The sequence below is a fragment of the Papaver somniferum genome, chromosome 3, assembly GCF_003573695.1.
Source record: "Papaver somniferum cultivar HN1 chromosome 3, ASM357369v1, whole genome shotgun sequence".
In the NCBI taxonomy this organism is placed as follows: Eukaryota; Viridiplantae; Streptophyta; class Magnoliopsida; order Ranunculales; family Papaveraceae; genus Papaver; species Papaver somniferum.
Window position 1 is genome coordinate 30,037,082 of NC_039360.1, and position 72,089 is coordinate 30,109,170.

General features: G+C 36.6%; 1 protein-coding gene and 1 long non-coding RNA gene across 4 annotated transcripts; one reads left to right on the forward strand and one right to left on the reverse strand.

The window, feature by feature from the left end:
- Positions 1–33,171: 33,171 nt before the first annotated feature.
- Positions 33,172–36,111, reverse strand: LOC113355708. Its single transcript, XR_003362588.1, has 3 exons — positions 35,992–36,111; positions 34,565–34,614; positions 33,172–33,301 (listed from the first exon to the last, which is right to left on the reverse strand). It is a non-coding gene; the product is annotated as an uncharacterized LOC113355708 (long non-coding RNA).
- On the forward strand, positions 35,467–37,239 carry LOC113355707 (uncharacterized RNA-binding protein C17H9.04c-like). Of its 3 annotated transcripts, none has more exons than XM_026598632.1 (4): positions 35,467–35,620; positions 36,020–36,407; positions 36,623–36,744; positions 36,842–37,239. In XM_026598632.1, the coding sequence occupies exons 2-3, from the start codon at positions 36,028–36,030 to the stop codon at positions 36,717–36,719; spliced, it is 477 nt and encodes a 158-aa protein (XP_026454417.1). In that variant the 5' UTR covers positions 35,467–35,620; positions 36,020–36,027; the 3' UTR covers positions 36,720–36,744; positions 36,842–37,239. The 3 variants fall into 3 exon arrangements, with proteins under 3 accessions (XP_026454417.1, XP_026454418.1, XP_026454419.1); XM_026598633.1 differs by having other exon boundaries at positions 36,623–36,734; XM_026598634.1 differs by having other exon boundaries at positions 36,623–36,693.
- The last annotated feature ends 34,850 nt before the right edge of the window (positions 37,240–72,089 follow it).

Genomic DNA, 72,089 nt, shown 5'->3' on the forward strand with positions numbered 1-72,089 from the left:
GTCTGAAGGCCTTTGCCAAGATGAACCTAACCTAAATGACTGAGATACCGGTCTGACTAATATTAACACACTGGCATATACAAGGGAACCAGTGGTCAATAACTTAAATCTAGATCAACAAACTGGCAAATACAAGGGAACCAGCAGTTGACTACATATAACAATAACCTTTTTTTTTTTTAACTTAACGGCATGAATAGATCTTTTTGATCCAAGCGCATGCTTCTTGTCAGCAGATTACACGATAGTTCCCATGGGTCCTGCATTCCATGCTTGCTTAGGCGACGGAAACAGGGAGAACACACGCATATTGCTATCCAAGTGTTAATACTTATTCCGATTGGTCTAACTGGTCCAGTATTTATTTTTTTTTGATAACTCAGTCACTCTATTTCACCCTAGCAAAGGTAACAACTTGAATCGTGTGCCCCACCAAATCACTTGAAATAAAAGAAAACTAAAAATAGAAAGTGAAAAGGACTCGACGAGATATGGCGAAACTATCATGTTATTTCTAACACCTGAGATCTGTGCTTTTATGAATAGACTCTATAGATGTTTCCATCTAGTCAGATTGGTTCCTCAACTCCTAAAACAAAAATGTTTCCATCCACTTAGATTGGTTAGTGCTATCCTTAATAGGCGTAAATTTCTAGGCTCTGGAGTTTATTTATTGCAACTTAAAACTAACAAAAAGTTTCTTCCCCACCCCCAAACTTAAATCTAACATTGTCCTCAATTTTGTAAAGATAAAATTAAAAGCATGAACAAGGAGAAATTGTTACCAATTGAAGAAAAAGAGTTAAGGAAAGATATTACCATGTTGCATGAGATTGCGTTACCTCCCAAGAAGTGCTAAGTTTAAAGTCTTCAGCCAGACATCAAATACCTCAAAAAGGATCTTCACCTTCCAAAGTCATATACCAATAGCCGAAAGAGTTGTGGGTCCATAATACCAAATAGAGCTAACACCAATATGAGACAACTGCACTGGTTCAGAAAAATGAATAGAAGGAGCACATCCTCATCTAAGGTTTCTTGGAAGACAACCGGATCTATCCAGACCCTCCAGTTGGGCTTCATAAGAGTGTCTTAAAAAATAGATTCATCCGAAAAACGGGTTTCTAATATATGGATTTCCTCCTGAAAAGTATCAGGCGGATCAGGTTGTGGAGTCTGAATAGACTCAAGTGATACCTCAGATGCACTAGGCTTGAGTCCCAAGTTAGGGACTTCTACTGGGGATAATTGACAATCTCTACCCCCAAATTTAGGGTAATCACTATTCTCCGTAAGACCTTTAACTATGGCTTGAATTTCTTCTAGTTCACTACCCCCAAACTTAGAGTTTTGGGTATCTCTACATAAACTAGTCACAATATTCCTAATTTCTAGACCATCCGGTTCCTGAAAAAGGTCAATTGCTTTCTCTGAGTTATAATCAGGTGGTTCATCCTCTAAATTCTTTTGAGGTATACTAGCTATAGGACTTATATGTTTCATATCCTCTAAGGTCATCCCTAGGGTTTCCTTATTGTGTTGAAGCACGGTTACTGGCCTAATTTCATGATCACTATCCAAATCGGAAGTTATAGGCAAAATCTCAGATGGGCCTACAAATGCATAATTGGGGTCCAACTTAGGAGGATCTTTAGGCTCTTCGAAATAAGGGCTTAAGGTAGATTCGGTAGCTAGTAATGATTCAAACCTAGATTTCCATCTATCGGTATCTAACATAGGAATAGAATCCAACAGAGCATTTACTTGTTCAATGTTGCTATCATCGTCGAAATACATGCTAAAACGGGCTAGACAACTCTCTAATGGATCTTCCGATTCGGTGTTTGGTACAGACTTCGGAACTAAGGTTCCTATCATGTTGACCTCTTCAATGCACGTGTCATCTAGCTCAGAATGTAGCTTATTGACATTAAAAATATTCAACTCAATAGTCATATTACCAAAAGATAGATTCATAATACCATTTCGACAGTTTATGATCGCATTAGATGTGGCTAAAAACGGGCGACCTAAAATCACTGGTATTTGGTTCTCTGGGTCAGGGACAGGTTGGGTATCTAGGATAATAAAATCCACTGGATAAATAAACTTGTCAACCTCTATGAGAACATCCTCGATCACACCACGAGGAATTTTTACGGACCTATCAGCTAACTGAAGTGTCATCTGGGTAGGTTTCATCTCACCAAGTCCTAGATTAAGGTACACATGGTATGGCAGTAAGTTCACACTGGCTCCTAAGTCAAGAAATGCTTTCTCAACACGGTACTTACCTATTGTACAAGCAATGGTAGGGGACCCTGGGTCTTTATACTTAGGAGTAGTGGTATTCTGAATAATAGAACTCACGTGACTAGCTATGAAGGCTTTCTTCTGGAAACTGAGCTTACGCTTTCGCGTACACAAGTCCTTAAGGAACTTGGCATAAGAGGGAATCTGCCTAATTGCATCTAATAATGGAAGGTTGATATTAACCTGCTTAAAAACCTCCAATATATCATTAAAGTTGGACTCCCTCTTAGTCGGAACTAGCAGTTGTGGGAATGGGGCTTTGGGAACAAAATCATACTCAATCTGACCCTCATTCTTCTCTTTAGAGACTCTATCAGTCTCTTCATTCTCTGGTTCAGACGGGTGAACTACATCATGTTCACTATCAGGCATGGCAACCTTGTTGTCTACTTTCTTTCCACTCCTAAGGGTTGTGACAGCATTCACATGATGGTATGATTTCTCCCCTTTTGGATTAGGTTCAGTATGACTAGGGAACTTTCCATCTTCTCTCTCACTTATAAACTTAGCTATTTGTCCTACTTGAAGTTTTAATTCGGCAAGACTTTGGGAAGTATTCTTCAATTCTTGCCTAGTTTCTTGTTGAAAGCTCATGTGGTTCTTTGATAGCATTATGAGATTTTCCTCTAAGGAAGAGATGTTTTTTCTCGGAAGTGTTCTGAAACTGAGTTTGACCCGAAGAGTTCTTAAAACCAAATCCTGGGGGAGGATGAGAATTACTAGACTGTCCTTGATTCTGACCCTTAGACCAAGAAAAATTAGGATGATTTCTCCAACCAGGATTGTAGGTCTCTGAGTATGGGTCAATCTTATGACGGTTCTCAAACCTAGCATTATTATAGACAGCATGAGATTTCTCTTCACTAACCTGACCTTCCCAAAATGAATTATCGGGCTCTATTCCACAACTAGAGACTTGAGAGGCTCTATTAGGTTCAACAAGGGACCTATTTTTAGACTGACCCATTTCCAAAGCTTCTAACCTTCTAGACAAAGCATCAAACTTAGCATCAGACAAAAAACTCGTATCTACCACATTGGTGCTACTTCTATTGACCAAGAGTCTTTTAGGGGGTTCAACACAAGATTCCCACTGTTGGGATTTTTCAGCGATAACTTCTAAGAAGGTAAAAGCATCATCAGCACTTTTACTGGTGAACTCACCGGCGCACATAGACTCAACCATGGCTTTGGTCGAATAGTCTAAACCATCATAAATAATTTGTACGAGTTTCATCTTATCAAATCCATGGTGAGGACACTGAGATAGGAGATCATTGAATCTCTCTAAAAATCTATAAAGAGACTCTCCCTCTTGTTGCACACTAGCACTAATTGTCTGCCTAACAACTGCAGTTTTATGCTTAGGGTAGAATTTCATATAGAAAGCGGCAATAAGTTCCTGCCATGTTTCAATGGATTCAGATGGTAGGTTGTTCAGCCAGGTCTTGGCTTTATCTCTCAAGGAAAATGGAAACATCTTAAGTTTCAAGACTTCATCAGTAAGGTCTCTTATTCTAATTGTCCCACAAATTTCCTCGAAGTCCCTAATATGGAAATAAGGGTTTTCATCATCTTTTCCTAAGAAAATAGGGATCATCTGGAGAATACTAGGTTTTATCTCGAAATTAGCCGTAGTGGCTGGCAATTTAATGCACGAAGCTCGGTTGGTTCTAGTTGGGAACATGTAATCTTTCAAAGCTGCCATCGCTGGCATAACAGAAGTACTAGGGGTTATGATATTTTCACGAAGAGACAGATTCTCAAAACTGAAGTTTCCAAAAACAGGGCTCTCAAAATAACAATCTTCGAGCTCCCTGCTTAAATCAGAAGAACTACTAGGTTTTTCGCTAATCAATCGACCTAGAGTATCTCTTTTCCAAGCCCTATTAACAAAATTGGGCATACACTAAAAAAAATCAAAAAGAAATAAAAATCCTAACATGAAGGTTCTAGCAATCACACAGCAGGCTGACTCGACTTTACCACAGCAAACCTAGAGATTTCTAGCAAACAACAAGCATGATGGCTCACTTTGATTGTTTCTAGACCAGCTTCTATCTCTCGAAGGGGAATTCGTTACAATTTAAGCAAACCCCTCTGGAATCAATCCGAGTCAAAGTAAGTTTAATCGAGGCGAGGGAAGATTAGTGGAGCTTTGATACCCAAGGCCCCACCGCAGTACAAGGCGGCGCAGTCACGCATTCAACTCACAGAAACCGTCATGAACTTCGAAGTATGCTAAAAGAATAACCAATATCCTTCGAAAATTTTTCCTAACAAGCTCGATACCCTATAGGTCTCTTTCTAATCAGATTTTAAAGCTTGGGTTCGCGTTAGGTTTTGTTCTCCTAAAGCGGGCAAGAAGGGAGCGGTGATGAAATCCGAACCCTTATCTTGTTTAGGCCAGGCCTTGCCCTTTACTAGGAAAATAAAGACAGTCCGGTTCATCCTCAAACAATTAGCACCTTAAGGAGTACAGTAACTCCCTTACAGGAAATTCGCGAGTGTTTCGATTGGACTTACCTCCCGTACCAGACGGGGGATGAACCATTGTCGTCGACTCGGGCCACGACTCCTATGCCGTGTGCGAACCCGAGGGGCCGAGGTGATATTGTAATCACCGTCCTTCCCTGCACATAGTTTGTATTTAAGGGTACCCTTCCGTAGGGTTTAAAAAAAATAATAATAAAGTCCAAGAGTCCAGTCCAAAGTCCAAATAAAGTAAAGTGCAAAAGAAAAAGAAAAATAACCTAAAAAAAATATATAAAAATCTCTCTTTTTTTTTTCTCTCTTTTCTATATATAAAAACAAAAAAAAAAAAATTCTTCTTTCGCTCCTTCCGCTTTAAGCTTTTCCTTCCAAGGTCCTTAGTACTCCACTTCGAACCTGCAAATCAGAGACAAAAAGAAACGTAAAAAGGAAAAAAATAATAATAAACCTAAAAAAACTTCTACCTAAGCACAGGTCCGCGTAGGCGGCGCCAAAAATTTGATGTATTTTCAAAAGTTGTTGTAGATAGTGGTTTTAAAACAGGGTTCTTTTCAGACTTGTGAAGATAAATTTTTTTTTAAAACTTAGAAATGTAACAAAATTAAACAAAGTGATGTGAATTTTTATGGAGAAAATAGAGGTGAAGATTCCACCATTCAACAATATTTATGTAATGTTATTTAATTTTTAATTATGCAAATTAAACAATTGATTTGATTCTTAATAATTGCCAAAAGCAGATTTCCAAAATATCAAATGTTAGTCGCAAGCATAATGCATCAAGAGTATAAAACTAAGCATGCATTATCAAGAGAAAATACAATTGATTAATAAAAACCATTTAAATCATTTTTTTTCAATGCAATTAATCATATAAAAATATTGCAAAAATTAAATAAATAACAATTACCACATAAATATTGTGTGAATGGCTTCCTCCGTCACCCCTGGGATTGGGTTTAGCTCATCATGATGTAATACATCTCAAAAGATTTTATTAATGCTCAAAAGTTGATTACAAATGATGAAATAAGAAGAAAATCGTTTTAAGACCGTTCTTTGCGACCCACAGAAAGCGTCAGGTAACAACGGCACTTTAGAAGTGTTGTAAGCACAACACCGAAGTCGCGGGAAAGGAGCTGAGAGTTGTCGGAAATATGCGACACTAGTCAGCGACTCTCCTGGACTGTACAATGTTCTTCGTGTTCTTGGCTGAGCAGCAGCAGAACTTCTTCGCCTGTCGACCTCTTCTTTTGATTCTCTCGGCTCTAACTCTCTCCCAATGACTTTGCAACCTCTTTTCGACGAATTAGGCTAGTATTTATAGTGTTTTGGAGCCCAAAAATACTAACATCAATGCGTATAATTTCCCATTAATCCTCTAATTGCTCCCTGCCCAGAAATAGGAATAATTACCAAATTTAGATTCTCCACACGTTAACTCACTCCCTGTACGCTCCTAATCAGCTTCTCCACGCCTCAGAAGCTTTCCCGCGCCTCCACATCACTCCATGCATAGCAGGAACACGATTGAGCTCGTGTTCAGTTCACGTTGCTCTGTTTTGAGATCGTGAATTAAAACGAGCTTTCCAGCCACTGTCGATCAAATTCGATGCCCAAAATGTATTCCCTATGTCATATCACATCTTTATGCCAATTTTCAGCGATTGAATCGCATTCCAACTTCTTCATTTTCTCGATCAAACATCATGCAGAATTGTTCTTCGTTTCCCGCCAATTTTCAGTTTTCAAACGAAGAAGAAAGGGTGTCCCCCTATCCTGAACTCGGGTGTGAATAGCAGATGCCTTGGGGTGACCTGGGGTGCCCATTAGTAATTAGGTTACCCCTTATCCAAAAGCGAGAGTCTGAATAACAATTGTCCTCCGGGTGCCAAAATCAACTTTTCGAGCCGAATTTTCCAAAAAATACCTACAAATAAATAAAATAACAAAATTAGTACAAAATCGAGTTCCAACAATATATAGTATTGAGATCAAATTAGACACAAAAATGTGTCTATCACATAGCTTGTGCATGCTCTTGGCGTGGCCAACTAGGATGCCGTGACCAAAGAATTGGCATAGCTAAGTGTGTGTCGTGGCCAAAGAGTTGGCAGCATAGCCAAAATGTTGCCACAAGTCATGTGGTTTGGTGGAAAGCTTGTACAGCTTAGATTTGCATTAGAAGGAAGGATAGCCGTTGATTGTTTCTATCTTTCGTTTGGCATCCAGTATCATGGCGGCATGGCCGGCTCGTGCATTCCTTTGGCACGGCCAAATTATGGTTTGGTACTGTAACCAAAGAGTTGGCAGCGTAGCCAGAATGTTGCCAGTAATTTTTTGGTTTGGTGGCAAGCTTGTATGGCTGAGATTTGCATCTCAGAAGAAAGGGTAGCCGTCGATTGTTGAAACCCTTCGTTTGGCAGCCAGCGGTATGGACGCATGGCCGGCGTGGCTTTGGCATGTTTTAGGCGCGGCCAAATTAGGGTTTTGCATAAACCGTGGAATTTGGCATTGGGCCAGAAGTTGCCACGCGTTTGGTGGCGAACTTGCACGGCTGAGATCTACATCTCAGAAGGAGGGGTAGCCGTTGATTGTTGCAACCCTCCGTTTGGCATCCAGCGGCATGGAAGCATGGCCGGCGTGGCTTTGGCATGTTTTAGGCGCGGACAAATTAGGGTTTGGCATAAACCATCGAATTTGGCATTGGGCCAGAAGTTGCCATGCGTTTGGTGGAGAACTTGTACGGTTGAGATCTGCATCTTAGGAGGAGGGGTTACCGTTGATTGTTGCAACCCTCCATTTGGCAGCCAGCGGCATGGAGGCATGGCCGGCATGGCTTTGGCATGTCGTTGGCACGGCGGTGCGGCTGTCATGGTTGGGCCTTTGGCGCGTGAGGTGTGGCTGGAATGGTTTGCATGTCGTTGGCACGGTGGTGCGGCTGGCATGGCTGGCATGCTTTTGGCGCGGGGGTGTGGCTGGCATGGTTGGCATGCCGTTGGCACGGAGGTGCGGCTGGATGCCTTTGGCGCGGAGGTGTGGTTGGAATGCCGTTGGCACGGTGGTGCGGGTGGCATGGTTGGCATGCCTTTGGCGCGGGGGTGTGACTGGCATGGTTGGCATGCCTTTGGCACGGAGGTGCGGATGGCATGGTTGGCATGCCTTTGGCGCGGAGGTGTGGCTGGCATGGTTGGCATGTCGTTGGCGCGATGGTGCGACTGGCATGTTTGCCATGCCTTTGGCGCAAGGGGTGCGGCTGGAATGGTTGGCATGCCTTTGGCGCAGGGGGTGTGGCTGGCATGGTTGGCATGCCGTGGACATGGTGGTTCGACTGGCATGGTTGGCATGCCGTGGGCATGGTGGTTCGACTGGCATGGTTGGCACGCCTTTGGCGCGGAGCTGTGGATGGCATGCCGTTGGCACGGTGGTGCGGCTGGCATGGTTGGCATGCCTTTGGCGCGGAGGTGTGGCTGGCATGGTTGGCATGCCTTTGGCGCGGGGGTGTGTCTGGCATGGTTGGCATGCCGTTGGCACGGTGGTGCGACTGAAATGGTTGGCATGCCTTTGGCGCGGGGGTGTGGCTGGCATGCCGTTGGCACAGTAGTGCGGCTGGCATGATTGGCATGCTTTTGGCGCGGAGGTGTGGCTTGCATGGTTGGCATGCCGTTGGCACGGTGGTGCGGCTGACATGGTTGGCATGCCTTAGGCGCGGAGGTGTGGCTGACATGTTTGGCATGCCGTTGGCACGGAGGTGTGGCTGGCATGCCTTTGGCGAGGAGGTGTGGTTGGGATGTCGTTGGCACGGTGGTTCGGCTGGCATGGTTGGCATGCCTTTAGTGCAGGGGTGTGGCTGGCATGGTTGGCACGCCGTTGGTACACTTGGCTAGCATACGCGGATGGCATGTGCGGAGACAATGACAGTCGATACTTGAGGGTTCTGTCGTGGAACATAGCGTATATATATATATATATATATATAAAAGGTACCCTAGTAAATTTTCTCGTGGACGTGTTGAAAGTCTCAATAAATGCGCTAGTGGAGATATTGGTACTCACGGCTCAGTTTCCTTACAGAGTGACGTCACGTCAGACTAAGGTTTTACGATATTAACCCTAAGCTAAAAACCACCATCAACACATTGTAAAGCGTGAACGTTGGAGAAGTATAGACTTTCGGGAGAGGGATCCTATGTGTAGCAGCAGGGTACGGAGGTTGATGGCGGTGGACATATGGTGTCTTGTCTTTTCCTCGATCCTCCAGAAAGCGTTCCATATCTTCACGAGTGATGAAACCTGCAGACTCCTTTTCTGGTGGATTATCTGCGTCTTTGTATACTTCATCATCATGTACTACATGGATCGGAGTGACTTCAGGATCAGCAGCCGAAGATGTTTCTTTGGCGTTTCCCTTTTCCTGAGTTTTCTCTGACATCTTGTCAGTGGTAGTTTTGAGATAATTGCATAACTCTTTCTGAGTGCTAGCCATATCAGTCTGATTTTTGGCGAGAGTCTCTTGCACCTTCATGAGATCAGCTATGGTAGGCGGATTTGTTATGACTTCTTCGGGAGACCTGCCTAATAGAGGATTGTCTCCGATGTTGTTTTGCGGAGGAGTGGTATCACTAATGCCGTTGTTGGAAGCAGGAATAGTTCATGAGGTACCACCATAATTTCAAGTGCTAGCGTTGTTTGGGCTAGGATTTGTAACTAAACCGGACCTAAGATCAACCATTTTGTGAAAGTTTGAGATTGCAACCGATAGATTAATCTCCCATTCTGGTCGCTAATCTTTTGATGGGGAAAAATGATTTGCTGGTTTTTTAGGGAATTAAGAGACGACCGAGCGGAAGAAGACTCCTCAACCAAGCAAACTGCCTAACCTCAAAAAGATTCACTGCACGGGAGTGCTTTTAAGTTCGAGAGATCAATATGTAGGACTCTGTCCTAAACCAAGTCAATGGCCGTTACAGAGTCAATTCGGCCACAAAGAGGAAAGAGGGTTGATCTGTAGGAGGGAAGCTGAGAAGTGTGTGAGATAAATGGTGATCTGTGAATGTGTTATAGGTTTCTGCAAATGATGAATAAGTTCGACTGATTGAGAGAGTGTTACTCACACGATGATTCTTGGTTATACGATAGATTGTTTGTTCAATATCTCGTAGATTTTCTGTGTCTCCTTCAATCGTGAATTCAGATAATTATTTATATTTCCGGAAATGTAAACACATTGATCTCCAGTAATTATGATGGTTGCTCGAGTGAAAGAGTATGAAAGTGGGAAATCATGGTTTCACCAGTTCCTCGTACGTGAGAGGGTTTGTTGATTGTCCACCCACTACTTTGTTGACTTCCTCAACTGCTTGCACAACTTACTCACATTTTTCTCACCGTGGATGAACACACGTGTTGTAGGTCACCATCCCAAAACCCTAATTGATATCCCCCGTGTGACGTGATTGATGTCTCACGAACGTGGAGTCTGCATGCATACATGTATTTGATTAGTCAGTCGTTGACTTGATTATACGATGGGTCTAAGTTTTGTTGAGTGGAGCATGATAGTCGGATGCTCTAGGATTCATGAATTGAACATGCCTGCTGGGACGTGGTTCTTCAAATGAATGATGTTGATAGTCTGAGAAAATATTTCTCCAGCAATTGATCGATAAATTACTGATATTGAGAGTTGAATCAGTATTCGTGTATTTGAGCAAGTATTGCTCATTCGATAAAATACTGAATATTGATAGTTGGATCAATATTCGAGCAGATGAGTTACTGAATATTGATAGTTGGATCACAGAAGAGAAATTGAGAAAGTATTACTCATTCGATAAGTTACTGAATATTGATAGCTGGATCAATATTCGAGCAATTGAGAAAGTATTGCTCATTCGATGAATTGTTGGTAGCATGACCAAATAAAATATTAGTTAAAATATTGGTAGTTGGACCGAATATTATATAATTAATCTAGATGTTGATTGCTGGATCAACATAAAATTATTAGTGTTTGAACTTGCTCAGAATTATGATTTGTAGAGCGTTTGTACGAAACCCTAATTTTCGATCAATTGTTCGGCAATTGATGAATTACTGAAAATAGGTCACTGAGTGAAGGAGGGACCGACCACATGGGATGATGGACGAACATGTATCTCCCAATCAATCGAGTGAGCATGTTGGTGAAAGAATGATCAAATGTTGATTTAATCATTTATTAAAATAGTACTCGTGTGAGCATTAAATAATAAAACCTAATTATCGAGAGATGAGGAACCGACCAAGAGGGCATGGAACCGGCCATTGGTGGTCGTGGGAGCAGTTTCCAGTCGTTTGAGCGAGTCCCAAGTTGGTTGGAGAGAGTTTGGACCCAATGTGAGCAATTGATAGCAAATTAGGTCAAAATTGTGATTATGTGTGGGACCGGCTCATTGCAAGCCTTAGGGCCGGCCTTGGTCCATCAAGGCAGCATGCCCGTGTCGCCACGGCGTCCGTGTCTATGTCCTGAGAGTTTTGGTATTTTCTGACGAGCGTTCGAGCAATATTTTGGATTTTCAGAAGAGTTTTATCTTGACTGAAACTCTTAATTTTGCTCGAATGAGCAAGTAGAACTTTGCTCATGCGACCAATATTTTGAGAATATTAAAATAATGATATTTTAATTTTTTGACGTGAGAAGCCTACTCAGTCGAGTGACTATTTGACTTTTTGGCTTTATCATGGTTTGAGAAATATTTGAGAAAATATTGAAAAACTAGGGTTTTCGCTCAAACGATGGAGTTCCACGAGATGATGGAAATAATAATATGAGAAAATAAGGTATTATGAGGTGTGGGACCGGCCACGACAAGGGCATGGCCGGCCGGCTAGGTGGCCCGGTCCCGTGACACCTTTCCCTATTTTTATTTGATAAAAGTATGGAGAACTTAGGAGTTTCGCTCAAACGAGGGAGTTTTCTCAAATGAGGTAATCTCTGTGAGATGAGGGAGAAAATAAATTGAAATAAAAACAAAATAACGGAGAGGGGGACCGGCCACTGCGGCATGGTCGGTCGGCCGGTGATTTATAAGATTTTCGTGGTTGTAGTAATAGTGGTTATAAAATAGGGTTCTTTTCAGACTTGTGAAAGCAGATTTTTTTAGATTTAATAAAAATTATATACAAAAAAATATTAACAATGGTAGAGAGGTACTGGGACTAATGATTCGGCCAATCTTCATAACATGAGGCTTAATGATTTATTCTCAACAATAATAGCTCAAAACATATATGGACTCTTATTTTGCCAAAGTCGATTCTCAAAACATTGGTTGTAAATGTTAAGCATGGAACATCAAATCACCTAAGCTAAGCATGACCCATCTAATCAAATAACACCCAATTTAATCAAATCATATTTCACTTAATTTTTAATGCAAAAGTCTTAAAAAGAATTAATAAAATTACCCATTTATGAAGCTCAGCCTCCTCCGTCGCCCCAGTGTTGGGGTTTAACTCATCATAGTAAAAATGCTCTTAAAATATTTCATTGATGCTCAAAAGTGTTTTACAATGAAGAGAAATACAAGAAATTGATGTAAAACAGAACTCTGCGACCCACAGAAGGCGTCCAAAATCAACGACAGAGATGAGGTGCTGTTGTCGTTGAAGAACTACGACCCACACGGGACAGTCGATGTTGCTGTTGAAGAACGACTGCTTCTGAGAGTCCGTTCTTCGTGTTCTTCAGGCGTGTTAATGGCAGCAGCAGCAGCAGGTAACTTCTCTGCAACTCCTCCTGCGCCTCTCTGCTCGCCTCCAAACCTCCCCAAACTCTCGACAGCCTCTCTGTAGCACATTAGGAACATATTTATACGTAATTGAACCATTGAATCTCCTCCATTAATCCAAAAAATCTTCCCATTACTCGGCAGTGAATGAAAATATTCCCGATATTTTTTTCTTTAATTCTCTGATTTGTTACGGATTGTTCCATGTTTTATCTCTTCTCACGCGTCATCCTTGAGCTGTAGGGATTGTTTCCATCCAATAAAATCAACCCATGCACGTCTCTTCCATCCAAGAATTCCAAGAATAGAATATTTTTCTTATTTTAGAATATCTTCCCTGATTTGATTACCACCGGTTATCTAACCAATTTTGACCGAATCCAACACCCATACCAGCTCTATCTAGGCCCTAGGAACAAACCCATTTAATTTGGGCCATTGAATCTCCTTTAATCCCGTCCAAACTTCCAACCCTAAATCTGCCAGTTGATAACAATTTTTTCCCGCCAATTTTGTTTTTTTGAATTTGGGAAGAAGATGTCCTCCCCCTAACCAGAACTTGGGTGCGAATAGCATCTGCCTTGGGGTGACCTGGGGGTGCCCCTTAGCAATTAGGTTACCCCTTATCCAAAAGCGAGAGTCCGAATAACACTTGTCCTCCGGGTGACAAAATCAACTTTTCGAGCAGAATTTTCCAAAAATGTTTATTTCCAAAAAATACCTACAAATACATAAAATAACAAAATTAGTACAAAATCGAGTGCCAACAATATATAGTATTGAGATCAAATTAGACACAAAAATGTGTCTATCAGCCGGCCGGCCGGTGGGGCGGTCCCACACCTCTTGTTTATTTTATTTAATATTATTTTCCTCTATAAGCTACTCGTTCTTCCATATTTTCATCGTTCGTTCGTGTATTTGAGTGCCCGTTCGTGCATTTTTGTCAAGTACACTTGCACCATTTTCTCGGGACTTACTCGATGATGGTTCAGACGCCCGATTGTTGAATATTTATTACTAATTCATGAAATTCAACTGGGAATGACTCATGAAACGGGGTAATAAAATGGGTTGAGTATCTATTACTAATCCATGAAATCAAGCCGGGGGATTCAGGGAACGGAGTAGTGAGATAAAATGGTTATCTATTACTAATCCATGGAATCAGCCGGGGATCAACCATGGAACGGATTAATGAGATAAAATAGATTATCTTATAGGAATTCAGTCGGTGAATGTCAGGATAGAATTAATCTATTGCAGAATCGAGGTATGAGATAATTGAACCATCATACTCGTTCTGAAGAGTGTATAGTCAGGGAATAACGTGCAGCGTGACGTCCTGAAGGCGTTAAGCCCTCTAACAAACAATTATGTCTAGAGGACCGCCTGATTCTATATATGGTCTCTCTACATAATCAGGGAAAAATGAGTATCTTGACGTCCTGAAGGCGTTAAGCCCTCTAACAAACAATTATGTCTAGAGAACCGCCCAATCATTATTCTATGTTGAGGTGGGTCTCTCTACGTGGTCAGGGAACAACGTGCAGCGTCGACGTCCTGAAGGCATTAATCCCTCTAACAAACAATTATGTCTAGAGAATCTCCCAATCATTTGATTCTACGTAAATGAAACGATTAAATGTGTGCAGCATCGAACGCTTAGCTGGGAGGCCTTTCGAGAAACATATTCATCATGGATCTGAGAGGAACACTCACTCAGTCAGAGATCGTGAAACGATTCCTGGATCATAAAATATGAATCGTCACATGCGTTCCTGAAGCCGGGTCAGAAACATGCAGTATCATGATTTTACGATTTTAGCCCTTGTTGAAAATCTACCATCAATATTAGTAAATACTTATCTTCCCGCCGTACATTGGCTAGTTGATACTTGTGAACAGCTTCCATTATACCTTTGTTATCCCCTTCCACAGAACTAAAGTTTTCGCCTGATCTATATCGCGCGCCCTTCTGATCCTGGCCATGGCTTCAACAAATTTCCCTGAGTGATTACGAACAATAATAGATACACCAGCTAATTTAGAAGAAGGATTAGTGGAATCATTAAAATTAATTTTCAACCATTTAACAGGGGAGGTTTCCAATGATTCCTAGTCTGAACGTTACGCAATGGATTAAGACTAGGGTTAGAATGAATGTGTATTCTATAATCATAACAAAACTTAAAAAATTGAAAAACTATAGATCTAGGTGACTGAGTTTTATGATTAAACAACTTGATCCAACGAATTTTCCAGATGAACAACATAGTGATACCTGTTAAATTGAGTAATCCTTTCGAGCTATGGAAACCAAATTATCACGACAAGACCATGATAAAATCCATTCCTGAAGATTAGGAAACTTATAAGCTTCTTGCAGAATAAGCTGAGAAACCCCAAGCCAAACTTCACGAGCAAAATAACATTGAATTAGTAGATGATCAGCAGTCTCCAAATCATAATCACACAATCCACATTGAAGATTATCCAAGGCAGCAACTCTTTAAAATTTAGCAGCAACCGGCAGGATCTCCTTAGCTATTTTCCATGAGAATAATTGACATTTAAATGGAATTTCCAAGTGCCAAACCGTTAACCACATTTTTTGTTATTGCTCAGTAATCACTTGATGTGTGTGTTGCATCAGTATAACCAGATAAGTCGATTTAACTGAGAAATCTTCATTTCTAGTAAGAGACCAATGAAGACGTTCCATAGACGATTGTGGAGGTGATGCAGGGCATATACATGTTCCAAAAGATTCCACATAGAAGCTTGATGTGTTTTCAAAGTTGTTGTAGATATTGATAAAAGGGTTGTTTTAAGACTTGTGAAGGCAATGAATTTTAGACTTAATAAAAATAAAGCAAATTAATTTTCAAAGAGTGATGTCAAGATTTAAAATGGACTAAGGCTCCGGATTCACTATTACTTCAAGTTGATTGGTCACAAAAATATTTCATAATTATTATCTAGCTCTTTTTCCATTAAATCACTTATTAATCTATAATGTGTCCAAATATTAAATTTTAATCCTTAAGCATGATTTATCAAAGAATTAATTCTAAGCATAAAACATCAAACTGATTCACAACTAATTAAGAAAACCATTTTTATCTCTTTTTTTTATTGATCCAAGTGAATTAAATAAAATAAATAATTAAGAAATTATAAAAAGAATTTACCAATCAAACATCGCCTCAGTCACCAGGTATTTTATCCGCTCATCATGTTGGAAAACCTCTCAAAATATTTCATTGATGCTCACAAGTATTTTACAAATGATGAAAAGGAAAATAATTGAGTAAATCGGGTGTTTGCAACACTTATTATTGTTGCAGAACACTGTTGTAGTATTATAATTGTGCGGTAAATAGGGGATTCGTTACTCGGACTTGAAAAGATTTAAAAAAATATATATGTACAAAAATTGTCACAGGATCAAGAGACACTAGGACTCAGGATTCCACCATAATCATTCATATAATTAATATATTTATTCCCAAAACAATTATAGCTCACATAAAAATAGGGACTCTAGTTCTTGCCAAGGTAGATTTTTAGAAGATTAACAGTAAATCGAAAGCATGGCATATCAAAAGTACTAAGACCAAGCATAAACCATCAAAAGAAATGACAATCAATTAAGAAAAATCATAAAATTGTTTATAAAAAGTGCAAGAAGTCATGAAAGAATTAAATAAATTATTATATGCGTGAAATATGGCTTCCTCCATCATCCCAGTGTTGGGGGTTTGGCCTCTCATATTATTCATGTTCTCAAAATACAATTTTATAGCTCAAAAAGTTGATTAAATGATGAGAAAATATTAAACAGAGATTTCGCAACAGTTATAAGCGTTACAATTGCGCTGTTAACTGTTGCGCTGCATAAACAAAACTTAAGTGCAGTAAAGAGCGACACAACCTGAGCGCTGTAAACAGCGACACTTTCTATCTGCTGCTAGAACTGTTGAAGAACGACGGTCTTTGGACAGTCTGTTCTTCGTCTTCTTCTTCCTCAGCAGCAGCAGGAAGCTCTCCTGCAATGGCTGCTGGTGCTCCTTCCTTGCTCCTCTGACTCTCTTTCGACCCCCAAACTCTTGATAAAACTTCTCTGAACTCCCACAAGAATTTTTATACTCGACAGGCCCAAAAATCTCTTGGTTTAATCCCGAATATCTTCTATTATTCTTCACGACCTCGTCCGTTATTTCTTTCCCTGTGGACTTTGATTTCTCGTTAATAGCAGATATTTGGTTTTTAATAACTTTCCAAACTTTGTTAAGATAGGATAGAAGCAAATATTATGATATCTTCTGCTGATTAATCACCATATCTTCGAAATATGTTCACGCTCCTGCTGTTGACGTTGTCTTCCTCCAACAGATTATCCAGCCCATTTTGATTAGTTAAACTGCCCAAACTAACTTTGTTTGATCAATACAAGTCCAGCCCAATCATTTACAGCGATTGAATCTCGTTAAAACAGCCCGAGAATTCAACTCCAAAATCTGCAGCATCTGCATGCAATATTCCCTCCAAAATCGTTTCAAATGGGGAAGAAACTGGTAGCCCCCTATCCAGAGTAGGGGTGCGAATAGCAGCTGCCTTGGGGGTGACCTGGGGGTGCCCCTTAGTAATTAGGTTACCCCTTATCCAAAAGCGAGAGTTCGAATAACACTTGTCCTCCGGGTGCCAAAATCAACTTTTCGAGCCGAATTTTCCAAAAATGTTTATTTCCTAAAAATACATAAAAACACAATATTAGTACAAAAATAGAGTTCCAACAATACGGACATTGAGGACAAATTAGACACAAAAATGTGTCTATCAAATACCCTCAAACTTATTATTTGCTAGTCCTCGAGCAAAGCTAAAAAAATAAATAAAACCGAGTTAATCTCGGGAGGGTTTACCAGAGGTGTGCCCACAAAACCATTACTCCAGACCCTAGCTTATCTATGCAGAACCTTGGAAGGCACTAAAGAATCTCCTTGGTTGGCATACTTATTGACTATAGGAGGAAGTACCCTGATGCGAAATTCCAATTGTTGTACACGAGTTTGCACTCAAGCATACTAAAATTCATATAAAGTGATAGAGCTCTACTAAGATAGTTGCACTATGGACATCATATTCGGAGTCAAATTAATCATATGGATAGAAAAAGGAGATGGAAATAGGAAAATGTAGATGGTTTTGATGTTAACCAAATGATCGATGTTTCACATATCTGTCTGAAGGCCACTGCCAGAATGAACCTATCCTAATGGACTGAGATACCGGTCTGACTAATATCAACACAACTGGCATAAACAAGGGAACCAGTGGTCAATAACTTAAATCTAGATCAACAAACTGGCAAATACAAGGGAACCAGCAGTTGACTACACAGAACAATAACAATTTTTTTTTTTAACGGCATGAATATATCTTTTGGATCCAAGCGCATGCTTCTTGTCAGCATATTACACGATAGTTCCCACGGGTCCTGCATTCCACGCTTGCTTAGGCGACGGAAACAGGGAGAACACACGCATATTGCTATCCAAGTGTTAATACTTATTCCGATTGATCTAACTGGTCCGGTCTTTTTTTTTTTTTTTTTTTAGTAACTCAGTCACTCTAATTCACCCTAGCAGTGGTAACAACTTGAATCGTGTGCCCCACCTAATCACTTAGAGAAACATAGTTTAAAAAAAATAAAATAAAAAAAAGAAATGAAAAGGACTCAACGAGATATGGTGAAACTATCATGTTATTACTAACACCTGAGCTCCGTGCTTTTATGAATAAACTCTTTCGATGTTTCCATCTAATCAGATTGGTTCCTCAACTCCTATAACCAAGATGTTCCCATCCACTTAGATTGGTTAGTGCAATCCTAAATAGGCATAAATTTCTAAGCTCTGGAGTTTATTTATTGCAACTAAAAAGTTTCTCCCATACCCCCAAACTTAAATCTAACATTGTCCTCAATATTCTAAAGATGAAACTAAAAGCATGAACAAGGAAAGATATTACCGTGTTGCATGATCATGGGATACCTCCCAAGAAGTGCTAAGTTTAAAGTCTTCAGCCAGACTTAGGAAAGGATTAGTCAACTCGAACCATAAAATAACAGTTGAAATAATTGTGGGTCTTCAAAACTAAATAGAGCTGACCAAAGGAAACTTCAATGAACCAAGAAAGTGAACAAGACTAGCATGCCCTTACTTAGTTTCCTGATTAAGAAATTTATATCTAATTGTGGTTCAGGTTCAGTAACTACGAAAGGGTCTAAATAGAAAATTTTCATTGGCTGCGTTTCTTCATAGGTAGGATCCGAATCATTAGGTCCTAGAGTCTGAAAAAACTCAAATATGATCTTAGAAGCGCACAATAATAACCTAAATAACTGAGGATCCTCTAAGTCAATAAGATTTGACTTACATAATTGACCACAATGAGAGTAGTGGTCATTCTTAAGCAAATGTGTCGATTCTAATTTGCTAAAGCATTTAGGTTTAGTCTCACAACTTAATATTCGACACATTTGGAATATAAACGTTCCCACAGTTGGAAGAAAACTATTTGGTGGGAAAACAAAGTCAATCTGGGGATCATAGCCTGGGCAAACCAGAGGATGGGTTTCTAACGACTGAACTTCTTCCTGGACATCATTAGGTTCGGGAAAACGAGTATGAAGGTAATCTTGTAAAATTGTCGAGGCAGAGATATCAAGTCCTAAGTGAAGGGACTTTATGAGAGTTAAAGGTAAGGCACTAGGAAGGTGATAATCACCCCCAAACTTAGAGTTTTGGGTATCTCTAGATATACTAGCTACAATTTCCCTAATTTCTAGGTCATCGAATTCCTGGAAATGGTCAATTGATTCTTCTAAGTCAGGTTCATACTCACTCATATCTACGAGTTCATCTTCTTCGTCTAAGACTATTGTTTCTAAATCGCTAGACTCTAAAACATTATTCTCAGAATAAACTCGTTCCTCTAAATCATTATCGTCTTTGTAAACAGGAAATACTACATCGTCTAAAACGAGGGTATCTCTAGTCAAATCCTCGTCCTTTTGTATAGGTGAATAATTATTAAAATTATTTGGATTTGAACTAAAAATAATATTATCATTGTAAAGCTCAATCGGAGTAACCATTTCCTGATCACTATTCCTACATAAGTATGATTCTCCATCAACACTATCCTCATCATAATAACATGAAAAAGATCGAACCTCATCAAAACAAGTAGTGTTACCAATTCTAACCTCGTCATCTTGATTATGAAAATAACTATCCTCATTTTTAAGGGTATTATTGGAAACACTATATTGGAAAGTAAGATTATTTCGAGCAAGTATTTCGTTCGTCTCAGCCATCAGCTTGAGGGATTCCTCTATAGAAAGTTCACTCATTATTGTAGTTCTTTCGTCTATAATTACGCTATTCATCTCAGCTAACTTACGCGTCGACTCAGCTAACTCCCTGAGGGACTCTTCTAAAGGAGGAATAGGAACAGAGGGATCATAAAAAGGACTACTTTTCAAAAGTTTGATTGTATCCTCTAGAGACGAAGAACTAGTACTATAATCTTCTTGCTCGTAAGACTGATGCATGTGTGGATAGTAATTGGGCTCACCAGGGTATGACCCATATCCTTCCAAATGATGGCATTCCCAACCACTATTCCCAACATGGTCATAGAAAGGATGATGTCCATATTCAAATTCAGGTCGATAATCATTGTATTGGATTCTATCACCAGTTCGACATTCTTAATTGCAAGGGAATTCTACACAATCACAAACAAGGCTGACTCGACCAAATCAAACCTATAAAATCTAGCAAACAACAAGCATGATGGCTTCACTTAGATTGTTTCTAGACCAGCTTTTATCTTTCGAAAGGGAATTCGTTGCAATTTGAGCAAACCCCTCTGGAATCAATCCGAGTCAAAGTAAGTTGAATAGAGGCGAGGGAAGCTTAGTAGAGCTTTGATACCCAAGGCCTCACCGCATTAGAAGGCGGCGCAGTCACGCATTCAACTCACAGAAACCATCATGAACTTTGAAGTGTGCTTAAAGAGAAACCAATATTTTTCGAACGAGTTTCCTATTAAGCTCGTTACCCTATCGGTCTCGTCCTATTCCAAATTTTAAAGCTTGGGTTCGCGTTAGGTTTTGTTTTCCTAAGGCGGGCAAGAAGGGAGCGGTGATGAAATCCGAACCCTTATCTTGTATTGGTCAGGCCTTGCCCTTTACTAGGAATTTAAAAACAGTCCAAATTCGTCCTCAATCAATGAATCACCTTAAGGAATACAGTAACTCGCTTACAGGAGATTCGCGAGTGTTTCGATGGACTTACCTCCCGTACCAGACGGGGATGAACCGTTGAAGTCGACTCGGGCCACGACTCATATGTCATGTACGAACCCGAGGGGCCGAGACGATATAGTAATCGTCGTCCTTCCCTGCACACAGTTTATATAATTTTTTTTTTCAATAATACTCTTCCGTAGGGTAAAAAAAGAATAAAGTCCAATTGTTTAAAGTTCAAAGTCCAAAATAAATAAATAAAAAATTACAGTTTTCCTCACACACTCTAAAAAAAATTAAAAATTAAAAATTAAAAATTAAATCTTAAAATTGTCCTTTTTTCTTCTCTTTTCGCTTTAAGCTTTTTCCTCTCCAAGTCCTTAGTGCTCCACTTCGAAACTGTAAATCAAAGAAAAAAAAAAGACAAAGTAAAAAGGAACAAATAATAAAAAAAATATAAACCTAAAAAAAATTAATAAAAATAAATCTATAAACAAGTCCGCGTCGGCGGCGCCATTTTGTTTTAGTAGTTTTAATACGGTAAATAAGAGTTCGTTGCTCGGACTTGTAAAGATTTAAAAATAAAGATATATACAGAAAATATGTCACAACATCAAGAGGAACCAGAACTCAAGATTCCAATGTGTTTCATATTCAAGTGGCTCAAAAAATAATCCTAGGCGATTATAGCTCAAAATAAAACAAATATTAACTCTATCTTTGCCAAATTAGATTCCAGAAAATATTACTTGTATATTATAAGCATGGCACATCAAGAATTCCTAGGACTAAGCATGTTCCATCAAACAAAATCACAAGTAATTAATTGAAATCATAAATCAATTAAAATCGGTGCAAAAAGTGAATTAAGAATTATTTAAATAACCACATGGCTGAAAAACAGCTTCCTCCATCATCCCAGTATTGGGGTTTATCTACTCATAATAATCATGTTCTCAAAATACATACTTGATGCTCAAAATATGATTAAAAGAGTGAAAAATATAAAACAGTGAAACTACGACCCTCTATAAGCGTCCAGAGAAGAACGATACCAGGGAACTGCAGTAAAGTAACGATACTCCGCTGCTGCTGTTGATGCTGTGGAAAATAAGACTGCTCTGTGCAGTCTGTTCTTCGTGATCTTCAAGGTCCTCTAATGGCAGCAGCAGCAGCAGGCGGGAATTGCTGCTAATCCTTCTTCTTCGCTCCTATGCATCCCAAACCTTCCCCAAACTCTTGATAAAGCTTCTCTGAAATCCCACAGGACTTTTTATACTCGACAGGCCCAAAAATCTCTTGGTTTAATCCCGAATATCTTCTATTATTCTTCACGGCCTCGTCCGTTATTTCTTTCCCTGTGGACTTTAATTTCTCGTTAATAGCAGATATTTGGTTTTTAATAACTTTCCAAACTTTGTTAAGATAGGATAGAAGCAAATGTTATGATATCTTCTGCTGATTAATCACCATATCTTCGAAATATGTTCACGCTCCTGCTGTTGATGATGTCTTCCTCCAACAGATTATCCAGCCCATTTTGATTAGTTAAACTTCCCAAACTAACTTTGTTTGATCAATACAAGTTCAGCCCAATCATTTACAGCGATTGAATCTCGTTAAAACAGCCCGAGAATTCAACTCCAAAATCTGCAGCGTCTGCATGCAATATTCCCGCCAAAATCGTTTCAAATGGGGAAGAAACTGGTAGCCCCCTATCCAGAGTAGGGGTGCAAATAGCAGCTTCCTTGGGGGTGACCTGGGGGTGCCCCTTAGTAATTAGGTTACCCCTTATCCAAAAGCGAGAGTCCTAATAACACTTGTCCTCCGGGTGCCAAAATCAACTTTTCGAGCCGAATTTTCCAAAAATGTTTATTTCCTAAAAATACATAAAAACACAATATTAGTACAAAAATAGTGTTCCAACAATACGGACATTGAGGACAAATTAAACACAAAAATGTGTCTATCAAACACTGATACAGAAACGATAGAAATAAACTGCTGCTGACGGTAATTCTAAGACCCTCACGTGTTAGTCGTTATCACTGTTGAAAAACGACTGTCCTGGTCTGTCCGTTCTTCGTGTTCTTCAATGGTAGCAGCAGCAGCAGAAACTTTCCTGTAACTTGATTTTCTCGCTCTGTTAATGCTCTATACTTCTCCCAAACTCTCCCTAAACTTGCCAGCCCTTCCTTCTCGACATTAGGGACCTATTTATACACAAAAGGTCACTCAAATCCTCCTAATAATTCCAAGAATATCCGGCCATTAAAGAAAATATTCCGAAATATTTTTTCTTTAATTCTCTAATTTGTTACGGATTGTTCCCTATTTTATCTCTTCTCACGCGTCATCCCTGAGCTGTAGGGATTGTTTCCAGCCAATAGAATCAACTCATGCACGTCTCTTCCATCCAAGAATTCCAAGAATAGAATATTTTTCCTATTTTAGAATATTTTCCTTGATTTGATTCCCACCGGTTATCTAACCAATTTTGACCGAATCCAACACCCATACCAGCTCTATCTAGGCCCTAGGAACAAACCCATTTAATTTGGGCCATTGACTCTCACTGGAACACCTTCAAATCCTCAACCCTAGTCACGGCAGTTTAAGAACAATTTTTCCCGCCAAAATTTGAAATTCAAAAAGGTTGAAGATGATATGCCCCCTATCCTGAACTGGGGTGCGAATAGTAGATGCCTTGGGGTGACCTGGGGCTGCCCCTTAGTAATTAGGTTACTCCTTATCCAAAAGTGAGAGTCTGAATAACACTTGTCCTCCGGGTGCCAAAATCAACTTTTCGAGCCGAATTTTCCAAAAAATTTTATTTCCTAAAAATACATAAAAACACAATATTAGTACAAAAATAGAGTTCCAACAATACAGACATTGAGGACAAAGTAGACATAAAAATGTGTCTATCAAAGCTTAGCTTCTAAGTTTTCCTAGTTTATGTCTTTCTCTATTTCAGGATTCTTTTAGCTTTCCTTTTAGTTTTACGTTTCCTAGTTTAGTTATTTGCTTAAGCCTATATAAAGGCTAGTCTTATTCTTATGTGAGCCAGATCTTTTTATCAATCGAATATTATTGAAACTATCTTCTTCTTCTTCTTCTTCTATTTTCTCTGTTTCTTCTTCTTCTTAATCAGTTCTCTTATTTCTTAGCCTACAACAATCTCTGCATTGCTTTCTTTCTCTTATACCACATCAATTGGTATCATCCGCTTAGTTTAGGTTTTTCAACTTTTACTAGATCCTGTTTTAATCGCTTCCGCAACCCTATTATACAAAATATATATATATATGGCTGGCACAGTTTCTCAAGAAGCTTTCGACGCTGCAATCACCAAACTTACCAATCTTATTACTACAAGTACTTATGCTAGTAAAGCTGCTACTGATAGTATAGCTCACATTAATAAAAATATTGCTACGGTTTCAAATAACCTAACAAAATTAGAGAAAACTTGCTTTAATCAGTTTGCAAGTTTTGAAAAGAAGTTTGATTATATTCATCTGATTCTAGACAAGTTTGCAACTACTCTTAAGATTGAAGATGAAGAAACGATAAAACTCTTGGCTGAAGCTAAGAAACCATCATCATCAAAAAAGAACATGTTTGCGCATAATGATGATATCCCTGAAGACATCATGCAAAAAATTTAAAAAACATTACAACATGAAGGATTTATTGGTTGTACCCCAAAGAAAAGTTTTGTTCTTCAGGTTCATGACAGTGAGGAAGACGATATTCAAGAAGAACATCTAGAAAAACTTTGGATTGAAGACAAAAGGCTTAAGTCTTCACAAAATCCTTACAGTTCTTTGCCTGAATACAAACTGAAAGCTGACATCCCAAGTTTTAGTGGTAGTTTCAGGATTGAAGAACTTTTAGATTGGTTTTATGAAGTGGAGGCTTTCTTTCAATTTATGGAAATTCCAGATCATTCTAAAGTTCGACTTGTTGCATATAAGCTTAAAGGAGGTGCTGCTGCTTGGTAGGAGAGATTATGTGACGACGGAATTAACACTTCCAAACCTCCTATTCGTACTTGGGAGCGCATGCGCAAGTTAATACGAGCCAAATTCCTTCCTCAAGATTTCAAACATCAATTGTTTATTAGAATTCAACATTGTAGACAAGGAACACGATTAGTAGAGGAATATGTCGCTGAATTTTATAATCTTATTGCTCGTAATGAACTACATGAGTCAGAAGAACAACTAGTAGCAAGATTTTTAGAGGATTTGAATACTCTGATTCAACAGGGAATGGTTCAATCAGTATTCAACATGGTTGAAGTTATTCAACATGCGATTAAAATTGAACGTCGCCTTCTTCGTTCAGCTAAATTATCACGACCTAGACAAAGTCGTTATCAAGGTAATTACAGAACTCAAACTTCATCTCCAAATTTTTCTCAAGAAGTTACTCCAATGTTTTATTCAAAATCTCCATATCAAGATGATAATGGCTATGCATATCGTAAACCAACCCCCCCTACTCCACATTATACACCTCCTCCTTTGAATAATGCACCAATTTTACCGACTCCAATAGAGATCCAAGTTGTTCAACAGAATCAAGTTCAACAGACTCGACCTGCTAATACTTCTGAAAGTCGTTTTCCTACCAAAAATCAACAACAATTTCCACCACAACAACAGAACAATAATGCCTATGACAAATTTCGAGGAGATAAGTGCAACAAATGTATACAACCTGGACATACGTATAGTGAATGTCGGAAAATTAATTCTTTTATTGGCGATACTCAGTTCATTAATGAAGTCAATGATGATTTTAATGAACTCGATGACGAAGATTCACCTGAAACTCAAGATAAAGACGAATTTGTTGGTATGATTCGTCCACTTTTTCTTACACAACCATGTCCTTCACAAAGACGCAATATTTTTCGATCAAAGTGCTATATTGGTGGTAAAATTTGTAACATGATTATTGATGGTGGAAGTGTCGAAAATTATGTTGCTACTCACGTGGTTAAAAAGCTTGGTCTACCAATGCATCCTCATCCAGCACCTTACTCTGTAGGATGGGTTGATAAATCAACTACTCAAGATATTACTTACCAATGTTATGTAACTTTCAAGTTTGAAGGTTATGAAGATTCGGTTCTTTGCGATGTTATTGATATGACTGCAACACATCTTCTCCTTGGTCGACCCTGGAAGTATGATCTTCAAGCAGTACACAATGGTTTCGACAATACTTATACTTTCAATCATAATGGGATAACAAAAATTATGTGTCCATCAAAATCATCCACAGATATTCGGGAATTTTGTGAAGACAAAACAAGTGCTATCGTAGCTACTATTGTTCATTCTCTACAACAAAAGCATTCTTTGAACTCCCATGAAGAATCTAAACCTATGATTGATTTACCTGACAAAGTTCAACCTTTGTTAACTCACTATAGTGTTTTATTTCCAGATGAATTACCAACTACTCTACCACCATTAAGGAATATTCAACACTGTATTTATTTCATTCCAGGAGCTTCTTTACCTAATCAAGCGCATTACAGGTTGAGTCCTATAGAACATGAGATTTTGCAAGGACAACTAAATGATTTACTTCAAAAAGGTTTAATACGACCTAGCACTAGCCCATGTGCTTGCCCTGCTTTCTTAGTTAGCAAAAAAGATGGTTGATGGAGGATGTGTATCGATTGCAGAGCTTTAAATCGAATTACAATTCCTTATAGATTTCCTATACCTCGTATTGAAGACATGATCGATTTGCTTTCGGGTTCTATTATCTTCACAAAATTGGATCTGCGCAGTGGATACCATCAGATAAGAATTAGAGAATGAGATGAATGGAAGACATCATTCAAGACTCGTGAAGGTTTATATGAATGGCTTGTCATGCCATTTGGATTATCTAATGCACCAAGTACATTTATGCGAATCATGAATCAGGTTCTCCAACCCTTTCTTAGTAAATTCGTTATTGTGTATTTTGATGACATTTTGATTTTTAGACGAAGTGAGCAAGAACATCTTGATCATCTGTCACAAGTATTTCAAGTTCTTGCTGATAACTACTTATATGTTAATCTGAAGAAGTGCACATTCATGGCTTCATCAGTAACATTTCTGTGGTATGTGATATCTAATCAAGGCATACATGTCGATCCTTCTAAATTTCAAGCAATTAAAGAATGGCCAGTTCCTACCTCTATTCGAGATGTACGTAGTTTTCATGGCTTGGCTTCCTTTTATAGAAGATTTGTGAAGAATTTTAGCACTATTTCTGCACCCCTAACTGACTGCCTCAAGAAAGAGAATTTTGCATGGACAGAAGCAATGGACATAAGCTTTAATACTCTGAAAGAAAAACTTTGTACTGCACCAATTCTTGTTTTACCAAATTTCGATAAACCTTTTAAGATAGATTGCGATGCTTCCATTGTTGGAATTGGCGTTGTTTTATCACAAGAAGGTCATCCAATAACATATCATAGTGAAAAGAATTCAGAGACACAAAAGAAGTGGTCTACCTATGAATTGGAGTTACTTGCTCTTGTCCAAGCTCTCAAGCAGTGGCATACGTATCTAATACATAGAGAATTTGTTGTCAATACTGACAACCATGCACTGAAAATTTTTGAATACTTCTGCTAAAGTTAACAGAGTGCATGATCGATGGCTAGCTACAATCAACAAATACACTTTCTCTGTGAAGCACAAAAGTGGTAAGTTAAATCAAGTTGCAGATGCTTTAAGTACAAGACGACATCTATTAACCACAATTCGTAATGAGAGTTTTTCATTTGATTACATCAAATATATTTATCCTGAAGATGAAGATTTCAGTAAATTATGGAACCAATGCAGTTCTCAAAATCATGGAGTTGATGATTTTCTCATACAAGATGGCTTTATTTTATATAGTTTATGTATTCCAAAAGGTTCTTTACGCTTACATCTTATGTGTGAATTACATGGAAGTGGTATTGGTGGTCACTTTGGAAGAGATAAAACCATCGCACTTGTAGAAAAAAGGTTTTATTGGCCTTCTTTAAAATGTGACATACAAAAATTTGTACAAAAGTGCATGGTCTGTCAGAGAGCTAAGGTACCATTCAAAATACATGACTTTATATTTCATTACCAGTTCCTGATGCACTCTGGGTTGATATAAGTATGGATTTTATACTTGGTTTACCTCGTACTGCTAGAGGTAATGATTCTATAATGGTCGTAGTTGATCGTTATTCTAAAATGTCTCACTTTATTGTCTGTAAAAAGTCCACCGATGCTTCGAATGTTGCTGCCTTATTCTTCAAAGAAATAGTACACTTACATGGAGTGCCAAAATCCATCACTTCTGACAGAGATACTAAGTTCTTAAGCTACTTTTGGAAGACTCTATGGATGCGCTTGGGGACTGCCTTACAATTTAGCACCACTTCACATCCACAAACTGATGGCCAACAGAAGTAGTGAACCGTTCACTTGGTAATCTCATTCGAGCTAAGTGCATGGACAATAACAAGCAGTGGGATATATTACTACCTCATATGGAGTTTGCTTTCAATACCTCTGTTAACCGTTCTACAGGAAAAACACCATTTGAAATTGTGTATTCTAAAGTTCCCAATCATACACTTGACTTAGTGGTATTACCTAACACTCAGAGTACAAGCACAGCTGCATATTCTTTCATTGACAAGGCTACTGAACTACACAATTTAGTAAAGACTAAGCTGGAACAATCTAATTCAAAGTATAAAGAAAATGCTGATAAACACAAGAGATTGAAGACTTTCAAAGAAGGTGAATTAGTAATGATACACCTTAGAAAGGAAAGATTTCCAGTGGGAACTTACAACAAAACCAATATGAAGAAGTATGGTCATTTCAAGGTTTTAAAGAAGATCAATTATAATGTGTATATTATTGATCTGCCAAGTGACTGGAATATTTCAAACACATTTAATGTGCAAGAAATTTTCACCGTTCATGTTGACAATGAACTGCTGATTTGCACAGACAACTCGAGGATGAGTTTCATTCAAGAAGGGGGATTGATGCAGAGCATATACATGTTCCAGAAGATTCCGCATAGAAGCTTGGCTTCTAAGTTTTCCTAGTTTATGTTTTTCCCTATTTCAGGATTCTTTTAGCTTTCCTTTTAGTTTTACGTTTCCTAGTTTAGTTATTTTCTTAAGCCTATATAAAGGCTAGTCTTATTCTTATGTGAGACACGTCTTTTTATCAATCGAATATTATTAAAACTATCTCCTTCTTCTATTTTCTTTGTTTCTTCTTCTTCTTAATCAATTCTCTTATTTCTTAGCCTACAGCAATCTCTGCATTGCTTTCTTTCTCTTATATCATATCAGGAGAAATTCTGATATTTTGTATGAGCTTTAACTGATCATGTGTACAATGTTGGAGTAACTTATCTACCATCCATGCTATGTGCTCATGATCTATAAATTCTTATGCTTTAACTTCAGGTTGAGAAGAAGTAAAAACAGGAGGTTGATAGTCATTATTAGAAACACCTATTAGCCTCCCTTACTTACTTTTGATAATTAGCAGGGGTGGAGCCAGATTAGAACATGGGCGTTTACACTTAGGGCAGCTGACTCGGAAGCCTATTTTCAGTCATTTTACTTGAAACCTGTTTTGAGGCATACTGAATTTTTTTGAGGCATACTAAATAATGCCAAAATAGGGTCACTAAATAAAAAACAACATCACCCCTTATCCACCCTTTTTGATAATGACATAACTACCCTTACATAATTAGTGTTAATGATTATGATTAGATTTGATTAGTTAGGAATTTTGAGGATTGATTAAAAAAAATTATTAGTGGTGAATTAGTAGATAAATCAAATTTATGTGAAAGAGTTGGGATTTTTGAGAGGAAGAAGAAGAAGAAGTGAAATAAAAAACTTGTTTTGAATTTTGAGATTGTAGTGATTAGAAGTGACCAAAATGGGTGATTCAAATCAGAGGTAGAATTCTATACGAGGTTTAATTTCTTTTTATAAGTTGAATCTATCAAAAAAATGAATTTTTAAAACCCAGATCTACTGACCAGATGAACAGTTCGGCTGATAACTTTCAGCCGAACCTCTGTTTTTTAAAAATATACCTAGGTTCGGCTGACAAGTTATCAGCCGAGCTTCACTCTGAAACTGACAAATTTAGGTTCGGCTGATTCGAACAAAATTTAGCAAAGTCGCATTAGCCGAACATAGTGTTTCTCTAAATCATACACTAGGTTCGGCTCAAAATTGATACTCCAAGATCAGCCGAACTGATTTTCTGAAAACCCTAATTTCATCTTTGAAATCATATTCTATTGATCAAACAAAATAAAATCAATCAAAAACAAGATGGGTTTGTTACACATACATTCTAAAATACATAAATACATCTAAGAGCAATTGAGATTTAGATTTCGCACTCCAATATCGCTCACTTCGATTCGTGTTTGCTTTGCTTGATCAATTTCTTGATTGAATTGGAGTCCAAGATGTTTTAGTTTAAAGTTTATTTTGATTTTTGATTTTTGATTTTAGGTTTTTGAGGATAAGAACGCTCTAGTAATTTAAATTATTTAAGGATATATAGGTAATTGCGCTACCTTTAGACACCCCTTATAAACCCACCCTACATGGTATAATGAATGAGTATGCCTAAAAAAAATTGAGTATGCGTCAAAACAGGTTTCTTTTACTTGATTTTAACCATTTTAGCCCAATAACATGCCCACCCTTTCTTCAGAACCAATGAAGTAGCCTACCTACTCTAGTCATATAGTCCTATGCGAAGTATCCATTTTCTCCATGGTTGATCCAATTAAACTCAAACTATACAAATTTAACATCAAAGGTTTAAGAAGCTGGGAAAACTCTGCAAATCGAGGATGACAATTCACTATTAGTAGTGTTGATGCAAACATAGAAAGGTGAGTCGACCACTATCCTATAAAGAAAGGCAAAATAAAGAAAATCAAAAGATGGGAAATTTATTAGTGTATGTTGTTAACATACGTCACTCATTGTACATACATTTCTTGGATGGATGTTTTCACGTGCATGCAACTCTGAAGATGAACCCCAAAAGGAAAACTCTAATCTTCATACAGTTTGATACTCAGGTATGTATATATTATAAGGTCTGAGGCTTTTAGGAAGTTTCTTACCGACTTAAAAAAGTAAAAAAGAAGTGAAACCACTGTCAAATTGTTTGTTTATGCATTATGCTTTGCCAATTGTATGTTTTACTGCTAGTGCAAAAGGGTGTTTCATAGTATTTTGGTACAGAATATAAATATTGCAAACTAGCTGGACATCATGCATAGGTTAGTCATGTCAGTGTACATTTGAAAAAAAGAGAACCAGAGAATCCAATCTTACCTAATTTAAATCTCATATTTGGGTGTTTCATTATCTGGGAGATGGCCTAAATTGTGACTAGTGTTTGGCAAAGTCACCAACAGGCAACAAGGGCTGTGCATGGACTCAGCTCAGTAGGACTTTTCAATTGCGAAAAATACATCCGAGCTTGACTGCGTTAAGCACCACATTCTGTAGCTCGTCCACAGCTTTGATCTTGTTTTTGGACGTTCCATTGGAGCGTCAACTCCTAAATCTTTGTTTTACATTTGATTATTTTGAATGGTTTATGCTTTGGAGCCCGAATCACCTTTTACAACAAAAAAATCCGTTTGGCAAAACACGGGCTCACCAGAAGGATTGGTTCAAAACATGCAACCTAGTCATCAAATAAATAAGTGATATTTTAATTATCGAAAAATTAATATACGGGGTTACCACTTTATTTCGGATATATCAATTCAATGCTTTGAGGTTATTTATCTTATATGAAGTTTGGTACACGGCAAGTAAATTATTAACCCCAGAAGCAATCTTGCCTTAGCCAGTTCCATCCAAGTCTAACAAGGCAACTAGATGGGTTATCAAGTTCTACAAAGGGGTTATCAATCCAGTACATCCAATGGTGAAATTATTTTGTTTTATATGGATTTGGCAACCCCATATAAAATTTACTAACCCTTGTAGCAGACATGCAAGTCCACCCATACTGTCAAGGTACGAACTACACATACATTTACAACTCAACTTAGAGCACTTACAGCAGTTGATTGTTCAGGTACGGTAGAAACAGCAGAGAGATACGCATAGTAGAATCATCAGACTATTAGTACGTACATAGTAGTAGAGAATCAGATCAGACGAAAAGAGTAAATGTGGGGGGGAATATAATTATAAAACTCACAGTCACAGAAAAAGAAGAGAAAGAAAGACGGTAAATAGCGCAGTAGCAGTAGTGATTGAAAGCGAACGTTGTGTGCATGGAAGCATTTCCCAATACAAAAGAGGGAATCGAATTCGAATCAAATTATTACAACTAGCTAAGCAATTACTACTACTTACACACCACTGTTCCTTCTTTTTATTGTCTTTTACAGTGTGTTTTTATTTTTGCCAAAAACTTTCTCTTTTACATTACCCAAGAAAATGGAACCATGCACTGTGCATTATGGAAGCAGCAGGCAAAATCTTCTCTGTTACCTTTCTCTCAAAACAATAAGGTTTTCAAAATCTAAGTTCAAATCATTTTCATCCTATTAAACTCTTAAGATCAAATCATCGTAGTATTAAACAAGAGCTATAGTCCATGTTGTATCCACATTTTTCCTGGGAATTCGTTATCCGACGGTTTAGGATGTGAATGTTATGGACTGATATGTTCCAAAAATTGAAAAACCAAACATGTTATCACGGAAATTTCACAAAAAATTTCATATTTAGTTGAATCTAGACTCTGAATGCCATTAATTATAGGTTCCAATCATGCTATCACGGAATTGCCACAAGATTTTTCGTGGTTTATTGAATCCAGGTTTTCAAATGTTATTTACCAGAATTTCCACTAGATTTTTCACGGTTTGTTAGAATTGTTACCTCAAGTTTTCAAATTTGAAAAGTTACCATACTACCACCACTGTTTGCTTAGAATTATTGCATAACACTAACAGAGATGGAGAGATTAATGCACTGAGAATCGAATAGATGCTTTAATTATTCTTTTTTCTTATTTATGCAGAGAGACGAAAAGCAAAAGACAGTAGTGTGTGATTCAGATAAAAAGAAAAAGGAGAAAAAAAATAAAAATAAAAATAAAAACAAAAACACAATAACAAAAAAAAAAATTAAAACAAAACGACAGAAGAGAAAATTCCCCTTAAGAAAAAAGAAGATGGTCAAATCTAACCTCGAAGACTCCTTTCTTCATTCATTCATCATCATCAGCTTCGACTAATCTTTATCGAAACTCTCCACCAATTTCTCTCCCTTTCTCCTTTCTCTTTTCCACTTCATCAAAATAATCAATAAAGAAGAAACTTAAAATTAGATTCTCTTCAGAAAAAAATATTGTAAGAACAAAAATTTAACAATTCCCAAAGCCATGATAAACCAACTCATTACACTTTTGCATGAATACATGCATAAACTGTACATCAATTTATCTGTAAACTTACAATGCAGACACATATATACCAAAACCTATTTTGAATGTTTTCCCCTCCTACTTTCAATCTTGAACCCCGACTGCAAATTATCTAAGTTCTGTTGATAATAAAAACATAAATCACCTGCTAACTGAACAAATAGTAAAATTACTGAATTATTATGATATCTATAATCAGAATCTGACACCCTAGAACTAAATTCTTATTGACCCACCAAAACGCATGGCAACATAAATTGCTTCTCAAATTTTGCAAATCAGCATTATATAAGAGAGGTAGTCAAAAGCATTATATTAGGAGAATGTTAATGGAGTGTATATGGGTGCAATATGTAAGCTTGTATCTTTTGACTTGTAAAGTGATGCATATAATTAAAGTAGTTCAAGTACCAAAAGAGAATATTCAAATTTAAAAACCAAACAAAATCTCTTCTTTTGTACTCTCATCATTAATTGACTATGTTAATTGCATATAAATGATATCAGGGTTTAAGATGCTCATCATTTACTGACTATGTTAATGGCATAGACAATACTAGGATTTAAGAAAGGAAAAATGATGCATATCTGGACCCTTAATGTGTCTCTTTTTCTTTACCTAACAAATACTTAGTTTTTTTTGCCACAGAAAAGATGCAATACCCATACTGTCTGGCAAGGAGTTGTACTGTTATTCTGTTGTGGATTACTGGATTCCTACTTATCCAACCTAAACCCACCAGGCAAGCAAAATGTAAGCCACATGGACATGCACTCTGTTTGCCATTTCAGCAAATGTGGGTCCTTAACCTTTCCACTTGGTTAGTCAAAGGGCAACATTTGAATCTAACTGGATGAGGTTTTGTTCTGCTTCTAGGTTACAATATCTCCTTTTCCTTTCTTGCTCTGTATGGGTCATGAATGGTGGTGGGTTAATGTTCGCTTGGTCAAACCTGCTTTAACCAGACATTGACATATTTTGCTACCAAATATTTGTAAAGATGGCTTCAATTTGACACATTTCCTGTGTAGAAATATCCTTGTAATATTGCATGATGCTGGCAATGGCTATGCATTGTAAAGATATGGATTTTGTATGTAAAGAGTGGAGAGCATAAATTCCAAACCTAATTTTCACATGGGTTCTTGATGCGAGCTTATCCCATATCCATAGCACCTACAAAAAGAACAAAACTCTACAAATTTTATACTCCAGTCGCGGTTCTAAGCTTAACAGGAATTTTACAATGTTATTATCACATCATTACATATACACGTGTGTATGATTAACAAACCTGTGAGTATCTACAGTTTACGTATATGACCACGTGTGCACTGATTCATCTAGAGTTATGTCTAGGTGGGTCACCACATGTGTTAAGGGTTAGTGACTATCGAGTAGTGACCACACCCATGTGAGTAAAAGATGGGACTAAGTACTTTCAGAGTTGCAGTCATAATTTCAAAGAAATATTCACCATTCTTACCTTTCATAATTAGAAACTAGCCAAATGATCTCATATAGTATATACTTTTGAAAGTTGTTATCATCATGTATATTAGGACCATCAAATCTCAAAGATTTGAAACAGATAGATTACTACGTGGCAAAAATCGACGACGCGTATCGCCAATCCAACGGCTAAAATCAGATGGTGTTTATATGTGTGAGTTCAGCAAAAGAGGGGTTACAGAGAAGTATGGGACCAAAATATATGACAGGTTCACAATATGCAATATTATCTGTGTGAATGAAATTGAGTATGAAGTGCTGTAAAAACAAATGCGTGGAGTTAATAGTAATTTTCTTTACTGTATTATTAAACAATAACTCAGTTCCTTCTACCCAAAAGTAGTAAGAGCTTTTCTAATTTCTCTCATTTTCTATCTTTGGAATCAAATTTCTTTATCTCCACTTTTTCTTCTTTTAGATTTTGTGATTCCTCTTCGTTCAAGAATGCCAGCAAGGGAGAGTGTGTGGGGTGAAGAACACTAAAAAGAACCATCCCCACGGCTCTCCAAGGGCACTTCCTTTGAGGCTCTAAAACAAGTATATAAACCACACTAACCTTCACAAACCAAATCACCATTCTCCCTCTCCCCCCATTCATTTGCTGCTCTGCTTCTTTTATTATTATTATTGCTTACATATATCCTTCTTCTCTTCCTAAGTTTTTCTTAAGGTAATTCTTACAACCCTTGGGTGTTTCCAGTGTTTTATAACGTTTTTCTGGATCAATTTGTATAGCCCTTCCATCCTGTTTTTTCTTACCCAGCAAGTAAAAGTAAACGTCTTACAAAATACTGGTGCAGTGTAGTTCATTAGCAACAGTGCCAAAATAACGAGACTGAGCTACAAAATTTATACTGTTCAACTCTCAATTCATTTGAGATTTCTTTTAGCTTGGATACTCCATCCTATATTTGTTAGTATTTAGTAGTGGTTTACAGAGTGATTGAATAAACTATGTACTCCCAATTCTTAAAAGTTAGTATTCTACTGTTAGTGTAAGAGTAAGTAAAAAAAATACTAGAAGCTTAAAGACGTACTAACCTGTTTTATTTACTTCTCCCGTTTGTAGAGACGGAAATGGGTAGTAGGCCAGGAGATTGGAATTGCAGGTCATGCCAACACTTGAACTTTAGCCGAAGAGATTCATGTCAACGTTGTGGCGATTCTCGGTCTGGTGAAAGAGTGGACTTCGGAAGTTTTGGTGGGAGAGGAAGCAGCTCTTCCTTTGGATTTAGTGGGTCAGATGTTCGACCTGGTGATTGGTACTGTGCAGCTGGGAATTGTGGTGCCCACAACTTTGCAAGTCGTTCAAGTTGCTTCAAGTGTGGCGCTTTCAAGGATGAGTCAGCTGGTGGGTTCGATGCTGACATGTCACGTTTAAGAGCAGGAGGAGGCTTTGGCAGTGGAGGTGGAGGTGGTCGTGCTGGATGGAAATCTGGTGATTGGATTTGCACCAGGTATAACAATTAGTATAAGAAAGTGAAAATAATAGTGAAAGTCAAAAAGGAAACAAATACGGAGATAAAAATAGAAGAAACAAACAGACACTTAGATCAATGCTTCGTGTTTATATTTTTCTAAAGAGAACAACCGAATAACTAGTTCAACTTTCAATCAATAATCTATCTACATAACTCTGAATTCTGAACATACTTGTGTACGTGATTAACAGGTCTGGCTGCAACGAGCACAACTTCGCAAGCAGGATGGAATGCTTTAGATGCAATGCGCCGAGGGAATATGGTAGCAAATCCTCATATGCAGCATAGGATTTCAAGATTTGAGTATGAACATGTATACACTGTTCTTAAGCTAATTAGAACTGGACACGTTCAGATCTTTTTGTCTCTTTCAATTTACACACTTTTCTTTTCTTGCTTTCTTATTTCAGGTGCTGCTGTCTAAAAAGAAGAAGACAAGAGAGAGCCATCATCTTATATAAAATCTCAAATCCGTGTTACCCTTTTTTGTCACCCTAATTTCCTTTGTCTTTCTCTCTGCTTCTATTTTGGTTTCTAGAGGTTCTCCAACCGAACCAATGTTGAAGACTATGTCCCACGTAGGGCTGTTTTCTTCAGCACTTTGTTAGCTTTCTCATAACAAGCAGTATAACAATGTAGTTTTGTTGTTTTAATTATTAGATTCTACAGTTTTTTTCGTATGTGTTTGAGAGGGGTTTTCTAGGTTTCAGTTCTAAGGTGCATTGTGTTCCTACATTATGTAAACCCTTCTCCTTCTACTGGAGACATGATATAATTTAGCATAACAGTTTCAAAAGTCCATCCTCCATCTCTCTCTCTTCAAGTTGCAAATCGTTCACAAAGTTTATATTTCAAGTTGCTTTCAAAAGAAGAATCAAATTCACAGCCAGAAAAAGAACTTGCTTATCATTCACAAAATTTAAAGCATTCAGTTGAATGCAGGGGAATTATTTACATAAAGTTCGACGAATACCGAATAATAGAGTTAATAAAACAGAAACTACAGAACAAATACACTGATGCCTTCTAATTATCAAATCTAAGCCAACACAAAATACATAGACGCATCAGAATCAAATTCAATATCTACATAAAGGAGAAATGCAGACTTTATGATTTTTGAATATTTAAGAATGCCTTATTGCAACTGAGAATCGACTTTAAGGTATATATATCTTTCCCATTCAGAAATTGAAAAGTTAAAAAATCTAATGGAAACAGATTATGTTCAGTTCAATGTTCAAATAACTAACTTATCTTATTCTCTTACACATTGAGCGCTGAATCCAAGACACGATCTACATCTGTGTATCTCATACTATATACATTCACTGTGTATCGATGTGTGTGTAGGCACTCAAAATCATCGTCTAAACAATATTTAGTAACTTCTTCTGGATGACTCTCATGTTTCCTAGAAAGATTTACATAAATAAGATTGTTCCAAGCACAACATGCAGTTCAACAAGTATAGCTTCAAGTCTTCAATTTTGCTAATTTTCAAATGGGTTCTGCGAATGTGACCAAAGGCTACTCCAATAAACCGCTGAAAGATTTCAAAACATGAAGAGCTTTACTTTATTAAGGATGTCTTAGACCTAATTTACATTGGATTCCGTACTTTTTGAGGTTACATCTTTTAATATGTTCCTTCACTGACCTAATGATCATGTTAAATGTATAGTTTATGGTCAGAAAGTAACCAAGACCTTACTGATTCTTCCTACACCACATTCACTACGCTACTTTGACAAGATTCTTTGTCATCCTTTAAGCCGACTTTATGTTACTTTATCTCTGCTTTATTGTTGATATATTTAGGTCAATCTTCAAGAGAAATTTTACGTTTCAAAGAATATCCAAAAGTGCAGTTTCATAAATCTAAAGAGATATCACAGTCACGAATATTGATCATTCGAGCATCAATTCTCTAAAGCTATGAATATTCAAGAAAAATCAATGTGCTGAACACGAAAGAAAAGAAAAAAAACAAGCACCAGAGTTATCTACATGTTTTCTTTATCTTTATTTTTGCACACATAGTTATATGCATCATAGAACTGTGGTATTAACTTTAGTGACGTTATGTTTTTAAGTTCAAACCTAAAATGCTCAGTCCAAACAACTTACCAGTCATGTTAAGAGTATTATCTAGTAGTAGTAGTGGATGAATGTCATTAGAAACTGTCAATCCATGAAAGTAAAGTCATGTTAAGAGTATTATCTCACAGTTCACTCCTGTTACTACATCTCAAAAAGTAAAGCCTCAGTTTTAGAGACACTTCAATGTTTTTCCTCTAATTTATTTAGCATTCGTTATTTTGTTTAAGCAAGACTTGAAGGCAAAAAAGAAATCTTATTGCAGTTGAATTATCCTTAGAACATAGTTCACATTGGATTCCATACTTTATGAATTTACATCTTTTAATATGTTTTCAGTCCCTCATTTGACCTAATGATCATGGTATATGCATAGTTTATTAGCCAGAAAGCAACTGCAGATTCTTTCCTATATCCTCCTACCATACTCCACTAAATAGCTGTTTTTTACACGATTCAAATGGTTCACTTTAAGCTAGAGCTTTAAGTTCTTATCTTTATTGATGTCCATGGTCTTCGCCAACAGCCTAAACAAGTTGAACATAGGGGTCCATCTAAGCAATAAAAAGAAGTACTTATGTAATAACGTTATAAATTTCTTTTACAATAGCTAATGCAGGTCACTCGGAGTCACTACCTTAAAGAGTCAATAAATTCTGCACAATGACTCTAAAGAACATTTTGATAAACTTTAATTATGACATTACAGCACCCACTTTGACAAGCCAACCCTAAATCAAAATCGGACGACATACTAAACCTTCGTAGGCAACAAAAAGCACCCACATCCCTATGCTTTATATCACCATAGTACGTTAAGTTTAGAGGTCGACCCTAGTTCAGGATAGAACAGAATAAAAACTAAAGATTTATTCTCTGTATTCACGTAAGGGTAACATCAAATGGTGCAAATCGGAATAACGTGGTAATTATCTTGAGCAATATATGAATCAATAATCACCAATTTGGGAAAGCAGAGATATTGTGAGAACAGCGACAGAATTATCCTAAACATGTATTAACATTGTACAATTTAGCTATTAAGACATTCTTGCAAACATGTACAGGACAATATATATGAAAACATGAACCAATCAAGTAAGATTAATTTTTTCACATACTTGATAGTTTTTGATGATCGCATATCCGAAGCAGCATTCTCAGACTCCAATTTGTAAATCATGATTCTGGTCATGAAGGAACCCGTGCTCATTTGTGCTCAACACTGTAAACCTAGATTCTTCTTTCTGTGATATTGTTGATACTAGATTGTATTTCTCAATCGTCATGGTTATGTTGTAGATTGAATCAGGTCTATCGAATTTGAGTGTTCCATAATCATCCTCATCTTAGGGTTTCTCTCGAAAATTTCAAATTCTACTTTTATTCTGGCGGGAACACATAATTTCATTTCAGAACTCAAAAGAAGCCCTGGTTTACACACCCATGCGAAAAAGATTAATTCTATCTATTGGGCCTTTGGTATCAAAATCCCCATCAGTTTAATATCTCCCTTCTTATGAAACTAGCTAGCAGACTTATTTCAGAAACATGATCAAGTATGGGCGCAATTATTAAAAGCTAAATACTTTCCTAATCATCACCCTCCGCAAGCTTCAAGGATATCAAACTTATCTTGGTTTGGACTAGTATCCAAAAAGGCCTAAACCTCATTAAAGGTAATTTTGTGTGGCAAGTCATAAATGGAGCTTTTACAAAAATTTGGGAAGACAAATAGGTTCTTAATGCAGACATAATCCCAAAACCCATTAACTCTTCAGAGCCTATTCCCCAGCGGGTAAATGAACTGATTACTCCAGATGACAGATGGGATCAAGAAAAATTGGATAATCTATTCACGCCAGATACTAAGCTTAAAATTCTTGCCATATCTCCAAATAGCCAAGAACAAGACAAAGTTAAATGGTAACACCACTCATCCGATTTGTTCTCAGCGAAGAATATTTATAATTTCCTGGCAAATCAAGATCAAGACAACAACAATTTTAGAGATTTCCCTTGGCAAAAGATTTGCAAGATTAAAGTTATTCCGAGAATCAAACTTTTTGTTTGGAAATTGGCCCAAAAAGCTCTCCCAACAAATGCAAGACGAGGAGCACACAATAAAGACATAATTACGGAATGCCCAATGTGCACCTCCCAAATACAAGAAACAGATCAGCATCTTATTCAATTTTGTCCATTTGATAGGGCTATTTGATCTGGTTTATCTCTGGAAACGGTGAATACAAGAATCAGAGAGGACTCTATAACAAACTGGATTAAAGAATGGCTCATGGAACCAGATTTATTTCAAATTTCGGACAAGATTGCAACCATCTCTTGGTTCATTTGGAAGTATAGATGCTTAGTGGTTTTCGACAAAATCAATCCTAGTCTTAATAGCCTAATAGAGCAAATTAAAAAAAATCTTCAACAATTTCCTACAGAGGAGATCCAAAAGAATAAGATACCCCAAATAAGTATTGAATCTAAGGATAAATGGTCAAACTCTTTATCAGACTAGATAATTTTTATAGATGCTGCTTACAAGAAATAAGACTCGACAATGGGATATGCTTTCATTCTTTATTCAGTGGATAATGAGACTTTAATGCACATTTAAGCAGGGTCGGACTAGGCCTCTTCGGCTTTTCATGCAGAATCAAAAGCCTTACTTAAAGCTTCCACTTGGTTAAGTTAAAACATTTTATCTACTGTTACTTTAGCTACTAAATGCAAAATGCTTGAAGAGACTATCAACAATAATTGCAAATCATCGCCTTGGAGCGCTGATAATACCATTCAGAAGACAATATCAATTTTGGAAAAGCTCCCCCAAGCTCAGGTGCAGTATATAAATAGGAAATACAATTATGTCACATATTACATTGCAAAAGAAGCTCGGCTAAAGAATTTGCGACATAGGTCCTCACAGTTGCAAGTTAGAATATCTAATTATAATGTTATTTCCAATATATTTGATAAAGAGATACCTGTTAATGAAATGTATTATATTTCTTAATTAATATATTTTCGTTTTTCATCAAAAAAAAAAATCTATTGGGCCTCCTGCGTATTTTTTGAACGATTTTTTTGTGTACCACTCCATTTTGGTGGGGAACCATCTGTTAGAGCATTGCTCGGTCGAACTCGCATGCGTTACTATCTCAAGCATGTTTGTCAATGTTAGTGATTAAAACTATAAGTCTTGATTTCTAGTCTATTATAGCTAAGTCTCGGACTAGGATAGAAAGTGTAGTTGAGCTCAAGGACTTCATGGCGATTCATCATACAAGTTGAAGAACTACTCAAGGAACCGGTGGAACTTCTCGAAAAAAAGGTATGTGAAGACTTGAACTTATCTGTCACTCAAAAGTCTATCTACTTTATCTCCTACTCTTTGAGACAAGAAGTCGTATGCTATATATATATACTTGGATTATACACATTTGGTATTTTGAGCCGAGTATACCTCGCCTATCTATATCTCGAAATATATGTTGGTAAGCTTTTCGCTTCGATCAAGTTTATTTTTACCTAATGACGAAAGTCATGATATGTTTCAATCACTTTGAAAATTGCTTTGACGATAAATGGTGTAACAACTATATAACGTCATCTAAGAATGTTTCAATGGTTGGAATGAGAGTTTAAACTACATAACCAATGGTGGACATAAACACTGTTGTGGAAACACATTTATGTATAAGTCATATTCCTTGAACCAAAGTTTGCGAACTTTGTTGATCAAGAGAACCGGAGGAATGGCGTGAGCCAAGTACGCGAACTCAGTCCGCGAACTGTCGAAGTTCTCAAACCCGAGAATTTCTGCTGGAGTTGACAAACTACTTGCGTGAAGCTAAGTCCGCGAACTCAGTCCGCGAACCCAGTCCTTGAACCGGCGAAGTTCTCAAACCCGAGAATTTCTGCTGGAGTTTGTAAACTCTGCCCGGTAACTTAAGTCCGCGTACCTAGTCTGCGAACTTGAGAAGGTTATTTATTTGAAGATAATTTCTGAACTTAAACTTAAATAGACTAAGGAATGCAGTTTGCAAACCGTGGCTATAAAAGTTCATGAACCGATTCAAGTGAATCAAATTATCTTTGCTTCAATTGTTTCTTGTGTAGTACATGAGATTTCCTTGCAATTGAACAACTCTCTAACTAGTTCATTTGAAGTCATTCGAACTAGTTATGGTGAAGAAGAACATGGTTGATATGAAATGCTCATATGGCTAACCATTTGGTTAACTATTGTTGAACCAACAAGTGCATACATTTAGGTAAGGTTAACAAACCTAGAAGCGTGCATTGTCAAGTGTGTATAACAAGCTAAGTTTTCGATCTAACGGTTGAGAAATATTAGCTTGAATCTAAATCAGGTTTTCATCTAACGGTGGATATTGATTTCTTTGTTACCAAGGTAACCTAATTGCAAACCCTTATTTGAAAGACTATATAAAGGAGACATCTAGTATTGTGCAAAACTAATCCCCACACCTTACATGTGACATTAGTTTGCATACTAGAGTTGGTTCTCCTTTAATCTTTGGTTTTATTCTTCTAAAACCAGGTTAATGACTTAAAGAATTCATTGGGATTGTGAAGCCAGACCGATACTACTTTTATCGCAGTTCTATGATCTGATCTTGCATCTTCTATCATACGAGTACAATCAGATTGATTGGCTTGAGATTTATATCTCCGATAGGCAAGATATAAAAAGTAATCCCAAATATCTTCGTCTCATTGTTTGTGATTCCGAAACATTTTTTTTCGCTACCATATGATTAAGATTGTTGTGAGGTGATTGATAACTCTAGGTTGTTCTTCGAAAATATAAGACCGGATTATCAATTGGTTCCTGTTCACCTTGATTATTATCAAAAGACGGAACAAAGCCTTTAGGGTTTATCTTTGGGAGACAGATTGATCCTTTGATAGACTTGTTTGTGGGAGACAAATTTGTTTATTGTCAAAGACTGCGATTTTGGGTCGTAGCAACTCTTAGTTGTGGGTGAGATCATCTAAGGGAATCAAGTGCGTAGTATCCTAATGGGATCAAAGGCGTAGGGAGTACAAATGTACCTTGGATCAGTGGGAGACTGATTTGGGTTCAACTACAGTCCAGTCCGAAGTTAGCTTGGAGTAGGCTAGTGTCTGTAGCGGCTTAATACAGCGTGTGTTCAATCTGGACTAGGTCCCGGGGTTTTTCTGCATTTGCAGTTTCCTCGTTAACAAAATTTCTGGTGTATGTGTTATTTCTATTTCCGCATTATATTGTTTTATGTTTATAATTGAAATAATACATGTTGTACGTTAGATCATCAATTAGAGTAATCCAACCTTTGGTTGTTGATTGTCATTGATTGATCCTTGGATATTGGTCTTTGATACCATGCAAGTTATTTCTTGTGTTTGATTAAAGACTCGCTGATTTCTATTAGCTTGAGTAAATCAAAACAAGAGAGAGATATTAACTCCTTGAGATACTTTTACCTAGATTGATTCTGACTGTCTAGCTGATTCTCTAGAAAGTATTTCGGAGTTAGTCCATACAGATTGCTAAGCGAAATATTGGGTGGTGTTGTTAGACCCCGCTTTTTCAATTGGTATCAGAGCAGGCAAACACGTTTAAGACCTTACAAGTCTGTGTTTGTATCGATCTGACTCTATGGACAGTTGTGTTATATCAGTAAATGTACCACCAGTCTTCGATGGCTCAAACTACCTATGGTGGAAAATTGCTATATGTACATTTCTTCAATCGCGTGATTTCCAATCATCGGTATATGTTGTTAATGGCTAAGAGGTTCCCATTGTTATAGTTGAAAATGTTACCATGCCTAAAAACATCGGTACATATACTGCTGCTGAGTCGCTTGCTGCGAAGAAAAACTCCGACGATTTGAATGCCATCATACATTCCATTACCCCAAATCTTCAGTACCATGTGTCAAATTGCACTAGGTCTAAAGATGCTTGGGATATCTTAGAAACTGTATTTGAAGGTAACTCCAGTGAAAAGGAAGCTAGGCTTCAAAACATTAATTCTGATTGGGAGAACCTTCGGATGCAGATAATGAATCGATTGATGATTTTTACCACAAAGTGTCCGAAATTTTTAATGCATCATTTGCATTGGATAAGACCATTCCTGAAAAGGACATTGTGATGAAAATCCTCAGATCGCTGCCATCAAGATACAATTATAAGAAGCATGCCACCTTTGAGGGAAATAACCCTGATACACTTTCCAAGACTTCATTAATTGGAAAGTTAAGAATTCTTGATCAAGATACAGGGAGTACGTTCGCACTCAATGTTGTGAACAAAACTGGGATGTCTTCCTCTCATCTATCCTGGGATGATGAATATGATCATTCATTAATAGTCAAAGAGGTCAAGAATCTAATAAAAAAGGAAGAATAGATTTGCAGGTTTTCCATCTTCTCTAGTTGCTGAAAATAATTCAACAGAGGAAAATACTTCTCAATATAACTCAGATGAGTCTAACTGGTGCAATGGATTTACTTCCCTTACTTCAGATTCTCTTTCAACTTCAGATTCTGATTCGGAACTTGAATTTGACACTAAGTTGGTTGATCTCCTGAATAAAGAGATTCTTCAAGAGAATCTTCGTCTTAAAGCCTCCTTGAGTAATGTTGAATCATCACTCCAGAAGAAAAATATTGAGATAGAGCATCTTCGTACTAAATTCGTCAAAACCATGTCTCTAAAGGAAGAAGAGATTAATTCTCTCAGAGATGACCTGCAAATGCTGTCTGGAAGCTCTGACAAAATTGCAGCAATATTGTTTGGTCAGAGATACTTTAGAAACAATCATGGTTTAGGATTCAAAAGCAAAACAGCAAAAGTGATGGATTTTGCGAATCAGGAAACAATGGTTGGGTGTTGTGTCAAACAGGAAAAATTACATGGAGACGAAAAATCCACATTGATCTGCTCCTTCTGTGGACATTCAAGGCATGATAAAGATACCTGTTGGAGATTCAAGAAAAGCAACAAAGAGTCACCAAACTTCAAAAGAACATGCGAAGAGTGAGTCTGAATAAAGATAAGGAAGGTAAATATTCCAGTAGAAGTAAGAAATCTGTTAGCACAACCAACAGTGACAAGCCACGAAAAAACAAGGGAAATGGGCATTTGGCCCGTCCAGTCACCAACTGAATGGTGACATTTGCCTTCTCATATTTAACTTGGGAAAGATGAGAAGTGTCTGAGAAGTGGCTCAAGTCAATGTTCGTGAATTTCCATTTATATTTGTGTAGGTAATATTATTCTTGGAAGACCGTGTCAAAATGATCTAGGGTTTGACACTTATAAATCTCCTTTTATTGTTTGTTTTCTCCTTCCTTCAATTACGTTCTCATGGCTCCTGTAACTAGAGGTACTACCAAAAGAGATGTAGTAGAAGCAGTCACGCACATCTGTGCAAAGGAATCACTTCCTCAAGAATGATAAAGAAGAAGTCAACAACCAATGGAGAAGGTTCTTCCTCTAACTGTCTCTTTTCTGTTTGTCGTGCTAGAGACATGGTAAAAGTTTTCATCAACAAGCGAAATGATTTAAAATCTCGAATCATTTCCTCTTTGGAAGAGATAACTCACTATGAACAAAGGTTGTCTCTGACCAAGAATATCCTGCGTGATCTAAAAAGAGAACTTAGTGAGTTAACTGATATTTCTGAATATCTAGAGGAATTGAACGATCCCATAATCAATGGGTTTTTCAATAATGAGAAGGAATTTTCTGTAGATGCTCTGAGAAAGATCTACAATGCCTAGTAAGTCTTCTTTTTGGTTTAGTTGGAAGAATAACTAGTGCTTTGAATAGCAATGAATGTGACTACACATAGCTATTATTTTCATCTTCTTGTTCTTTTTTTAGGTTTATTGGTATTAAATTCTAAAAATATTTGGAGGATGATGTTTTGCAGTACTAATCTGTATTATTTGTTATATTGCAATGGGTTATGGGATTAGTGTTTACGTCCGTGAACTATATTTGTCCCATACTTTGTCAAAAGTAAAGTCGTTCGTGGTCGGTATTCACGTACTGGTAAAAGAATGAATGAACTTTTGGCAAATACAAAAGTTAAGCCTATATTATCAATTATTTGATGGAAGATAGGTTAAAATCTTTTGTTTTCAAGGATTATGTTTATTATTGTCGTTATGTAAATAGTGATTGAAGATAGAATGAATCCTTGTGTATTCCGCAGTATTGATCATCCCTGATCCATATTTTTATGTATTAATGTGAGGCTCTGTAATGTATCTTATGTTGAGCATTATACAACCAAGTTGATTTTCTTAGCTTAGTTGTTGTTCCGTGAGATATGTTATGTCGAGCATATTGAACTAAATTAATCATCTTGTTTGGTTATTTAGTGATTGCTCCGTAAGTATTCTTATGTCGAGCAAAACAAATAACAATTAAATTGATTACTTTTGTAATTAGTTTGGTTGTGTATTCCAATGGGTTCTTTTGTAATTAATCTAGTTGAATATTTTCGTGACTCCATAAGGTTTTCTTGTGTTGAGTATATGAACGGTTAAGCTAATCATTATCTTATGGTTAACTTAGTCGTAGCTCCGTAAGTTATCTATGTTGAGCATTTTCAATTAAATTGATCACTTTTTGTGTTTAATTTGGTTGCGTAATCCGATTAAATTAATCATGGGTTTACTTGTGATTAATTTTATTGAGTTTTTGGATATAGAAAATCATTCTCATGGTTTTTGATGTCCAATAAAAATCCTTCTTTTCTTTTGTAATTAAGGTCGCGCTTGTTTTTCTTTCGGGAATGACATCAAATGGGGGAGAGTTCTTTTGAACTTTTGCTTAATGGTCATATCTTGAGGGTGTGCGGCTGTGGAATTTTAGAGGGGGTTATCTTGTATCTTTAAACTCCTTGATGAATGCATTTAGCTTCAGCTTTATGATTGCATCTAAATTAGTTGGTATGTATATTTTTTCCTTTTGTCATGAAATGTCTCTCTCGGAAATTTCATTATGATCCCGTTCTTGTACCTTTGCCAATTTTATTGACAAAAAGGGAGAGAATTAATATGTAGTTCACACTACAAATACATATGGTTTTCGGATCATTGTGTAAGGGGGAGTGGTTTCCATGTGAGATGGAGTATTGACTAAGTGAGAGTGATACATATAACCATAGTATTATTGTAGAAGTTGTGATACAATTGGACTTTGAGACTGTGTAATAATACTATGACACTGTATAACAATGATCGAGACCGATGCTTTCTCATTGTTATAGCTACGGATCTTCAACATCGGTGATGCTAAACTTACAACCTTTGGGATCATTAGAGTACTTGGAAGTGACGAAGATTTCGAGGAATGTTGAAGCTTAGACATGTGGAATAGGAGATACTAAAGTTTTTTTATCTTTTTTGTATTACATATATATATTGATAGTTTTGTCACTAAAATTGATAAAGGGGGAGATTGTTAGAGCATTGCTCGTTCGAGCTCGCGTGCGTTGCTATCTCAAGCATGTTTGTCAATGTTAGTGATCAAAACTATAAGTCTTGATTTCTAGTCTATTATAGCTAAGTCTCGGACTAGGATAGAAAGTGTAGTTGAGCTCAAGGACTTCATGGAGATTTATCATACAAGTAGAAGAACTACTCAAGGAACTGGTGGAACTTCTCGACAAAAAGGTATGTGAAGACTTGAACTTATCTGTCACTCAAAAGTCTATCTACTCTATCTCCTACTCTTTGACACAAGAAGTCGTATGCTATATATAAAGACTTGGATTATACACATTTGGTATTTCGAGCCGAGTATACCTCGCCTATCTATATCTCGAAATATGTGTTGGTAAGATTTTCGCTTTAACCAAGTTTATCTTTACCATGTGACGAAAGTCATGATATGTTTCAATCATCTTGAAAATTTCTTTGACGAGAAATGGTGTAACAATTGTATAACGTCCTCTAAGAATGTTTCAATAATTGAAATGAGAGTTTAGATTATATAACTAATGGTGGACATAAGCATTGTTGTGGAAACACATTTATGTATAAGTCATATTCCTTGAACCAAAGTTTGCGAACTTTGTTGATCAAGAGAATCGGAAGAATGGCGTGAGCTAAGTCCGCGAACTGCCGAAGTTCTCAAACCCGAGAATTTCTGCTGGAGTTGACAAACTACTTGCGTGAAGATAAGACCGCAAACTCAGTCCGCGAACCCAGTCCGTGAACCGGCGAATTTCTCAAACCCGAGAATTTCTGCTAGAGTTTGTAAACTCTGCCCGATAACTTAAATCCGCGAACCTTGTCTGTGAACTTGAGAAGGTTATATATCTGAAGATGATTTCTGAACTTAAACTTAAAAAGACTAAGGAATGCAGTTTGCAAACCGTGGCTATAAAAGTTCATGAACTGATTCAAGTGAATCAAATCATCTTTGCTTCAATTGTGTCTTGTGTAGTACATGAGATTTCCTTGAAATTGAACAACTCTCTAACTAGTTCATTTGAAGTCATTCGAACTAGTTATGGTGAAGAAGAACATGGTTGATATGAAATGCTCATATGGCTAACTATTTGGTTAACTATTGTTGAACCAACAAGTGCATACGTTTGGGTACAGTTAACAAACCTAGAAGCGTGCATTGTCAAGTGTGTATAACAAGTTATGTTTTTGATCTAACGGTTGAGAAATATTATCTTGAATCTAAATCATATTTTCATCTAACAGTGGATATTGATTGCTTTGTTACCAAGGTAACCTAATTGCAAACCCTGATTTGAAACACTATATAAAGGAGGCATCTAGTATTGTGCAAAACTGATCCCCAAACCTTACGTGTGATACTAGTTTGCATACTAGAGTCGGTTCTCCTTTAACCTTTGGTGTTATTCTTCTAAAACCAGGTTAACGACTTAAAGACTTCATTGGGATTGTGAATCCAGACCGATGCTACTTTTATCGTAGTTGTGTGATCTGATCTTGCATCTTCTATCGTACGAGTACAATCAGATTGATTGGCTTGAGATTGTTATCTACGATAGGCAAGATATAAAAAGTAATCAAAAACATCTTCTTCTCATTGTTTGTGATTCCGCAACATCTTGTTTATCTACCATACGATTAAGATTGTTGTGAGGTGATTGATAACTCTGGGTTGTTCTTCAAGAATATAGGACCGGGTTATCAATTGGTTCTTGTTCACCTTGATTATTATTATCAAAATATGGAACAAAACCTTTAGGGTTTATCTGTTGGAGACATATTGATCCTTTGATAGACTTGTCTGTGGGATACAAATTTATTTATTGTCAAAGCCTGCGATTTTGGGTCGTAGCAACTCTTAGTTGTGGGTGAGATCAGCTAAGGGAATCAAGTGCGCAGTATCCTGCTGGGATCAGAGGCGTAGGGAGTACAATTGTACCTTGGATCAGTGGGAGACTGATTGGGGTTCAACTACAGTCCAGTCTGAAGTTAGCTTGGAGTAGGCTAGTGTTTGTAGCGGTAATACAGTGTGTGTTCAATCTGGACTAGGTCCCGGGGTTTTTCTACATTTGCGGTTTCCTTGTTAACAAAATTTCTGGTGTCTGTGTTATTTCGATTTCCGCATTATATTGTTTTATGTTTATAATTGAAATAATACAGGTTATGCATTAGATCATCAATTAGAGTAATCAAACCTTTGGTTGTTGATTGTCATTGATTGATCTTTGGATATTGGTCTTTGGTACCATCCAAGTTATTCCTTATGTTTGATTAAAGACTCGTTGATTTCTATTAGCTTGAGTAAATCAAAACAAGAGAGAGATATTAACTCCTTGAGATACTTTTACCTAGATTGAGTCTGACTGTCTAGTTGATTCTCTAGAAAGTATTTCGGAGTTATTCCATACAGATTGCTAAGCGAAATATTGGGTGGTGTTGTTAGACCCCCGCTTTTTCACCATCATTTCCATTTTAGTAGATATTTAGAAGTAAAGTGAAACCACCCCTTATCCAAATATTTTAAACTTATCCTTCCTAATTGATTAGTTAATGATTAGTTAGTGTAAAAATGATTAAGTTAAATTAGTTAGTGATTATTGAGGTTAAATAAATTAGAGGGTTAGAGAAGAAGAAAAATAAGAAGATGGTTTTTAAGCCATTTTTAATTTGTATTTTGAGATGGGTGAATGTGAAATGAGTGATTCGAATAATGAATGCTCCTCCTCCGGATCAAAACCTCATTCATCTCCTAGAGTACTCGTTAATCTTCACAACGACCCGGAAATGAGTTATTTATTAGATGGTGATTGCATTCTTCCCAAACTCAATCTTAAGATTAAAATGGTGGATTTTATCAGCCACAACCAGAGGATGAATCTTTGGGTACTCAGGAATGCTTCAAATTTAGCTAATGTTACTTGAATTGGCCAAAACTCTCGGAATATTGAAAATTTTATAAACAAATTTCGGCTAGGTCAAAGGAGTTTGGCCATGACATCTGAAGAACATGTAGCTGAATTATTCTGTAAGTGTAGTTCGGCTAGTATTTCAGCATGCGCAGGTAGCTAAACTCCTGTTGAATGGAGGTTTTGGTTAGTTCGGATATCTTTTTCCAGGAGAGGTACCCGAACTCTTATGCTAGAGTATACCGAGTTACCGACCATAGTTCGGTTAAGGAGAAAATATATGCGACGTAGCCCAACTCAACACTTGGTCTTACAAACCATAGTTCGGGTAGGAAAAAATATTTTCGACGTAACCGAACTCAACATTTGGTCTTACAGATCACAGTTCGGTTAGGACCAAAAAAAATTCCTAATAGGAGTGTTTTTCATGTTCTTCATAGGTTCTATTTTCAATACGTTAATATTTTATTAGATCTAATTAGAGCTAAAAATAGTTGTTTAATACATTAATGTTATTTATTAAACCTGACTAGGGTGGGTTGACATCCTTAAATATGTCAACCCAAAATTAAGATATACATTGCTATTTCCTAAAGTTCATCCACAAAACTAGGGTTCGAGAAAAACATCTTTAACCGACCTTATATTTGTAGCATGTTTTTCACACTATTTTGATGATTACTACTCAAATTTGTGAAAGAATTAAAATGTAATGGGTATGCGAGAATCAACGATGATTACTAATCAAAATTTTCTCAACTATTTTGGCGATGAAATTTTCATAAATCAATTCATAACATTTTAGTTGTTAGAGCATTGCTCGGTCGAACTCGGAAGCGTCGTTATCTCAAGCTTGTTTGCAAGTTTAATTGATCAAAACTATAGTCTTGATTTATAATCTACTTATAGTTATGTCTCGGATTTGGGTAGAATGTGTAGTTGAGCTTTAGACTTCACGGCATTCATCAATTGAAGATGAAGATCTACTGAGGAGAGCTTGGAGGAACTTCATCAACAAAACGTATGTGGAGACTAAAACTTATCTATCACTCAGAAGTCTATTATATTCTATCTCCTAGTAAGACTAAGTTGTATAGCTATATAGACTTTTATATTATACAAATTTGATATTTCGAGTTGAGTTTAACTCGGCTATCTATTTTTCGAAATATGTGTCGGAAGCTTTTTGCTTTAGCTACGTTCATCATATTCTTGAAGAGTTTAGTTGGAAAAAATTTATTTGTTGGAAACTAAATATTAAGTCAAAAGATGATCATATGAAATTGCCTTGAAACATCTTATATGACTTGTATGAGACAATCATTTTGATGTCGACTCCGAATGTTTCGTATTGATCATTCGATCACTTGAAAATTACTTATTAGCTAATAGTTTGTGTGAGACAGCTATTGTCGTCTTCTAAGGATGTTTGAATGATTGAAATGGGAATTTAGAACAAAAACCTTTGTATGGATACAACACAGTATGCGTACCTAGTATGCAAACTGTTTTGGTATAATTCAGGTCCGGGAACCTTGTTTGCATACCTAGTATGCGAACGGTTTTAACTGTTAAAATCATGGAACCTTGTCTGCATACTAGTATGCGAACGGTTCTACCTGAGTTGGGTCCGGACGGCTGTTTTCATACCCATTTGCAAATGTCTAGACAAGACCAAAGTTCGGAAAGCATAGTTTGCGTACCTGTTTGCAAACTTAGTGGTTAAAGTTCTAAAATCGGTTAAGTATGTTTTTCATACTCATGAACTAAAACATTTATGAATTAAGGAATGCAATCTTTGCAAGCCGTGGCTTAATGTTCATGAATTGATTCTTACGAATCAATCTGATTTTGTTTCAATTGGTTCATATATATTCCTATGAGATAGTGAAAAATTGAACAACTCTATGTGAAATACAATTAGATTCATTTGATTATCTTTCATGATTGATTGATCATCATAGTTGATCTAGATGTGTTAGATGAATGTGGTTAAGAAAAAAATGTTCATATGGCTAACTTTGATTAAATTTTATTGAGCCAACTCAATATACACGTTTAGGTACGGTTATTCATATATAAATGAAGTTATATTTCAGTTGTGTATAACAAACTAAGACCATCTAACGTTAGAGAGATATTGCTTTGGATTTGAGCAGACTTAGCTTGAACCTTAAATCAGGTTTTCATACAACGGTGAATATTAAATGCTTTGTTACTAATCTATCTTAGCTTTGATTGAAAGCAAACCTTGATTTAAAAGACTATATAAGGGAGAATTCTAGAAACTAGAAAACCTAATCCCGACAGTTTCCTGTGTCCTAGTTGTGACTAGATTCGATTCCCTTTAATCTAGGATTTTTCAAAACCATTATAGGCTAACGACTTGAAGACTTGATTTGGGATTCGTGAAGCCAGATCCAATTATTTTTATTTATAGTTGCGTATTTTGATCTTACTTGTTCTATCGTATTGGGTACTATCTTCTCTAAGATTTGCTCAAGATTTATCTCTGATACGTAAGATATAAAAAGTAATCACAAAGCTCTTCGTCTCATTCTTTGTGATTCCGCAATAACTTCTTCTATTACCATATAGTTAAGTTATTGTGAGGTGATTGATATTTCTAGGCCACTCTTCGGGAGTATAATACCGGATTATTAATTGGTTCATATTCACTTTTGAAATTACGAGGGTACCCAAATATACCTCAATAAAAAACTTTTCCACCTATAAGTCATTTCTCCGAAAGTGATTGTCTATGGACTGAGTCGAGACAATACAACTAATCGGTTCACACTTCGTGTGATCGTATATGGATACGAGATCGAAACAATACGACAACAAGATAACTCGCATGATTGAGTATGGATACAAGATCGAGTCAATACAACAACGAAGTATGATTACTTGATAATAGGTTCGGACTTAACCAAACACAATAGGATTTCTATCAAGTAATTAGGAATTAGCGTTTGTGTATTTTACTTCAAATTATAATAAAAACAATTTTAATTGTAAAAATAGAAAAGTAAAAGACACAGCAAGATTTTGTTAACGAGGAAACCGCAAATGCATAAAAACTCCAGGACCTTGTCCAGAATTGAATACTCTCATAATTAAGCCGCTATACAAAATCTAAACCAACTTCGTGTAGTTGAGACCTAGCAACTAAACCTATAGTTCACGTAGTTCCCTCACTATCCCCGCGCCTCCAACTTGTAATAAGTCACGCACTTGGAACAATTCCTTTGGTTTGTATTCCAAACAGTAAAGGAACAACAAATCTGTTCGGTAACAACTCTTTTCAAACAACGTGATATGAGTTTGACAAAAGGCTCTTCCGTTTATCCCAATAAACTCCTTTGTCATGTTCTTAGATCTATCTATTTAATAACTACCAAAGTAATTTTCTAGACTATGCAATCAATACTCTTAACCACAAAGAAATGTATTGATAACGATTTACTCAACTAATCAATCAAGATTATCACAAAGATAAACCGATTATATTTGGATCCCCAGCCGATCAAGTTTTATGCACACCAAAGATTATGAACTCAAATAAGAAATCTTATTTGTCTTCAAATCTTCTTAGATCTTCAATAAACACCTGCACACAAACAACTTGAATCTCTTGTGATCAATCACACACATAACGGAGTCTGTTAACGATGTATTATCACAATACGTCTTTAGATCTACAAACAATCTAAAGATCCCCGTCGATACTTCGATCTAGTTTGAGTGAATCTTATATCAGAAGAGAAGATTCTTAAGCATAAACAAACTAGGTGAAATCAAAGTTCAACAACCGTTAGTCAATCAAATCAATCAAAAACTAATAATAAATTGAAATTATCTAGTTTCCCACCAACGGTACTCGTAGATCTTCCCAATCCCAAAGAAGTCTTTAAAACGAGCGGTCGTGAGAGATTTCTTCTGATTAGGGTACTTTCCTCTATGAATAGACGGCTCCACCAGTAACAACACAACTAGGTAGTTTTGCTGGCTCTGAGGATTAGTTTGCTTGAAATGCAAACTTCAATATTTGTAGACCAAGTAAGTTTAGGCACCAAGGAATTTCCAAAACCGAATATTCTCAAAGATATGCAATAAAGCCAAAAACGGTTTTCATAATTCCTGGAAATGCACTGTCCAAATATTGACTGAAATCTCAGTAGAAAATCTCCAATTAGTAAATGCACATTACCAATTTTTATTTTCTAAAGATATGCATTTAATTGCTAGAAATTAAAAGCATTTAAAACTAAAAACCTTAATTAAAAGATTCTCAATTTATTTCGATCCGGGATTCTCCTTTAGTTATTAAGGAATATCTTTGAACAATAAAAGGTAAGAATTACTGCGCATGTTCAAAGTATGTCGACATCTTTACTTTGTAAATCCTTTTTCATATTTACAATGTTGGAACCGATTTGCCATACTCCTAAACGAGTTTAGAATTGGTCCATCTGACTTCCAAGAACTATGTGATTGATTATCCTATCAAATCACCATTAATTGGTTTCACGGTTCTACCAAAACAAAGATTCGGTTCTACCTCCGTGTGGGTACTAGGATCGGTCACACTAGCTTTCCAAAAATTGGTTGACTAGGTGGGTACTAGGATCGGTTACCATATAATTATGGTATTTTACTTGTTAGCGGTTGCACAAGTCATAGGATCGGTTACCAATTACTAAGACTTGTTGCACCTATTACAAGGATCGATTCCACATACTTTGATCGGTTGCACCTCTTACTAGGATCGGTTACCCAATTTCTAGAGTTGGTCATACCAATTACAATATATCGATCATACCATCTCAGGTGATTACTTAAGATCGGTTTCACTAATAAAATTCATACCAATACAAAAGTCAGGCATTGTGAATAGTTTTAACAAGATACATAAACAAGTTATCAGTGGTTATACTAAACACACATATTGGTAACCCAAATATTTGCAATGAATAACAATACCAATAAGCCTAGTGATTTCCCTTTCGATTCACAAAACAAGTTTATGAATTGTACTTCCTTTAAACAAATGTAAAACATTGTTTTTAGGACGAAATCTTCACTCATACCCATACATAATCACAATAGCATTCATACGATTATGTCGATGTCTTATATACGAAGTTCAAAAGATAAATGTTATACTTCATATTGTAGTTCCTTAATACTATGTATAACTAGAGTATAATCATTCACAGCTTCACAGTTATGTTTTTAATATGCACGACTTGAAAGATACGTTAAGAAAGAAACAGTTCAAGTCAAATATTACTAACCTCAAGAGGAAGGATGATGTCGTCATTGTAGCTCTTTACTTCTTCACATTCTTCAAGTCTTCACGTAATACTTGTAAGTCTCATGTCCTAGTAACTTTCTATCTAACCTATACGAAGTTGACTCTAGTAAATAATCATGATACTCTTTAAATGAGTTTTGGTTCACTAAAATATGACAACCAAACTTGACATACCAATGCTTGGTGGGTTCAACCGAGCTATGCTCTAACAACCTTGATTTATCAAAAGACGGAACAAAAACTTCATAGGTACTTTTGTGGGAGACATATTTATCAATCAGAATAGACTTATCCGTGGGAGACAGATTTGTTTATAAATCTTCGACTTTGGGTCGTAGAAACTCTTAATTGTGTGTGAGATCAGCTAAGGGAATCAAGTGTGCAGAATCCGGCGTGGTTCTAGAGGCGTAAGGAACGCGAGTGTACCTTAACCGGTGTGAGACTTGGTTAGGCCTCAACTACATTCCAGTCCGAATCTAACTTGTAGTAGGCTAGTATTTGTAGCGGCTTAATACAGTGTGGTGTGCAAATATGGACTAGGTCCTGGGGTTTTTCTATATTTGCGGTTTCCTCGTTAACAAAATTTATGGTGTTTGTGTTATTTCTATTCTGTAATATATTTGTTTATATAATTGAAATATCACAGGTTCTGCGTAGTTCAATCAATTGATAAATCCGACCTTGATTGTTGGATAGGAATTGATTGGCGCTTGGGAATTGGTCTTTAGTACCGTCCAAGTTATTTCTCATATCAATCAGGCTCACATGTTTCTATCTGTTCGATTGCAGATTGTATTGAGAAATTGAGATATAACTCTTTGATATCTTTCTTGGTTGAGATCGCTTTATAATCTGGTGTTCTCAGAATTATATTGGAGTTAGTCCATACATATTGTTGAACACATTGTTGGGTGTGGTGGTTATACCCCTGCTTTTTCAATTGGTATCAGAGAAGGAAAACACGTTAAGACATCATAAGTCTGTATTTGTAGCAATATGACTATATGGACAGAAGTGTTATCTCTATAAACGTACTGTCACTCTTTGATGGCTCGAATTACTTATGGTGGAAAATTGTTATGCGTTCCTTTTTCCAAGCGCGTGATTTTCAATCATGGATTCGTGTTGTTAATGGCTATAATCCTCCAATGGTTACAGTAAACGGTTTAATTGTTCCAAAGGATATTGGTGACTATGATCCTGTCGAGATTCTCGTTGCAAAGAAAAATTCTGACGGATTAAATGCTATCATCCATGCATTACCACAGATCTTCATCACCATGTGACTACATGAAATAAGTCTAAAGATGATTGGGATATCTTAGAAACCATATTTGAAGGGAATACCTCTGAGAAAGAAGCTAGGCTTCAAAACCTAAATTATGATTTGGAAAACCTTCATATGACTGATGAAGATTCACTTGATGAGTTTAATCACAAAGTGTTTGAAATTGTTAATGCATCTTTTTCATTGGGTAAGACTATTCCTGAAAAGGACATTGTGATGAAAATTCTCAGATCGTTGCCAGCTAGATACGATTCTAAAAAACATACCATCGTCGAGGGAAATAACCTTGATATACTTTCCAGAAATAATCTTGTTGGGAAGTTAAAGATCTTTGATCATGAGCATATATCCAAATCTAGAAAGGGTATTGCTTTCAAACCACAAAAGAACACTAAATTACTTGACAAAAGTAAAAGTGTTGGCAACTCTGTGAATGATCTTATTGAGACTGATTCATCAGATGAAGATCTTGACAACTCAGTCTCTCTGATCACAAGACAGTTTAGATATCTTCTTTTAAAGATAAGTAATCGATTCACGAGAGACAAACCCATATCATCAGTTAAACCTCATGATCGTGATCCTCCTAAAACTTGGGACATTGTCGACACTGATGATGAGGATATGCCACAATGCTTCAAGTGTAAAGGTTTTGGTCATTTTTCTAATGAGTGTCCAAATCGTAAAAAATACTCTGGAAACAAAGGTCTTGCTGATGAAATGTTTGATCACTACGATTCAAATGAAGATGAAAAATCAAGTGTTGCACTCCTTGCGAAAATATTAATTTTGATAATTGTTGCAATACGTACATCAATCTTGATATTCTTCATGTAGAAACTTCTTCAACCACTTTGGAGGATAAAATGGATTTTACTCTATCTACTAAAAATTTTATCTCACATGTTTCAGGTACTTCATTTTGTTTAGCAGCGTGCTCGGCTATGGTGCCTGAACCATCCTCCACATTGACATATTCTTATTGTACTATTAAGGGTCATGAACTACCTAATTGTTTCGAGTACAAACATAAAGTAAGATATGTCAACAAACTTCAATGGAGAGAAAATCGATTAGCAAACAAGCTTAAACTTGTTCTGAAGTCGAATCCATCTGAGGTATGTAAATTTAACTCGACTCCGAAGAAGTTAATTTCTAAAGAAAAAGTTAGACCTCTACAGAAAAGAATTAGGTCTAAACGACCTATGAAAAAGGGAACTGAGAATTCCATACAAGAATCACATGATGAACAGATTATTGTTCACCCCAGCACAACCTAATTTTGTTGAAGGTGCATCTTGTCTTATGTGCCCGAATTCAAAGAGACAAGAGTTATGCACAATCGGGTTTTAGGAAAAGAAAATATTTTGTTTATTTTTATTATTGTTTTCTGGAATTCTGTTGATGTTTTTATATCCTCAAATGGTATTGAAAAGGTTTACCCAGTTTGCTCATTAAAAGAGGGTTAAAATTGATAATTTTACCTTTTTTAGGATTGGGGGTTGTTCTTACGTGAATCCTACTTACTCTGTATATAGGTTCCGTAACCCTGTATTCCTTTTTCCTTCCCTGAAAACTCTTCTTATCAAAAGATTGCTTGTGGAGCTAGTTTTGTGTATTTCTATCACAATCCCACATTTGAACGGGGACTCTAAGCATCATATCTTTTTATGGAAAAGATGTTAACATGATTGTTAAGCCATCAATCATGAAGGAAGAAGGCGAATCTCATTCCTCTATAACTTTGAAGATAAAATGAAAGAATATGAAGAAATCGAGGGCTAACCCCTCAAATCTTTAGAAGTTTTTTGGTGTTCTTGAAGATTTGAAAGAAACAAGGATGGAGATGCAACAAATTAAGGTTATTCTTCTAAGATCTCTTGAAATTCAGAAGGCTCTGTTTTGGCATCAGTCAAGAAGGTTTGTTGGAATTGACTCCTTTCTTCACGAACCTTATGTTCCAATTTCTGTTGACAACAAGGAGTTCGGGACGATAAAGAATTTTTCAAGAATCTTAATGTCTAGGAAACTTCTTATGAGAATTTATTCTTGTATTTAAGAAGGATAATTAGGGTTCAGGGTTTGGAATAGTAAATACTGTGATTATACATAGCTATTGCCAACGATTTTCATCTTGCAATGTTTTTAGATTTATTTATTTAAATTCCAAGTTATTTAGAAGATGATTTTGCAGTATTAATCTTTATTGGTTTTATATATTACAAAAATATTTTATGGGATATGTGTGTTTACGTCCGTAAACTATGATTATCTCATACATGATCAAAGTTAAGTCTATTATGTCTTTATGCAAATATTGATAAAAGATAGAATGAACTTTTGAATATTCCACAGTATTGATATTTTCCCGATCCACTTTTATGTGAAAGTACTATATGGCTCCGTAAGTTTTCTTCTGTTGAGCATTTTCGACTAAATTAATATATAAGGTATTCTTATGATTAATTTATTCGAGTTTTCTGGATACAAATTCATATTTCACGTAATTTTTAATGTCCATAGAAATCCTTCTTTTCTTGTAAAAGTAAGGTCGCTCTTGTCGTTCTTTTAGGAATGACATATTATAGGGGAGAGTTCTTAATTGAACTTGTGCTTGATTGCCAAATCTTTGTGGGAAGTGCGGTTGTACAATATTGCGGGACTTATCTCGTATCTTTATAAACTCCTTGATGAATACAATAAGTTTCGACTATGTGAAATCATCGAAACAAAGTTGATATGTTCTCTTTTAGTAATGAATTATCTCTTTGAAAATTTCATTATGATCCCGTAATTTTCTTACCTTTGCCAATTTATATGGACAAAAAGGGGGAGAATTATTTGGTAATTTACACTACATACATGTGGTTTACGGATCATTGTGTAAGGAGAAGTGGTTTTCATTGTGAGATGGAAGTATTGACTAAATACATATCACCATAGTATTATTGTCAAAGTTGTGATACAATTGTAATTTGATGTTGTGTAATAATATTATGACATTGTATAACAATGATTAAGAACAGATGTTTTTCATATGTTTTTTATTGTTATGTCTACGGATCTTCAACAACAATGATGCTGAGTTGAAAACGTTCGGATCTGCTGAAGTACTTGGAGTGGCGAAAAATTCAAGGAATATTGAAGAGCCAAGGAAATCAAGCATGGTGGATGGGAAGCTACAAAGTATATTTATTTTGTAATCCATATATATTGATAGTTTTGTCACTAAAATTGACAAAGGGAAAGATTGTTAGAGCATTTCTCGGTCGAACTCGCAAGCGTTGATATCTCAAGCTTATTTTTCAAGTTTAGTTGATCAAACTATAGTATTGATTTCTAGTCTACTTATAGTTATGACTCGGATTAGGATAGGATGTGTAGTTGAACTTTAGACTTTACGGCGTTTATCAATTGAAGATGGAGATCTACTGAGGAGAGCTTGGAGGAACCTCATCAACAAAAGGTATGTGGAGACTAAAACTTATCTATCATTCAGAAGTCTATTCAATTCTATCTCCTGATGAGACTAAGTCGTGTAGCTATATAGACTTTTATATTATACGCATTTGATATTTGGAGCTGAGTTTAACTCGGTTATCTATTTCTCGAAATATGTGTTAAAATCTTTTTGCTTTAGCTACATTCATCATATTCTTGACGAGTTTAGTTGGAAACAATTTGTTTGTTGTAAACTAAATATTAAGATAAAAGATGATCATGTGGAAATTTCCTTGTAACATCTTACATGATTTGTGTGAGACAATCATTTGATGTCGACTCAGAATGTTTTGTATTGATCATTCGATCACTTGAAAATTACTAATAAGCTAATAGTTTGTGTGAGACAACTATTGTCGTCTTCTAAGGATGTTTGAATGATTGAAATGGAAGTTTAGAACAAAAACCTTTGTCTGGATACAACACAGTATGCGGACCTAGTACGCAAACTGTTTTGGTATGATTTAGGTCCGTGAACCTTGTTTGCACACCTAGTATGCGAACGGTTTTAACTGTTAAAGTCCGGGAACCTTGTTTGCCTACTAATATGTGAAAGGTTCTACCTGATTTAGGTCCGGGATGGCTGTTTGCATACCCGTATTGCAAAAGGCTGGACAAGGCCAAAGTCCGGAAGTTATAGTTTGCGCACCTATTTGCAAACTTAGTGGTTAAAGTTCTAAAATGGGTTAATTATGTTTCTCGTACTCATGAACTAAAAAAATTATGAATTAAGGAATGCAATCTTTGCAAACCGTGGCTTAATGTTCATAAGTTGATTCTTACGAGTCAATCCGATTTTTCTTCAATTGGTTCATATATATTCCTATGAGATAGTGAACAATTGAACAACTATATGTGAAACACAATTAGATTCATTTGATTATATTTCATGATTGATTGATCATCATAGTTGATCTAGATATTTTAGATGAATGTGGTTAAGACAAAAGTGTTCATATGACTAACTTCGGTTAACTGTTATTGAGCCAACTCAATATATACGTTTAGGTACGGTTACTCATATCTAAATGAAGGCATATTTTATTTATGTGTAATAAGCTAGGACCATCTAACAATGGAGAGATATTTCTTTGGTTGTAAGCAGACTTAGCTTGAATCTTAAATCAGGTTTTCATCTAACGGAGAATATTGAATGCTTTGTCACTACGCTATCTTAGGTTTGATTGAAATCAAACCCTGATTTGAAATACTATATAAGGTAGAACTCTAGCAACTAGAAAACCAAATCACGACACTTTCATGTGTCCTAGTTGAGACTAGATTCGATTCTCCTTTAACCTAGGTTTTTTCAAAACCATTACAGGTTAACGACTTAAAGACTTCATTTGGGATTCGTGAAGCCAGATCCAACTATTTTCTCTGTAGTTGGATATTTTGATCTTACTTGTTCTATCATATTGAGTAGTATCTTCTATAAGATTTGCTCGAGATTTATCTCCGATAGGTAAGATGTAAAAAGTAATCACAAAGATCTTCATCTCATTCTTTGTGACTACGTAATAACTTCTTCTACTACCATACATTTAAGTTACTGTGAGATGATTGATATTTCTAGGCCGCTTTTCGGGAGTATAAAACCGGATTATCAATCGGTTCCTATTCACCTTGATTTATCAAAAGACTGAACAAAAACTTCATAGGTACTTATGTGGGAGACAGATTTATCTATCAGAATGGACTTATCTGTGAGAGACAAATTTGTTTATATTCGACTTTGGGTCGTAGCAACTCTTAGTTGTGGGTGAGATCAGCTAAGGGAATCAAGTGCGCAGAATCCGGCGTGATTCTAGAGGCATAAGGAACACGACTGTACCTTAATCGGTGTGATACTTAGTTAGGGCTCAACTACATTCCAATACGAAGTTAACTTGTAGTAGGCTAGTGTCTGTAGAGGCTTAATACAGTGTGGTTTTCAATTCTGGACTAGATCCCGGGGTTTTTCTGCATTTGCGGTTTCCTCGTTAACAAAAATTTTGGTGTCTGTGTTATTTTTATTCCGCATTATATTTGTTTATATAATTGAAATATCACAAGTTGTGCGTTGTTCAATCAATTGGTAAATTCGACCTTGATTGTTGGATAAGAATTGATTGGCGCTTTGGCATTGGTCTTTGGTACCTTCCAAGTTATTTCTCATTTCAATCGGGCTCACATGTTTCTATCTGTTCGATTGCAGATTGTATTGAGAAATTGAGATATAATTCTTTGATATCTTTCTTGGTTGAGCTCGCTTTATACTGGTGCTCTCGGAATTATATTGGAGTTAGCCCATACATATATCCGAACGAATTATCTGTTGTGGTTGTTATATCCCCGCTTTTTCACATGTGACTGACTTCAACAGTTCACTTCACATGTCTTGTATAATTCTACTTATTTTAGCCACATATCACGTGAGATTCACACCGTAAGTCATACTTCCTTGGAACTCAACTTACCACTCATGACCCATCTGAGGTGTAACTCACACGTGATTGATCGAAATATATACTTCCATGTAGGCCACACATACACGTCCTATTACACGCACTTAGTTGTTGGGAATCCACATATCCTCTTCTCCAGTCTTCATGACCACTCTCCACATGTCAGTAATGTCAGGAAGAGTAGTGTTGGACTTACTCCGCAACCATGTTCGACACTATTAGTTCATTCATACTATCAACACAGGTTGACATGATATACTCGCATCACTTGTCAGCCTCCTCAGCCAAGTTAGTCATGCAGGTCACCTTCGACTTAACCTAGTCATGCAGGTCACCTTCGACTTCACATCAAATCAGTATTTTCTACCAAAATCACTCGAGACATCGACAATGTCACAATGGGGGATGTATTAGGGTATTATTCTGGCGTTCTACGACAATGCGGTGTGCAACACACTTATTATGAGAAAGTATCAGGAAGAGCGGATAGTTAAGAAGAGTAGAGAAGTAGTGGATACGTGACCGTCCAGTCTTCCCTAAATAATAGGGACACGGTTTCATCACTCCACATGATCTCACCTCCTCACTACTTCACAACCTCCATTTCCTATGAGACCAGGGATGCAGTTATGACTTTATAAGAATAAATTCTTTAATTTATTCAACAATCATCATCAACACAAGTATCCAGCAACTCAAAGAAAACACGCACATATTAACATTTACAAGCGAGATTTATCTTCTGATACACATTCATACACAATCACATCTCACAGAGTCTATCACTCTTATCTCAACACTTCCCCTGCTTTTCTCCCTAAGATCAACCCTTTTCCTTCCTTCGTGTATGAAGCAAGACTGGAACATTCATATCTTGGTTTATGCCATTTAAAAAGCGGGGGTCTAACCACACCACCCAATATTTCGCTTATCAATCAGTATGGACAAACTCGAATATACTTTTAAGAGAATCAACAAGACTCAATCAATTAAAAGTATATCAACGATTTTATATCTCTCTTTTTGATTTGATTTACTCAAGCAAGAACTGCGAGTTCTAATCAAATACATGGAATAACTTGGATGGTACCAAAGACCAATATCCAAGTATCAATCAATATCAATCAACAACCAAAGGTTGGATTTCCAGTTGATTGATTCAAACGCACAACCTGTATTATTTCAATTATATAAACAAATATAATGCAGAAATAGAAATAGCACAGACACCAGAAATTTTGTTAACAAGGAAACCGCAAATGCAGAAAAACCCAGGGACCTAGTCCATATTGAACACACATTGTATTAAGCCGCTACAGACACTAGCCTACTCCAAGCTAACTTCGGACTGGACTGTAGTTGAACCCCAGTCAGTCTCCCACTGATCCAAGGTACAGTTGTACTCCCTACGCCTCTGATCCCAGCAGGATACTGCACACTTGATTCCCTCAGCTGATCTCACCCACAACTAAGAGTTGCTACGACCCAAAATCGAAGGCTTTGACAATAAACAAATCTGTCTCACACAGACAAGTCTATCAAAGGATCAATCTGTCTCCCAAAGATAAACACGAAAGGTTTTGTTCCGTCTTTTGATAATAATCAAGGTGAACAGGAACCAATTCATAATCCGATCTTATATTCCCGAAGAATATCCTAGATTTATCAATCACCTCACAACAATCTTAATCGTATGATAGCGAAACAAGATGTTGCGGAATCACAAAAAATGAGACGAAGATGTTTGTGACTACTTTTTATATCTTTCCTATCAGAGATATCAATCTCAAGCCAATCAATCTGATTGTACTCGTACGATAGAAGATGTAAGATTGTATCACACAACTACGATAAAAGTAGTATCGGTCTGGCTTCACAATCCCAATGAAGTATTTAAGTCGTTAACCCGGTTTTAGAAGAAGAAAACCAAAGGTTAAAGAAGAAACATCTCTAGCACGCAAACTAGTATCACACGTAAGGTGTGGGCATTAGTTTTGCACAATACTAGATGTTTCCTTTATATAGTCTTTCAAATCAGGGTTTGCAATTAAGTTACCTTGGTAACAAAGCAATCAATATCCACCGTTAGATGAAAACCTGATTTATATTCAAGATAATATTTCTCAACCTTTAGATCGAAAACTTAGCTTGTTACACACACTTGACAATGCACGCTTCTAGGTTTGTTAACCGTACCCAAACGTATGCACTTGTTGGTTCAACAATAGTTAACCAAATGGTTAGCCATACGAGCATTTCATATCAACCATGTTCTTCTTCACCATAACTAGTTCAAATGACTTCAAATGAACTAGTTAGAGAGTTATTCAATTGCAAGGAAATATCATGTACTACACAAGACACAATTGAAGCGAAGATGATTTAATTCACTTGAATCAGTTCGTGAACTTTTATATCCACAGTTTGTAAACTGCATTCCTTAGTCTTTTTAAGTTTAAGTTCATAAATCATCTTCAGATATATAACCTTCTCAAGTTCGCAGACTAGGTTCGCGGACTTAAGTTACTGGGCAGAGTTTATAAACTCCAGCAGAAATTCTCGGGTATGAGAACTTCGCCGGTTCGCGGACTGGGTGTCACGCAACTAGTTTGTCAAATCCAGCAGAAATTGTCATTTGTTTTGCTCGACATAAGAAAACTTACAGAGAAATAACTAAATAACCAAACAAGATGATTAATTTAGTTCAATATGCTCGACATAACATATCTCACGGAACACCAACTAAGCTAAAAAATGAACTTGGTTGTATAGTGCTCAACATAAGATACATTACGGAGCCTCACAGTAATACATAAAATATGGATCAGGGATGATCAATACTGCAGAATACACAAGGATTTATTCTATTTTCCACCACTATTTTCATAACGATATTAATAGACATAATCCTTGAAAACAAAAGATTTTAACCTATCTTCCATCAAAGATTGACAAATTGACAATATAGGCTTAACTTTTGTATATGTCAAAATTCATTCTTTTACCAGTACGTGAATACCAATCACGAATGACTTTACTTTTGACAAAGTATGGGAAAAACATAGTTCACGAACGTAAACACCAACATCCCATAACAAATTGCAATATGACAAATCATAAAGATTAATATTGCAAAAACATCATCCTCCAAATATTTTTAGAATTTAAACCAATAAACCTAAAAAAAGAACAAGAAGATGAAAAATAATAGCTATGTGTAGTCACAATCATTGCTATTCAAAGCACTAGTTATTCTTCCAACTAAACCAAAAAGAAGACATACTAGGCAACAATATCTTTGAGAAATTCCTTATCAGTACCGAACTCCTTGTGGTCAACAACCATTGGAATATAAGGTTCGTGGAGGAATGAGTCAATACCAACAAACCATCTTGGCTGATGATGTCGAACCAGGGCTTTCTGAATATCCAAAGATCTTAAAACGCAAGCCTTTATTTCACTAATCTCCTTTGTTACTTCCTTCAACTCATCAAGAACATCGGAAAACTTCTGAGAGTTAGAAGGGACAGCCCTTGGATTTCTTGTATTCCTCCTTTTTCTTTCAAGGAAGGAGTTACTGGAGATTTTTCTTTTTCCTTGATTGATGGCTTACAAATCATACTGACATCTTTTCCATCCAAAGACATGATACTTAGAGAACAGTTATAAACAACTGGTTTTTGTGAGTGGAATTCACAATCTCATCAAGCAGTCTTAAGATATAAAGGATATAAGAGAGGAAAGTAGGGTTCACAACTTTTAAACAGGTTCGTGGACGCCTAAATCTAAACCCTATAAAGAGTATAATTGTCGATAATAATCCTTTATTTTATTTTGATAGAAAAACAACTAAGAAAATAAGAAGAAAATTTTTTCCTAAAGCCTGATTGGTACACAACCTTGTCTCTTTTGATCAGGCACATGAGACAAGATTTACCAAACAACACAATCAATTTGTGTTGTGGTGAACAAAAATTTGTCCACCATTTTCCTTTAGAGAGGAATCCTCAGACTTCTTCTGTCTATCAAAGCGATTTGACCATACCTTATTATCTAATGGTCTTATTTTTTCTTTGGAAACCAACTTCTTAGACGAAGATAAAATCCTACATACCTCAGCAGTCTTCTGAGCAAGTTTAAGCTTCCTTTCCAATCGATTTTCTCTTTGTTGAAGTTTGTTGGCGTGCCTCACTTGATGTTTGTATTTGTAACATCTTGATAGTTCATGACCCTTATAAGAACAAAACGAGCACGTCAAACTCGGATAGTATTCAGGCATCTGTGGTGTGAAAGCAGCCAGACACAGAGTATATCCTGAAACATTACAAACAGAGTTTCCAAAGGATGGGTCAATTGATTCTTCCAGCTTGATTGGATTCTCTTCTTCACCGAAACCATCAAGGTTGATATATGTATTGTTACAATTATCAAAATCAATGTTTTCACATAGAATACCAACACTTGATTTTCTATCTTCATCAGAATCATAGATCTCAGACATCTCATCAAGTGTTACATCAAGACCTTTGTTCTCAGTGTATTTTCTACGATTTGGGCACTCGTTTGCAAAATGACCAAAACCTTTACACTTAAATCACTGTGGAATATCCTCGTCATCATCCTCGTCAGCATCCCTATTTTTAGGAGGGACGCGATTGTGAGGTTTATCTGACGACCTAGGTTTGTCTCTTGAAAATCGTTTACTTCTCTTCAATAGAAGATCCCTAAACTGTCTTGTGATCAAGGAGACTGATTTGTCAAGATCTTCATCCGAAAAATCACCCTCAGAGACATAAACACTTTTACTTTTATCAAGTAACTTAGTGTTCTTCTGTGCTTTAAAGGCAACATCCTTTCCAATTTTGGATGAATGCTCATAATCAAATATCTTTAGCTTTCCAACCAATGTATTTCTGGAAAGATTATCAAGGTTATTTCCCTCAATGATGGCATGCTTCTTAGACTCGTATCTAGATGGCAGCGATCTGAGAATTTTCATCACAATGTCCTTTTCAGGAATAGTCTTACCCAATGCAAAAGACGCATTAACAATTTCAGACACTCAGTGATTAAACTCATCAAATGTATCTTCATCTGCCATACGAAGGTTCTCTCAATTGGAATTAAGGTTTTGAAGCCTAGCTTCCTTTTCACTGGAGTTACCTTCAAATACGGTTTCTAAGATATCCCAAGCATCTTTAGACCTAGTGGAATTTGACACATGGTGCTGAAGATTTGGGGTAATGGCATTCAAACCATCGGAATTTTGCTTTGCAGCAAGTATCTCGGCAGGATTATATTCACCAATATTCTTGGGAACATTTACATCTCCAACTGCCACAACGGGAGCATCATAGCCATTAACAACATATACCCATGATTGAAAATCACGCGCTTGAAGAAAATATCGCATAGAAATTTTCCACCATAAGTAATTAGATCCATCGAAGACTGGTGGTACGTTGATAGAGATATCACCTCTGTCCATAGAGTCAGATCGCTAGATACACAGACTTGTAAGGTCTTAAACGTGTTTGCCTGCTCTGATACCAATTGAAAAAGCAGGGGTCTAACAACACCACCCAATATTTCTCTTAGCAATCTGTATGGACAAACTCGAATATACTTTTAAGAGAATCAACAAGACTCAATCGATTAAAAGTATATCAACGAGTTTATATCTCTCTTCTTGATTTGATTTACTCAAGCAAGAACTGCGAGTTCTAATCAAATACAAGGAATAACTTGGATGGTACCAAAGACCAATATCCAAGGATTAATCAATATCAATCAACAACCAAAGGTCGGATTTCCAATTGATTGATTCAAACACACAACCTGTATTATTTTAATTATATAAACAAATATAATGCGAAAATAGAAATAACACAGACATCAGAAATTTTGTTAACGAGGAAAACCGCAAATGCAAAAAAACCACGGAACCTAGTCCAGATTTAAAAAACATTGTATTAAGCCGCTACCGACACTAGCCTACTCCAAGATAACTTCAGACTGGACTGTAGTTGAACCCCAATCAGTCTCCCACTGATCCAAGGTACAGTTGTACTCACTGCGCCTCTGATACCAGCAGGATACTGCGCACTTGATTCCCTTAGCTGATCTCACCCATAACTAAGAGTTTCTACGACCCAAAATCGCAGGCTTTGATAATAAACAAATCTGCCTCACACAGACAAGTCTATCAAAGGATCAATCTGTCTCCCACAGATAAACCCTAAAGGTTTTGTTCCGTCTTTTGATAATAAACAAGGTGAACAGGAACCAATTGATAATCCGGTCTTATATTCCCGAAAAACAGCCTAGAGTTATCAATCACTTCACAAAATCTTAATCGTATGGTAACGAAACAAGATGTTGTGGAATCACAAACAATGAGACGAAGATGTTTGTGACTACTTTTTATATCTTTCCTATAGGAGATATCAATATCAAGCCAATCAATCTGATTGTACTCGTACAATAGAAGATGCAAGATCAGATCACACAACTACGATAAAAGTAGTATCGGTCTGGCTTCACAATCCCAATGAAGTCTTTAAGTCGTTAACCTGGTTTTAGAATAAGAAAACCAAAGGTTAAAGGAGAAATGACTCTAGCACGCAAACTAGTATCATACGTAAGGTGTGGGAATTAGTTTTGCACAATACTAGATGTCTCCTTTATATAGTCTTTCAAATCAGGGTTTGCAATTAAGTTACCTTGGTAACAAAGCAATCAATATCCACCGTTAGATGAAAACCTAATTTAGATTCAAGCTAATATTTCTCAACCGTTAGATCGAAAACTTAGCTTGTTACACACTTGACAATGCACGTTTTTAGGTTTGTTAACCGTACCCAAACATATGCACTGCTGGTTCAACAATAGTTAACCATGGTTAGCCATATGAGCATTTCATATCAACCATGTTCTTCTTCACCATAACTAGTTGAAATGACTTCAAATGAAATAGTTAGAGAGTTGTTCAATTGCAAGGAAATCTCATGTACTACACAAGACACAATTGAAGAAAAGATGATTTGATTCACTTGAATCAGTTCATGAACTTTTATATCCACGGTTTGCAAACTGCATTCCTTAGTCTTTTTAAGTTTAATTTCAGAAATCATCTTCAGATATATAACCTTCTCAAGTTCGCAGACTAGGTTCGCGGACTTTAGTTACCTGGCAGAGTTTACAAACTCCAGCAGAAATTTTCGGATATGAGAACTTCGCTGGTTCGCGGACTGGGTTCGCGGACTGAGTTTCACGCAACTAGTTTGTCAAATCCAGCAGAAATTCTCGGGTTTGAGAACTTCGGCAGTTCGCGGACTTGGCTCACGCTATTCTTCCGGTTCTCTTGATCAACAAAGTTCGCAAACTTTGGTTCAAGGAATAGGACTTATACATAAATGTGTTTCCACAACAATGCTTATTCCACCATTGGTTATGTAATCTAAACTCTCATTCTAACCATTGAAACATTCTTAGAGGACGTTATACAGTTGTTACACCATTTCTCGTCGAAGCAATTTTCAAAGTGATTGAAACATATCAAGACTTTCGTCATTAGGTAAAGATAAACTTGATCGAAGCGAAAAGCTTACCAACACATATTTCGAGATATAGATAGGCGAGGTATACTCGGCTCGAAATACCAAATGTGTATAATCAAAGTCTATATATATAGCATACGACTTCTTGTCTCAAAGAGTAGGAGATAGAGTAGATATACTTTTGAGTGATAGATAAGTTCAAGTCTTCACATACCTTTTTGTCGAGAAGTTCCACAGGTTCCTTGAGTAGTTATTCTACTTGTATGGTGAATCGCCATGAATTCCTTGAGCTCAACTGCATTGACTATAATGGACTAGAAATCAAGACTTATAGTTTTGATCACTAACATTGACAAACATGCTTGAGATAGCAATGCATGCGAGTTCGGTCGAGCAATGCTCTAACATCCATAATTGTACATATTGATCTCTCGAATCTAAAGTACTCATACATTTTTTAGGGTTTAGACTCGCTTCTCATAAACCTACCCCATTTTAAAATATTCACCAAAATCAATCTTTACCCTCACACAACTTCGTAACTCCATATACCAAAGTTGTATTAAAAAACTAGTATATCATTCCTTGACACTTAGAACATAATTAAATGATCAATTTACCAATATTATAAATACATAAACAAACTTTGTATGTTATGTATTCAATCTAGATATCTTAAAAGAAACGTAGATAAAAATGAAACAAGTAGAGTATGCATTACTAACCTCGAAAAGAAGGATGATGTGTTCGTTCATGCCGATATGTCTTCAGGTTCTTCGGAGCAACACGAGAAAGTCAACATTTTTATTGTTCTTAGTCTAAGCTAACGAAATTGACTCTAGTAACTTAATCAAGCAACTTCGAGTTTTGGAGCTAATATGTGACAACCAAAGTTGACATACCAATGCTCTAATATATTAATCCCCTGGGATTTTTAAAGCATATAATTCTAAATATCTAAAAGATACTATAATATTTTGGTTTTGGGATCTCGCCTTGAGTATCATGAAAAATACTTGAAC

Bases quoted from the DNA above. Each gene is read 5' to 3' on its own strand.
- LOC113355707 (XM_026598632.1), top strand. From the start codon at position 36,028: ATGGGTAGTAGGCCAGGAGATTGGAATTGCAGGTCATGCCAACACTTG. The intron at 36,408-36,622 runs GTATAACAATTA...CGTGATTAACAG, and splicing joins GGTGATTGGATTTGCACCAG to GTCTGGCTGCAACGAGCACA.